At 32.1% G+C, this 67,771-nt stretch overlaps 3 protein-coding genes and 2 long non-coding RNA genes across 5 annotated transcripts in view; 1 reads left to right on the plus strand and 4 right to left on the minus strand.

The window, feature by feature from the left end:
* LOC139501042 (G-protein coupled receptor 157-like) overlaps nucleotides 1–3,823 on the minus strand; it is a 4,598-nt gene extending 775 nt beyond the window's left edge. Inside the window, exons 1-2 of the mRNA XM_071289997.1 lie at nucleotides 3,171–3,823; nucleotides 1,530–1,753 (exon numbers count right to left, since the gene is read on the minus strand). Of these exons, the coding sequence (XP_071146098.1) occupies nucleotides 1,530–1,753; nucleotides 3,171–3,648 (702 nt within the window). The 5' untranslated portion in view covers nucleotides 3,649–3,823. The remainder of the gene's footprint in view (nucleotides 1–1,529; nucleotides 1,754–3,170) is intronic.
* Nucleotides 3,824–24,973: 21,150 nt separating this feature from the next.
* On the minus strand, nucleotides 24,974–30,046 carry LOC139500874 (uncharacterized). The gene is made up of 4 exons (XR_011658386.1): nucleotides 29,832–30,046; nucleotides 28,135–28,246; nucleotides 25,734–25,793; nucleotides 24,974–25,058 (listed from the first exon to the last, which is right to left on the minus strand). It is a non-coding gene; the product is annotated as an uncharacterized lncRNA (long non-coding RNA).
* Nucleotides 30,047–36,209: 6,163 nt separating this feature from the next.
* On the plus strand, nucleotides 36,210–40,832 carry LOC139501437 (uncharacterized). Its single transcript, XR_011658566.1, has 3 exons — nucleotides 36,210–36,745; nucleotides 38,371–38,594; nucleotides 39,175–40,832. It is a non-coding gene; the product is annotated as an uncharacterized lncRNA (long non-coding RNA).
* Nucleotides 40,833–44,570: 3,738 nt separating this feature from the next.
* LOC139501350 (G-protein coupled receptor 157-like) lies at nucleotides 44,571–46,421 on the minus strand. The gene is made up of 3 exons (XM_071290396.1): nucleotides 45,779–46,421; nucleotides 45,251–45,474; nucleotides 44,571–44,842 (listed from the first exon to the last, which is right to left on the minus strand). Exons 1-3 carry the CDS (start codon nucleotides 46,266–46,268, stop codon nucleotides 44,576–44,578), a joined length of 981 nt encoding a protein of 326 aa, XP_071146497.1. The 5' UTR covers nucleotides 46,269–46,421; the 3' UTR covers nucleotides 44,571–44,575.
* Nucleotides 46,422–53,035: 6,614 nt separating this feature from the next.
* Nucleotides 53,036–57,568, minus strand: LOC139500203 (G-protein coupled receptor 157-like). The gene is made up of 4 exons (XM_071288943.1): nucleotides 56,964–57,568; nucleotides 54,207–54,431; nucleotides 54,085–54,089; nucleotides 53,036–53,441 (listed from the first exon to the last, which is right to left on the minus strand). The coding sequence occupies exons 1-4, from the start codon at nucleotides 57,448–57,450 to the stop codon at nucleotides 53,103–53,105; spliced, it is 1,056 nt and encodes a 351-aa protein (XP_071145044.1). The 5' UTR covers nucleotides 57,451–57,568; the 3' UTR covers nucleotides 53,036–53,102.
* Between the last annotated feature and the right edge of the window lie 10,203 nt (nucleotides 57,569–67,771).

A 67,771-nucleotide genomic window follows, 5' to 3' on the forward strand; every position in this document is an offset into this window, starting at 1 on the left:
TCTAACGTAGATGGAATACAATCTACGAAGGAAAAGAACGTCTCTTGAACGTATTTGAGATGCGTCGCGGACGTATCTGGGGCGATAATCCGTGCTTTCAGCGTGTCTGGGACGTTTAATTATGCCCCCGTGGAGGGTGTTTGTTACAAACATACCCGCATACATTTTAGTTATAGTCGAACGATCTTGAAACGTATACAACGTGCCCTAAACGTGTCTAAAACTTATCTGTAGCGATTTAACGAACTTGTAGCGTATGTGTTACGAGCGTGTAGAGTACAGGTATACGCTTGGCACACGCTTGAGCTGGATGAAAATTTTTATGCTGCATAAAAATTTCTTGTAGTTGTACCGTTCATCAAGCGTATATCTTTGCATTTCGACGTACTTCAAACGTATGCAACGCGCGTTTAACGATTGCTTAGCGTTCCTCTAGCGTGTAACTAACGTATGCGGACTTTGTCAATTTTCTCTGTATGTCTGGTGCACGTCGGTCTATACGCCAATGTGTGACGCCGGCATTAGGTCTGAACCTAAATAAAATCAGTAATTATACTCATATTGCATGCACGTGCAAAATTAAGACCTTGTATTTTAAGAACCATCTGTATGTAAATGGTTTCAGTTTATTTCACGTTGCTCTGACCTATCAGTTATTTTACCTGCGATCCCAAAATAATAGTGTAGAAAAATGACATATACGCAGGCCACCGCAACATTTCTTTGATTATTTCAATTTTGATCGTATTTCACTAAAATTTTCAGGGATGGTGCGTGATTTAATAGGATAAAGACATATTCTTTCAATCAGTTTAATTGATGTCTGGAGTTGGCATGGTAGTAACTACCAGTGGTCATTTGTTAATTTATGTATCATCGTCATTTTGCTTAGTTTCTTTTGTGACCTATTCTAACATCTCCCGCGGACTTCCTTTCCACTGAGTTTTACTGTTTTACTAGGTTTAACTGTTTTACTAGGCGGTTGAGATCGCACTACACATGTTTAAACCCGTCGCATTTTTGCGCCTGTCCAAAAAGAGAGGCGACAGATACCAGAAGGACAGTCAAACTCATAGATCAAAAATAAACTGACAACGCCGTAGCTAAAAACTAAAAAGACAAACAGACAAATAATAGTTCACAAGACATAAAATAGAAAACTAAAGACTTAGCAACATGAACAGTCAGGAGCCTCTTGCCTTTTTTAATCTCGTATATTATTTTAATATTAGTTCATTTATATGTTTAGGAGTTTAGTAACACGTCCATATTCACTGAACTAGTACACTTTTTTGTTTAGAGGCCAGCTGAAGTCCGTCTCTGGGTGTGGGATTTTCTCGCCGTGTTGAAGAACCATTGGTGGCCTTCGGCTGGTATTTTTTACTCTTTTCTCGGTTTTTTGTCTCTTTGACACATTACCCATTTCCATTCTATATTTTATTTTAGTAGCATTTAGTTAGCTAGATCGGTGCCAGTGCAAACATTTGTCAGGCTATGGTTTCATAGATTTTTTTTAATATTTTGTGTACCTTTTCTGCTCTGATTTTTTCCTTCCAATGAAACCGTTTAAGTAGAATATAGAATAATGCACATAAAATATACATCAGAATTTCCCATCCTTTCATTGTCAACGTCATCCAGATAGTTCTCTCTGTCTGTGATAGGCACGCTGAGATCCAACACCACGCACCAGAACCAACAGTTAGGTCTGAACCTAACAAATTCTTACTCAGTGCAGTGATTGACAAGGCGCCTATAAATAAGAATTAAAATTTTACATGGTTGTACAGTAACGTATCAGCGCTACACATTGTTATTGAATAATATTGTCCTAAGTTTGCGTTATATTAAAAACTATACAACCAAAATTACTATTATATGAAAGTCTTCAGGGGAAGGAAACAACAAAATATATGCTTTATTAACAAAAACCGTGTTATTTCTGTATGTGTACATGTAGATATACAGTTCCTTTTAATTGTTCATATCAATCATTTGGTTTTCAAATCTCGACATTTTCGTATAAATATTTGATTGGCTTTCCAACCGTTTTAATGCAAATGCCACTGGGGAGAGTTATGTTGAATAAACGCGTTCCAAAAAAGCCTAGTATTTGTAAGAGTTTATTTTACCAAAATGACTCGAAACCCCTGCTGGTGCACGTGTAGTACTAGCTTAGTGTAATCAGCGTCCCTTTTGAATTGTAATTGATGCATTTATTTTCTGTTCACTTTCAATGTTGTTTTTTTTAAATTTTTAAATGTAATAACAAAATTAGTATAAGTCGCAGTGCTATATTTCAAGCTAAAAGTCGTGCAAGTTTGTTTAATTATTCATAGATTATTCATGAAAATACACTTTGTGTGAATAAAAAGAGATCTATGAGACAGTTTTAAAATTAAGTATGAAAAGCAACGGTTTCTCACTACGATAACATAGCTGTGTATGTTTAACTATGATTAGAGTTATTTACCTCCCCTCAAAAGACTAATTTAAGCTGGTACGTCAATTCTCAAAAGACTAATTTAAGCTGGTACGTCAATTCTCAAAAGACTAATTTAAGCTGGTACGTCAATTCCAAAAAGAATCTATGGTATCTGTTCAAACCGTCTTAATAATGTATTAAAACATGTATTTCCTTTATTCAAATAAACATAGTATTACGCAAGTTTTCTCAGATCTGTACTTAAGTGTTGTTTGTTGTTGAGATGTACAAGTACCCGGTCACGTCCACTCTGTGTTTTGTCAAATGTGTTTCTATTTGTATCTGATGAGTAATGCTTTTTCAACTGATTTTTACAGCTCGTTATGCTGTACTGTTACACCACTGTCTAAGGTAACCGGAGGGTTGGGTCCCATTTACATGTTTCATCCCGCTACATTCTGTATGTTTGTGTCTGTCTTAAATCAGGAGCCTGTAATTCAGTAGTAGTCGGTGTTTTTTTGCTGTGATACATATATGTTTTTCTTCGTTCATGTTTTTTTTATATAAACAAGGCCGTTAGTTTTCTCGTTTGAATTGTTTTAAAATTGTCATTTCGGGGACTTTTATAGCTGACTATGCGGTACGGGCATTATTTGTTGTTGATTGAAGACCGTACTACATGTATGACCTATATATATACATGTATATATTGCTATAGTTGTAAATTTTAATTGCTCGTCCTTACCTGGAATGCCCCAGCTAATAAAGTGATAAAAAATAGTCCGTTTGTAAATTATTACTGTAGGACCATTGTGAGACGGTTCCATTGGCGTCAGATACAATAGGTGAAACGCAATAATAGTTGTCCAGAAAAACGAACTCATGCTTGACATTATTGTTACGAAAGCCTGAAAAATACACAAAGGATCACGCCCAGTATGACACGCTACTATCGAATTGACTGATTTATAGTCCATAGATCCAATAAAACGAATTGCGCCAAATATGTTACCAAGGGCAACGAACAAATCTGCAACTGTTAAGCATAAAAGCAATCTCTTGGGTTCATTTATATACTCCCCGCTCCTCCATCTTAGAAATGTGAATATGAATAACAGACACGCACCAATGACGGACAGCGAGGACGTGACGATTGTCAAAGCGATGTCAACGTTAGTAGTTTTATTAATATATTCCTCTGTGCCATTCGTAACATTTTCCATTTTAAAACTTTTTAACCGATTTTACACTTCAACACTTTATTTTAAAAATCGGTCGGATGATTCGAGATTCTCGTTAAATATCTTTGTCCTTTACAATATTTAAATCAATGAAGAATTATCGTGTAACATATTAAATAGTTTTCGATAAGACTACGTGTCCCTTGTTTAAAATTGAGGAGCTTATTATCTGTGTTGCACATATTTCCAAATATCTTATCTTTAGTACATTTAACTTCTTTGCACTAGCTGGATATAGTCCACAAGATATTGAATAAAAGTGAAAAAAGAGAATTCCCGCGTTAAGTTTGTTTGCATAGCCATGACACTCTGATACAGTGCTGGATTTAGCTGATTTATCTAAAAAGGTCATTTGAGATAAACAAATGGAATGTTTTACTATGTACTTTTAAATACCTTCTCCCACCCCCTCCCCTAGAAGAAAGACACACACAAAAATGAAAAAGAAATTAAAGTATAAGAAATGAAATAGCTGTATCAAATTAGACTCATACTGTTTTATAACAACAATATTACTCTGACTAACTGGTAGACATTCGAAAATGTTTTTAAAATCTACGTGACAATAATTTCCATGACAACATATATCGATGGCTATCATATGTTTATCATATACGTTCTAGTATGAAGGCTTAAAAATAATAAATTTTAAATATATCGGTGCTACAAGTCAAGCAAGAACCGTAACGGTTATACAGGACATAAGCTCTATATATAAAGAGAGAGAGCTTTTATATTTCACAGGTTTTCTATGTTAGATGTTCTTGACTGTGGACTGTCTTTTCGACTTTTCTCTTTTATAAATTCTGTATTCTGTTTGTTTCTCACATTCTATTGAACATCCTTTCCTCCCCTGAGTGTCTTCCTTTCTTCGTTTCATGTAACAACTTAAGACTGATGACAGGTTATATCAACTGACGCAGATGTCGTTAGTATTACTTGTACGACTTTGCCCCTCCCCCCCCCCCGCCAAAACAGTACATTAACGGGTGTTACACAGACTCAGGCTTTTTAGATGATATATGGACTCTTTTAAGGTGTTACAAGGACACTATTTATGAATAGAATCACTCGTGCATGATCAATGAGTTCATGGGCACTTTAACTTTCAATTAGATTTTAACCTTTTTGTCAACGACTTATTTCCTGTCTTTTTATTGAACAAAATATTTACGTTAGCATCAATATCTTTTTTCAAACAATTCCAGTAAAATACTATTCATATCAGTACACTAAGGGATTAGACATTTAACTTCAAAAAGGGGGGGGGGGGGGTATGTTTTTTCCTAAAAAAGATATTTTGATCCCAAATTTTATGAGAAAAAAAATATTATGGTCAAGCAGATGACAAATTAATGGTTTGCACGATTCCTGATTTTCCGAATACCTTAAAAAGTGCTAATTTAAAAACATTTGGGTGATGGCGTTGGAAAGTAAATAGTTAATATATTAAAAAGAACATACCCCCCCCCCCCTTTTATGAAGAAACATATTTTGTCAATAAATGTTTTCTTCAATATATGGAAATGAATAGTATTTTGGACAATGTTGAAAGTTAAGAAATGATGATACTGACGTGTATATTTCATAAAAAATATAAAAATAAGACAGGAAATAAGTAAATAAATATCAAATCTTATCAAAAGATAAAATCCGTATTCACTCACCAATGCACGATTGATCCTATAAATTGTATTGAGACAGTTTAATGCGATTAAACGTCTTGAAAGAATGAAACAACAAACATTGATTTGTATAGTACTATACATGACTATCGTATAAAAAAGAAGATGTGGTATGATTGCCAATGAGACAACTATCCACAAAAGACCAAAACGACACAGACATTAACAACTATAGGTCACCGTACGGCCTTCAACAATGAGCAAAGCCCATACCGCATAGTCAGCTATAATAGGCCCCGATAAGACAATGTAAAACAATTCAAACGAGAAAACTAACGGCCTTATTTATGTAAAAAAAAAATAACGAAAAACAAATATGTAACACACAAACAAACGACAACCACTGAATTACAGGCTCCTGACTTGGGACAGGCACATACATAAATGATGTGGCGGGGTTAAACATGTTAGCGGGATCCCAACCCTCCCCCTAACCTGGGACAGTGGTATCGTACTTCGTTTTCATGTGTATATTAATTAATGTAAACAATGCAAGAAGATTTGGTACATGTATGATTACAAATAAGCTAAGATAACTATCCACAATAGACATAAATGACACAGAAATTATCAACTATAGGTCACCGTGCCTATGTCCTTCAACAATGAGAAAAGCCCATGCCGCATAGTCATCTTCAATGTATTAATGGCTAAGAAATGACAAACGTAAAACAATTCAAACGAGAAACCAAACGGCATAATGTACGTAAAAAATAATAAATGAAAAACAAATAAGTAACACAGCAACAAACGACAACCACTGAATTACAGGCTCCTGACTTGGGACAGGCACATACATAAATGATGTGGCGGGGTTAAACATGTTAGCGGGATCCCAACCCTCCCCCTAACCTGGGACAGTGGTATCGTACTTCGTTTTCATGTGTATATTAATTAATGTAAACAATGCAAGAAGATTTGGTACATGTATGATTACAAATAAGATAACTATCCACAATAGACATAAATGACACAGAAATTATCAACTATAGGTCACCGTGCCTATGTCCTTCAACAATGAGAAAAGCCCATGCCGCATAGTCATCTTCAATGTATTAATGGCTAAGAAATGACAAACGTAAAACAATTCAAACGAGAAACCAAACGGCATAATGTACGTAAAAAATAATAAATGAAAAACAAATAAGTAACACAGCAACAAACGACAACCACTGAATTACAGGCTCCTGACTTGGAACAGGCACATACCGAATGTGGCGGGGTTAAACATGATAGCGGACGCCCAACCCTTCCTCAACATGGGACAGTATAGCGTAACATTACAACATGAGAACAAACTATAATAATCAGATAAAAAAGGCTCAACTAATCAGTTGGATACAAATTGAAATACATCTTACAAAAACACAGAGTGGACCTGGACTGATACTTGTACAACAAAAAGACACTACGTACATGCTCTTGGAGTATTACCAGCAGTTACTGAGAGCTAGTTCAATGCTTAAATTAATAACTAATACAAAAGATCATGCATTTAAGACTAAATTATCAATAAGTACACACTCAACATTCAATGGATTGTAAGTTTGTTTTTAAGAACCGAAATCAATAGATTTGACATATCGGATCAGATACGTATTCCGAAAACAGTGAAATTTAAACTAAGTTAATATGTTTTGTATATGTTAAAACTAATAATGAGCTGATTGTTGATTGTTGGTGTTGAGAGTCAAGTGATTAAAGTAGTAGAACTACTTAGAACACCGAGGCCCCTAAAACTAATAACGAACAGCCCTGTAAACAACAACTTTAATATACAAATAAGGAATCAGTCGTGTGCATCCAATCTTAGCTTGATGGTGCTGTCTTTGTGCTGAAAAGAAAATCACGTCTAAATTATATTTATGTCAAACATTCGAACATAAACATCTCAATGTGTGTTGTCATTTATCCATTCGTAACTTCAAATTATTTAGCTCAGTGTTTTTTTTCCATTAATCTAAGATAAAAATAAAACTATACCTTGTAAACATATTGTATGTATTTCCATTTTATGATTGCAGAAGATTTATCATGTTCCAAACTTGTCTTTTAAATATAGCCAATTTGGCATCTACCAAATGATTGGAATAAACAATGACTTGACTTTGATGTTTTTTTCTTTTAATAAGTCAAATTAAATTGAATTATTGTTACTTATTATAACTTCGACGCCGCTGTACTGCTGAAAAAAAAATCGAAGTATTTCCTGAAAAAAATTCCACAGCTGTATGTTGTCAAAGATATTCCCTATCCCCCCCCCCTTTTACCCTCCCCCTATTTTTTATAATACATTGTGCGAACAAGGTAAATGCTCCAATTCAAATCGTAAGAAGCAATCTTGCAGAAATTATCTCTAAATTTTACTAAATCAAGTAACTACATGTTGATGTATCCAGGATATTCAATTCGCCGTTTCAGAATCTAATGCATCCTGGGTAATATTTTCAAAAGCGTACATCAAAGCGTTTTGATTGGTTTAAAACGTTATAAACAATGGAAATTCAACCAATGACGTAACGTTATTTTCACTTTGGGGTACGAACAATGAAATTACCCATGATGCTTTAGATTCTGAAACGGCCAATTCGCTCAGTTTCCTAAAGTGAAAATAAACTTCACGAACTTACCAATTGACCTTGTGTGACCCTACATAGAAATCTGCGTGACATCCACCACAGTAGTTATCTCTGAAAATAATAATATTAGAATGAATGCATAAATAAAATTGGTTAGACATACAACTAAGAGAAGAAAAAACAATATAGACTCTGTCTGATTGTTATGATCATATTATATAAACATGGTATGCCAAGAACAATTGCGAAAGACAATACTCGGTGTAAACTATTTACGTTTGTAATGAAACGGATTGTAATAGATTAACATATTTCAACATACATACATATTCTTAACCTCCCCTCCTCCCTCATCAAATTCTAGATACATATCTATCCTACATAAAAATTCAACCAGAATGTCGCTCATAGTATAAAGATGGAATTAACGTTCAAACAATTATAACATACTGAATTGGCCCTAGACATAACTTTACCAACAATTTACATAATGTAAAATCTGTGTATCAACTAGAGATGTGAATAATTCTTCATCTAAATACTGTAAAAAAAATGTTTGGATCATGTGACAGAAAGATAGGTCTAGTACGTCTTCTGTGCAATGTTTTTCTTTCAAGACTATCAGTAAATAATGAGTAGGCCGAAAATCTACAAAACAAAACCGAAACCTGTATTTTTTTGTCTGTTACAGTAGTTTAACATCATTTTTGGATACAATAATACAAAATAATGAAATATACATTGAATATCGTAGTAAGCTATTTTGTTTGGCTCATTGTTGAAGGCCGTTTGTTGGCCTAAAAGTGCTAACTTTAACGTAATTGGGTCTCAAGAGTTCTCTCATTGAGATGGACTCATCGCATCTTATTATTTTCATAGTAACGTAAATACAGGAATACAGTTATAGACACTTTTGTTAATTTCTCTGCTGGTTGACTGTTAGTCACCGAGGGTATTAGCAGCCCAAAAGTCACTACTTAGGTACTGGTATGAAAATACCAGAGATGAGGTAATTGAAAATGTAATGGTAATTAAGTGTAATGCATTACAATTTTCCATGTAATTGAATGTAATGTGTAATTGAGCATTTTTTTAATTACATGTAATGGTACTTTAATTAATTACATTGAAAAAAGCATGTAATGCTTAATTACTTTTGAATTACATTTCAATTACATGTACTTTATTGGTGTTAAAGATAAGGATTTGTGTTTAATAATATAAATTGTAAAATTATATTTATTTTTCAAATATTGATATCACATACTTTTTTAATATATAAAGTCTGTAATTCATTCTGAAGTTTTTATATTATTTATTTGACCTACATACATGACAAAATTATTTTGAATAGACTAAAATTATAATTTAAAAAAAAGTGAGGATCAAATATTTGTGTTGTTCAGTTTTTAAGAAAGATCTTTTAACTAAATAGATTGATAAGTAATTAATCACCTTCTAAAACAAAAACAAAAAAATGTGTCACTTTGAAAAATCATTCCTAGATACTTCATTTTAGAATTTAAAATCACTGCACACAATCATTTTGTCAAATTAGTATACACAAAGGATTATAGAAATAAAAATTAACAGCAATGAAAACAAACAGCAACTAATCAGATTAAAATGTCCAGGGGCAATGCCACTATTACATGTATTTCATCTAATTAGCAAAATATTGCTAATATTTAGACATTTATATATACATTGTTTGTACTAAAAATTAGGGTTTAGTCACGTTTCTCCAACATTTGATAATTAAATTACAACAACATAAGGGATTAGGGGGTCCTCTTAAGGACTGGCATCGTGATAATTACATGTAATTCACCTATATCAGGTCTTAACTAAAATATTGTAAAATGGGATATTGTTAAAAAAAAATCATATCATAAAAACACTTTTCAATATTTTTAAAGTAAAAATTTTTTTTTTTTTATTTATAATTTCTTTATTGAATTATGTTAATTTAAATGACTTCACTTGAGATGTCAAAATACTCCTTGATGTATTGACAAGTTAATAGGAACAAATTCCCTCTCCTATCAATGTGATGATCTTCTGATCAAGCAATATCTGCCAGATATGTTCCTGTCGAAAGACTATTAAAATTGCTGTCAAAGTGTTCAGACAAGAGTGATTCAGACTAAATGACAAAACATTAAAATAACTAATGATTATCAATTGCAACCCTTAAACTATGATTACATGAATATTTTACACATGTATGTTGGTGACCCTCTGTTGTTGTTTTTTATTTGGTCGGGTTGTTGTCTCTTTGACACATTCCCCATTTTCATTCTCAATTTTATGTATAATATTGTTAAAAAATATGATGAAATGTAATGTGTAATTTAATTAATTACTTTAGTAAAGTAATTGTAATTTAATTAATTACATTTCAAAAACTGTGTAATGTGTAATTAGTGTAATCGATCATTTTTGCAATGTAATGTGTAATTTAATTAATTACATTCCTATGTAATTGACCCCAAGTCTGGAAAATACGGATTTTTTTGTTATCAAATTTTTCTGTTAAAAAATTTAAATAATTATTTTAAACTTAGGAATGTGTCTCCCTCATGCAAAGCTCTAATTACTTCACGGGCTTTGGTTATACTTTTTGTATCTTTTTGGATTTTAGCTCTTCGTCTTTCTAATAAGCTTTTGATTTTCAAATATTTTCGCCTCGAGCATCACTGAAGAGACAATTTTATTGTCGAAATGTGCATCTGGTGCAGAAACATTGGTACCGTTAATGTTATATATAATACATGTACATACGTGCATGTCGCATGTGGATAAGCGTCACATTTTGATACCGCACATGGTTCAACAAAACAGTTAAACACAACCCCGTTGCATGGTTGCTTCAAGGATAAGCCGCTTATTGAAACTGAAAATTAATATCATAATCATACATATACATACATGTTATGAGCCTTAAGAAATGACAAATCAGTTACAACATGGTTCCTTCAAGAATAAGCCACTCACGGAAACTGAAAATCAATATCACAACCATACATCTCTGTATTCATAAACGGAAGATTATATAGACAATAGAAGAAGTATACTAACAACAAAAATATTTTCATTTACCTTACAAGATTTTCCAAAAGAGTGTATTGTTTTCATAGATATTTCGTCGATGAAGGAGGAGCGACTAATGGTCATTTTCGTTTTGGATACGTAAGTGTCTTAAATAAAATGTAAAATCAGAGTTTAAGCCGATAATCAATTACATTATTTGCTACATACTGTACAAAAAATGACACAATACTTAGAAATAATTTAGATAATTTTTTTTATAATTTAAGGATTGGATAAATTGGTATTCCATAATCATCTACATCCGGAATTATGATAATTTCAATTTCAAAAAGAATTCATTTCTAATATGCCAAAGGTACAAACTCTGAAACAGTGACAACGTTCTCTTTGCTACGCAACGTTGACATTAGTGATAATTTAGCGAAGGAACGGAAGCACTATTTCGGACAAAGTCAAAGGAAGTGAATCGACAATTTCCGTCACACATAATTATGATATACTAAGTACAGTATTTTAAAAAGATACATAAACTTTCTTAATTATTGTTTGTTCTTAATTTTTTAATTTTTATAGCTAAATTACTCCTTATAAAACGTTCTTACCAATAGAAGCTAAAAGCAGGCAAAGACAAAGTACCGCCTTCATGTTAAACAATTATTAAGTGTAATACTTAGACAGGAATTTGGTTATCTCGAACGTGACGATTAACCTATGTTGGACTACACAATGAAGATCTGACGACAAGTAGAAATTATTGTCCTAAAACTAATTCAAGTTATCTTAAGCTATAACTTTACCTAGTCATACTACATTGGCTAGAGGTATTTGGGGGGGGGGGGGGGGTTGAAATCTCACAAACATGTTTAACCCCGCCGCATTTTTGCGCCTGTCCCAAGTCAGGAGCCTCTGGCCTTTGTTAGTCTTGTATTCAATCTAATTAAAATATTGATCTCTGATTACGTTATACTACATATGAGATCTAACAACTATCAATATGTAGTTTCACTTCTGACGATTTCACACGTGACTTTTTAAACCAATTAGAATTCATCTTAACAAATCTTTGCAGTCCATTCGGTATATATGGCTTATCACTATCATGACGATATGTCCCGAGAAAACCGAAAGATAAAACCGCGGGCAAATGACGACAGTTTGTTACTCGCTTCAAAAACAATGTCGCTTAATAAAGCATTTTGTAGTCATTGTCATCGAATGAACATTACAAAATAACATTCAATTGAGATGTTGGAATGTTTCTTTAAGTAGGAAGCTGAAACAGACATGAATAATTTTAATTTGTGCCGCTCAGCCGCCCCCCTTTTTTCGATAAAACGAACCGTGGCCAACTTTCAACCGCAGGGTTTTGTTACAATTTACCGGGTTTACTATCCATACGAAACCCGAAAAAAATCAACCAGGTTCCTTTAATACTACAAAGAAAAAACGGGGATTGAGTTGGGAGGAAATTACTCCAAGGGGGGTCGGGTGGCTTTTTGTCTTCAATTTCTTAAAGGGGTTTATATTTATTTTTTTCACAAAAAATTCCAAATATTTCGAAAAGATTTAAAAAGAAATCCTATATGCCCAGTTTTGTACAATAAATTTTTAAGAACTATGACAACATTTATTTGAATCCAAATTCAGACTGTCAACTGTTCAGGGTTTGCTCAGTGAAGAATTTTATTAAAGTATAGAATTAAGATGGGCAAAAAGACATTTCAATTGATGTATATGTTTTGTGTTGGAGATTGGAGTTTCATAAGGGCAAGTTATTGTCGCAGGAAATAGGAAACCAATATCGCCAACTTGGGTGAAGATTAAGTCGCCATAAACCACAAAGACTTTAGGCGTGGTAATAAGTGTGGGCCATTTTCTGCATTAACTGAGTCGTCCAATTTTAAGATACTTTATTATATTAATCTGTAAGTATACAAATTGTAAACTAAGTTTACAATTGTGTTCTAATAAATATGCACAATATATTTGACTGAAATATTTGCAAGCAAAGGAGCTTTATTCTGATATTAACTTGCATTATGCCATACCAAAATGCAGCTTTCAATCCATATTGAATTCTATATATTTGAAATACTAAAGTAACTTTACTTTAATTGAAGTATTTTAAACATGGCTAAAAGAATAAATAAAGTTAAAAGTACCTGCAGTGGTGTCTTTCGTCTTCGCCCTCCTGAGTGTAATGTTGACCAGGGACTAACTCTCAAAGTTATTGTGTTAGTATACATGTATATATATGGTTAATATTGACGCACTGTGAGTTTATGCATAACTCAGGCCATTTGAATATAAATATCTATTGTTTAAATAATAATAAAGAATCGCTTTAACTTTCTATTGTACTAATTTAAAAATTCAGTATGTAAAGCCAAACATAGCGTACTATAAGCTACTTTTTGTTTCAAAATACGCAGCGCAAAACCATTTTTCGTCAATCGTCCAGAAACATGAATATGAAATATGAATATGAATTGAATGTGAAACATATAACACTGAAAACACAAATAAAACAATATGTTTAATAATGAAACAAAATAGATACATATATCCTGTGACACACACCCCCTCCTGCAAAAAGTTTTGTCTCGAAACTATATCCAAACCAATATATCAAAGCTATGACACTTTTGAAGTTTGGACAACCTAGATATGCATGCGGCAAATGCCTCTATACCATATAGCACTGACCCAAATTCAGGACACTTCATTAGGATGCACAAACAAATAACAACAACAAAAAATATCACAATGTCAAATAAAATTAACAAAAAATTCCCTCATTACTATGAATTGTCGTTGACAAACGATCAATCCAAATTCTTGCTAAATCAAACGTAGGATGTACCTTCTCCACTAATCAGTTGTACAAATATCTTAATTTCCCACTTTTACATATAAATATATATCATTTTAATAATCGTAAAGAATTAGGTCTAGTCCATATTGCATACTTTTTAAAAATATGCATATGGTCTGAATGTACACTTACTGTCTGCCAAGTTGGTCAAGTTTATTCGATACATTGACCTGTATATCACAGTTTAACATAACTGAAATCTTGAATTAATATAAAAAGTTCAATTGTAAATGAAATAAGAAATGGACATAAATTATATAAAAATCTGTTCCAAAAACAATGAAAAAAAATATTAAATTAAAAAAGTGTCGAAAATAAGCAAAGAATGAAAAAGTTAGCTTTTTTACTGTGAGAAAAGCAACTCTGGATGTAGGGTTGCTGATATTATTGGTAAGGATGCAAATTTCTTTGGCATATTGTTATGTTATGAGTGCAATAGAACTTTTGACATACAAAATTGAAAATGCACTTTGTAAAACAAAAGGAATTGCATTGCATGCTGCCGCAAAACAAGCATGGGATGCAAATGTATGAACAAACATGTAAATTTAAGAAATCTGATATTCCTTCCGCTAGCAAGTGTCCCCAGGGACGAGAATGCTTAAATAAGATTGAAACAGACAATTAAGGTGGTACCCAACACTTTAACTAGAATTAATTTGGCTCGTTTAATTTTCTTAAAATTTTGACAAAGTATTTACTTTGACCCTTTTACAAAAATATTTGAACCAACCGTTTTATCAGAAAAATTACACTGGTTATATAGCAGTTTGACAAACACTTATTTTGATCATTGAGAAGCTTAATATTCCCTTAACAACACAACGTAATTAAAACGTTTAGCTGATTTTACAGAGTTATCTCCCTGTAGTGTTAGGTACCACCTTAAATACAGAATTATTCAATTTCAAATTGATGTAATGTTTTCCACTTTATTCCTTTAATTGTATAATATAAATTTGTAATTCTCTAACTCAATAAAAGTTTTTTGATAATTTTTTGTCTAAAATTAACCCATATAGTGTTCCAAATACATGTGTAGTCAAACTCGTACTGGACCATATGAGTATACTCATACTTGACCTTACACATACAATCCAAATACTTATATGGTCTGGAATATATAAACATAGGTACTTTCTCCTTGTAATGATATATGAATATATAACAATGATTATTTTTTAGATCATTTCATTGGATGAACCTATTCTTCAGTGTAGTAAGTACTCATGTACGATTGGAAAATTTGTTGTGTATGGCCATGTAACATTGTGTAATTACAATGACTTAAAAAAAATAATAATTACATGTTTTGGAACTTTCTTTAGACAATATTGGAAAGTATTATATATATATATACCATGTATACATGGGCTTTGCTCATTGTTGAAGGCAGTTCTGTGACCTATAGTTGTTAATTTCTGTGTCATTTTGGTCTCTTGTGGAGAGTTGTCTCATTGGCAATGAATCATACCACATCTTCTTTTTTATAAAACATACCTTGATCCTATTGAAGACTAAAACAGACCAGCAGCAATATAACATTTTTATTGCATTCCATAGCTCAGGACTATGACGATCCAGCATCTTTCAGCAGCAGTACAAGATGTAAATTAACTCATTCAAAATAATTAATTACAATTGCAAACTGATTATTTAGAAGCAGTTTGACAACTGAATAACCATCTTGAGAATGATTTATGGTCAAGTTTATTTTCCATGTTTTCAGAACATCAAACTAGTCATACTTTATGACAGAATTCTGTAAAACAAAAAAATAGACAGAAAATTTAATTCATTCAATAAATCATTAATGAAAATGACAGTTCATATTGTGATGTATTATCTTTGGTATACATTGTATCTGAAATGTATAATAATTTGAGAGCAAACTTTAAATATAAATTAAATAAATATAGAAAATAAACTAAGAATCTATCCAGATACTTTTTTGTCTTTATCATTGATTCATGATCATAAATTTAAAGTATTATACAGAAATTATATCATACATTATACATACAATATAATAATTACATGTACCATAGGCTAATATCTGCATGTTGAAACTCTTAGACCTAGTTCACAACCTAGATCTGCAGTGCCATTCTCATCTTTATCTTCAGATGCTTGTAGTGGATTTTTCTGTGTCACTGTTCAGGAGTTTGAAGAGTTCCCTCCGCAGTTTTATTTGTTTGGCCCAGTCAAAAATTGAAAGAAACATTGTCAGAATCTAGAATTTTTCAGACTGGAGTCCAAACTACTGTTTGATCAGACACTATTCTGAAATTAAACAACTTTATGATTTGTCTTCATTAATCCCATATAATTGTGTTACATTTATTTTATATATGTAAATGTCCATAAATAATTTGTTGAAAAGCTGATTATCATCCCAAAATTTGTAATTTATATTGTTGACTTTGTATGACAGACATAAATTTCTGACCACAACATAACAAGTTGTAAGATAAGCTGTTTATGGTATTAGGTTTTTCCGACGTAGTCGGTATAGTTTTGGTTTGTGCACTTTGAACTTAAGGACACTTAACTATGGCTACAGAATACGCATGCTCGAAAATCCTTTCTGTGATTGGACAAAATGCTGTCATGGTGGGTGATTTGGTTGTGTTTGAAAAAACGTCTTGAAAATTATATCGTGATGGAAAGCAAGTGAAAAACTATAAATATTTGAACTAGATCTTACAAAGATTTATATTTTTATTAAAATAATTGTTTCTCCAATAGCTCTTTGCATCCATGACAGCTGTTTATTCGGGACAATTATATAATTTTTAATGTAAACTGTGTTGTACGAACGTACATGAACCCACCTAGGCATGTGAGATTTCCGCCGGGTTTTGGTGAATGTAAACAGAAAGATACTACTTATACTACCAATAGTTTCTAGCTTTGTTAACCATGTCATTGAATTGAGTTTAATGCAAACAGTAGTAAATGTATATTTGTTTCTTGTTATTTGCACTGGTTTTTTTTTGGACAAATAAAGTTTTTAGGTGTCAGCAGTGGCACAATATTCTTATATATTATTGCCTTAATATAACCAGACTTAGTAAAGAATTTCTTGTAGTTACATTCAGATGGAGATTTTATTAAAGAGGTCCTGCATCATTAAGACATTGTGCTTCTGAAGGTTATCGAAATGATAGTTTTAAATATATACTCAAATTTAAATACGTCGGATATCTTTTTTAAAGGTAGTTCTTGTTACCTATGATATTGTTTTCTCAAAAAAATATATAAAGATCTGAAAAGTTCATGAGAAATCATGGCATATATACATGTATCCTCATTATAGATTAAAAAGTGTTTCATAATTTCATTAGGCTTACAAATGATTTTTTTTACCTAAATAAGGCCGTTAGTTTTCTTGTTTGAATTGTTTCACATTGTCTTATCGGGGCCTTTTATAGCTGACTATGCGGTATGGGCTTTGCTCATTGTTGAAGGCCGTATGGTGACCTATAGTTGATAATGTCTGTGTCATTTTGGTCTTTTGTGGATAGTTGTCTCATTGGCAATCATATCACATCTTCTATTTTATATTTGTAACTATAGATTATAACTTCTATGTAATTTTAGCTCTTGTGGAGAGTTGTCTCATTGGCAATCATATTTTTCTAGTAAAGTAAGTGTGACGAATTGCAACTTTAAAGTTATGTTTAAGTTATAACATGTATAAAGGTAAATAGATGCTAGTAATAGTATATACAACAAAATCTTTTAGTATGACTAAAACTACTTTTATTACATATGTACATGGCAGAGGTGGTACATGGTGGAAACGACCAAGGCTCAACTGGCTGCATGGCTGAAACATCTTGTTTCCTTCCTAAAATTATAAAATGTCAACCTTACTCTACATTTAAATTTTAAGAGAATTTACCTTTGAATGGCAACATAATCATTTATGTAGGTACAGACTGGAATTTGGAAACTTGGACTTCAACCAAAGATACTAATGGACAACAAACTACAAATGTAGCATTTGTCCTAGTGTCTGTACCACATAGGCTGCCCCCCCTTTTTAATGAGAAAAATTTGGTTGATTATGTAGGGAATCACTGAAGCCACTTGAGCCCCAACCCCAATAGTTCAGTCAGCAGGCCCCTAATGAATAGTTCTAGATCCCCTATACATGTAGTATAGCTAGTTCGATCAGGGATAAATTCAGTGAATAAATATAAGTCATCAGGGAACGCCCCTTATGAGGAGAGGCTTCAGTACAAAAAAGTTTGTAAGGGTTCTATGGAACCCAGTGTCTCGCCTACTTTTGCTGTAAATCGCAGACTCACCAAGAATGAGGGAAAAAATCAATAAAAATATTCCTCTTGATACAATCTTTTGATTGTAAGAAGCTTCTGTCCAAGTTTGGTAAAAATGAAGGATAGTTAATGAATCTTATAAATGTTTTAAAAAACTTTAACTAAAGACTGTCATGACTGTACATGTATGTAATGTTAACTGGAAGAAATACTTAGTCCATTTAAAAGTAAAATATGGAAAAAATGGACTATATTTTTACCAAATTTACTTCTGGATACTATCTTATGATCAACAAGCTTCTATCCAAGTTTGGTAGAAATCCATTATAGCTTAAGAAAGTTAATAAAATTTCAAAACTTTAACCACAGAGTGAATATTTGTGGACGCCCCCGCCGCCAAAAAACACAGCCACAACTGAATGTAGTCTCGCTTTTTTGACTAAAGTCGAGGGCTCGACAATAATGTAGTCCAGTACATTAGACATTATTAGACATTATTTTATTTTACCAATCATGGGCCCTTGTCAGGCAAGATACAAAAACATCATAATACAATGATTATATAAACATTAGTGAAATACACAATAAGTAATACACAAATAATAAATTGATAATATGAGCAATGTAGGATATAATTATGGTAAGAGACATTGAGTGTAACGAGGCCGATTTAATATTAAAAGGATATGATATTAAGTTTATTTTAAAATATGGAAACTAAAAACTAGTAAAAATAGAACCGGGAATATAGTATCTCAATCTGCAGTAGTTCTCCTCATGACCAGTGCACAGTAGTGAGGGACTTTTACATCACAACAATGCAAAGGTCATCAAGGGGAGATCCTTCAGAACTAGCTACAGATACATGAGATTACTCCAATAGTGATTCTCCTCATGACTAATGCACAGCAGCAAGGGTTGACATTGCTACTGGACAATATTCATCAAGGGACGGTGCTCTAGAACTCACTATGGAGAAAATATAAAGTTCAAATTACAAGTAGTAGAGGGAGATAAATCCCATTAAAACTTTTCATATTTCTTAATGAACATGCATAATTCTGATAATAAATTCTCATCTTCATTATTCATTAACCATATCAGTTTTTGGTTATGGTCAAGATTTTGAAAATTCTTGCAGCAATTATTTATCATCATGATCATTGTTATCATGTCTTTCCTTTGATCTGATAAACTATCACAGTTAAAAAGAAAATGTGTTTCATCTTCGACCTCATTACTACAACATCTCTTACATGTACATATTCTATTGTGTCGGGGAGTATTACTATATCTACCTCTCTCTATAAGTAAATGGTGAGCAGATATGCGAAATCTTGTTAGACTCTGTCTATCTTCAAATTTTTTAACAATATTAAGATATTTTTCACAACCAAAATTTGCTTTAAAGGTAACATATGTGCAAAGTTTTCCTTCTGAGTGAGTTTTGAGATTTTTTTCCCAATCTTTTAACATGGCAATTCTTAGTTTTCTGTTGTCAATTGGTTTAGCCGTGTCTGAGGATATTTGATAATTATTAATCAGTGAAAGAAGTTTTTCAGATGACATATACCACGATGGTTTCTTTGACTCATACAATTTCTTTGATTCTATAAATGCATTATATAACAATGGAAAGTTAGTGTCTGACTTTTCTAGTCTGTAATAGTATTTAGTCATTGCTTTAATCATGTTAAAATATATTGGTAGTCTTCCCAACTCAGTCAATACAGCAAAATTGGTGCTTTTTTTTGGAGCTCTAAGAATAAATTTACAGAATTTAGTATGAAGTTTTTCACCAGGTAATTTAGAATAAATATGGTCAAATGAAAAAATTCCATTTCTATATTTAGACGACATAGGATTGAAGGCACCCCATATCTCACAGCTGTATAGTAAGATTGGTTTGATGGTATGATCAAAAACATTCATGTTTTGACTGAAGGATGCAAGGATAAAAAAATCTTTAGATAACTTAAAATAGGCTTTTAGTGCCTTTTTATACAATTCATCCTGGGCTACTGTAAAGGAGCCAGATGCACAAAAATATATACCCAAATATTTATATGAATTAACACACTATAGTTTTACACCATTTAGCATAAAATCATATTTGTTAATCAATCTACCTTTCTGACTGATATAATTTTATAATAATTATTTTTTGATAAATGGATCAAAACTAGAGTAAAAATAGACAAGATCCTATCATATGTTTTAATTGTTGAAAAATAAAGGGCTACATTTTTTCTTTTATGAATGACATGGGTGTATCCCCCCTGCCCTCCTTTTCATGGGAAAACTGTGGTTGTATATAGGGAATCAGTGAAGCATGACCTGATGACTGGAGCCTTTCAGGTCAGTCAGTGCCCTTACCCTTTTTAAGATTGATTGATTGTTGGTTGCTTTACGCCGCATTAACACAAAAAGGCTATATCGCGGCGATCCCCCTTTTATAAGAAAAAATCTGGATCCGCCACTGAATGATATATGAAAGCTTCTAATTCCCCTAGATACATCAGGCATAAATCTTATTCAAAAGTCAATAGGAGATTTGTTTACTGAATTATCCGCTGAACTTCCTTACAAGTTACAGACTTCTGACCATGTGACCCTGACAACAACAGGTAGCCGGATCTGTAAAGTAACCTCTTTCCATAGCCCGTTGGCAGCATGACCGTGATGACCATTCAATCTTTGTGCCCCAAAATACTTTGCAAACTTTGTGTTTGCTCACAATTTAGCCCTAGAACTGTGTACTGATGCAAATTTTCTGATAATGCGTTTTCGAAATCGCCTTCTATCCTGGGTCGCCATCTTTAACAGATTCTTATGTCGTTTTTATTAGGACGGTTTTGATTGGTCAATATAAATACTTTCTGGGGTCAAATATTACGCAATAAAAGTTCACAAAAGTGAAACCTCATATTGATAGTTGTTAGATCTCATATGTAGTATAACGTAATCAGAGATCAATATTTTAATTAGATTGTCTTGTATTATTTTTAATTTTAGTTTCTTATGTACAATTTAGAAATTAGTATGGCGTTCATTATCACTGAACTAGCATATATTTGTTTAGGGGCCAGCTGAAGGACGCCTCCGGGTGCGGGAATTTCTCGCTACATTGAAGACCTGTTGGTGACCTTCTGCTGTTGTTTTTTTTTCTATGGTCGGGTTGTTGTCTCTTTGGCATATTCCCCATTGCCATGCTCAATTTTATGATTAAATTCCTTTCTTTGAAAATGCCTGTACCAAGTCAGGAATATAATCACGGGTGTCATTCGGTTTAACAAGAGAAATGATCGTGAAAGAATATCTAACGGCGGTCTAGTATTGAGAAACGATCATAAAAGTTCTAGTAACGGATCGTGAAAGACATTTTACGGAGAAGACATATGAAAGGTCAATAAATATTCTAATTTAATTAATTACACAGACAAATTAACGAAAAAGTAAAAACTGTCTGTCAAAATGTTTCAACATTATGATCAGTATGTGAGAATATCCAGTTTTAAAAGTACATAGTTATTACAAAACAACAAAAGGCAGATTGCTTCTCGACATTTCAATGACATTTAAAATGTAAACAAACATGATTTTTTTTTCACAAATTCGACTAGAAAAACTACTTTTATCCGAAGAAGGGCATTCTATTTGAATTAATCATATAGTTCTCATAGTTATTTGTATAAACATAATCTGAAACTTGGTAAGTAAAGAATTATTTACACAAAAATTGATTTTTCGGATCGTGAAAGATCACATACCGCATTTTTGAAGATCGTGAAACGGATCGTGAAAGATCTGATGCTACGAAGATGTTCAAATTATTCTTCAATTATATCATAATTAATATTTGTGATTGGTATTGAGAAAAGCTAGATAGGTCAACATCCTCAATAGGTTTAAGCATTTTGCCTCATTTCATGGATGAAGATTAATTTTGTGCAAGGTTTCAAATAACATCTAGCTCATTATCATGCATCATGTTCGTTTTATGTTGTTTAGCCTTTTGAATATATACCTGTATGCTATAGCGCAAAGGTATTTCGTGTATGGTGTACACGTCTGTCTGCATGTTTCATATATGACCACGATGACTTCAATTGTATTTGATATATTGCATGATAGTAAGATGTCTATGTCTGGCTGTCGGTCAGGGTTCATATACTTTTGACCTTATGTTCCGAATTAATTGGCCAAGCATAACTTTTACATTTGTTAGTTTCAGAGGCACTGTAAGAATCGGAACATATTTATTTGGTGTACAGAATATTTGTAGAGATCTGTATGGCATGGTATTCTGACCTTGAACTCATTTTATGAACCATTGACAATCTTAAGCGCATTTTACACTTCTAGTAAAACCCTTGATGTTATGGACGTTCAACAAATATACTATCATAAGTAAAGCAGACGAGACATTACAGTATTTGCGCTCTGGTAATCTATAGTCTCTAGTATATAGTTAAATCAATCCACATCTGCGTTGTATACAAAGAACTTAAGAAAGTACTGTTGCACAAAATGTTGGTTATCGTTCAATCTCAAATTACTCATGAAAGATGCTGTTTTGCTGTAAATTTTTGTTTGGTGGATATCATTTTGGTTTAAGCGTTGCATATTCATATTATTGGCCAAATAGTGTCGGTCTGCCTGAATTGCACTTGACCGATTCTCAGAGCTGAATCTTTCACACTTATTATTGAGACACGTTTTTAGTTGTTGTTTTTTTTAACTTTCGAGGTAAAGTGTTGAATAGAAAAAAATAATAGTTTTAATGTTCATCCTTATGAAAATAGTTACAGGCTTCAACCAGTTGCAGGTTTATCAAATGGTAAAAAAAAAAGAAATACAGATGTCTGATTACTAGTATTAAGTCTGGTCACGCATTATCTTTCACGATCAAAATAATGCGTTGCCTGATTTTTCACGATCAAGTTTGATGGACATTCAACAAATTCAAAGTTTTCATATACAAATTAATGCTTTTAAGGAAAGAACATACTTTAATATTACTGTACAATCAGATACACCAAAGATTAAATTTCAAATATATCATAATAAACTGAAATATGACCATTATAGGTACATAAAGCGTGTTATTTGTAATTAATTTCATAGACATGCATTGCGCCTTTTGTGTTTTTTTATAAAGTTCTGCATATTTTCTTTATCTTATTTCACAGTTATGATGAGGAAGTTAAACCATTTTGACAGACATAATTTTTTGTTCCGCGTTTTGAAAACTAAGCGATTTTTTCAAAGATTCTGAACTAGAATTTACATGAAATGTCTTTCACGATCCGTTACCAGAGCTTTCACGATCGTCTCTCAATTTTATCTTTAATACTGAGTGATTTGATTGCTTTCTTATTACCAGTTTAACCAACTAAAGGAAGGGAATAAAATATTTAAAATGAAATAATGATGATTTTTTTTCTGCTTTACTTTCATAGATTAGGTAGAAATTGAGTCTGTCTTTAAGATATTTGGTGATACCCATATCTTTATTTGTGTTTAATGTACTCACGAACCCCGGAGCAATGCTGAGCGTGACATGTTCTTTATATTAGGACTTGTCTATAGCTGAAGAGATCTGATTTGTTTTTCGTTTTTTTAGCGTTAGTCTAGCAATGCACAAACGACGCATGGTCAACAAAAAATCATATACCTTAATGTACCATACATACCCGTCGCTACATGCACCATCCAACAAATCTTTTAAATTGTCCATTTATAAATTAAGAACTTATAAAGAAACTAAGGTTTCAACTCTCTCGGACAAACTTAACCTTAGGTTGATATGACTATTGTAAATTGTAGGTCCATTTTGGTCTAATAGCTCTTTATCTGCTTAGGTTCTTGTACATCCATTTTTATTTCTAAAACTTTCTCATTGCCAGTTACTTTGTTGAAATAAATAAGGAAAGCAAAGCAAAATATCTTGATATTTTTATTAGCTACTGCATATCGGATACAAATACTGTATCATGTCATTGTTACTAGACGCTTATTCAATGCATACATGTATGCATCCTCAATGTTCTCCTGGCTATACGATTGGTAGTGTTGCGTGACTGAAATAAAAATATATATAAATAAACATTTTAAACATCTGCTTTTATTTATTTGATCTGTTTTTGTCTACATAATAAACTAACACCGTTAAATTAAAGATGTATTGACCACTCATCGAAGTCCACTTACAAACATCATCTATATATTTCGGACAATGGTAGTACTACGTTAAAACATAAAAATGAAACGACAATTGTATAAAAACAACATACTCAGCCCTAGTGATACACATAAGAACTCTGCATACTAGCGCGAACTCATAACGTTAGTGTTGACAGGCTAGGTATACGGTAGATGCACTTCTTAGACCACTTGGCCACCAATGCCAATATTTAGGTACATAGAAGTTAAACTAAATTTAATCAATTTAGATTACTTTTATTTTAAAATAACAATAGAATAAAATTGCCATATGTATGAAACCCCATTCGCGTCTGTGTTAATTCTTTTGTTGGCTTGTTGTCACTTATACAGATATGTCGTTTGCATTATAATTTTACTATGAGAGTACTTGCAGTTACTGACAGCAGGTTCAGAGCCAATTAAAACTAATAAAAAGCATGCAGTATAAAAGACTTCATTATCAATAAGTAAACAGCAAACATCCAATGGATTTTACGTTTGTTTGCAGGACCGAAATCAATAGATTCGACAAAAAGAATCAGATACGTATTCCAAAACAGTGAACCTTGAACTAAGATACTATGTTTTGGTTTATGTTAATACTAATAATAAACAGACACGTAAACATCAACTTTAATATACAAATATATATATATATATATATATGTTCTGCATCCAATCTTAGTTCGATGGTGCTGCCTTTGTGCTGAAAAAGAAAAAGAAAATCACGTCTAAATTATATTTATTTCAAACATTTGAACATGAAAATCTCAACATTTTTCGGTATCTATCCAGTCATACATGTAGCTTCCACATGTTTAGCTTTGTTTTTTCTTATGAAAAAAAAAAATAAAAAAATAGCTACGGACTTATATAATTTATAAAGTGTCATTTAATATGATTGTTTATGTTTCGTTCTGTATAACCTGTAAACATATTTTATTCATATCCATTTTCTGATCACAGAAAAATAATTAGGTCCCAATTTCGTCTTGTAGATATAGCCGTTTTTGCATAAACATATTAAACATGATATCTACACTTATACATGTAATATATTTTGTACTTGAATGTACACAACACAGCAACCAAGCATTCATATCAAATTGAATCATTTTTACATATTAGAACTTCGACCGGCGCAGTGCTGAAACAATTTCGAGATATTTCCACAGTTATATGTTGTTGAAGCTATGCAATGCATTTCCCTCCAATTTTCTAACACATTATGAGAACAAGGTTAATGCTCCAGTTCAAATCGTAAATGCAATCTTGCAGAAACTAAATCTCTAAATTTGACTAAATCACGCATCGACTGGTATATTAAGGATATTAAAATTCCAGCCGGTTTCCAAAGTGAACATAAACTTCACGAACTTACCAATTGACCCAGTGGTAATGTACATAGAAATCGGCGGTACATCCGCCACAGTAGTTACTTCTGAAAAGCAATATACAAGGAGGCATAAATCAAATTGGTGAGATCTCACAAAATATGTCTAACTCCGTCGCGTTTTTTGCGCCTGAACTGAGTCAGGAACCGCTATCCTTTGTTAGTCGTGTATGATTTTTCAAAATTTTTGTTCATTTTTATGTTTTGAAGTTTAGTCAGTAGAGCCTCCATTAACACTGAACTAGAACACATTTTTGTTTATGGGTCAGCTGAAACACGCCTTCTTGTGCGAGTTTTTTTCGCTCTATTGAAGACCCATTGGTGTTTTTCGGTTAACTTTTTTTCTCTGTTGTCAGATTGTTGTCTCTTTGACACATTCCCCATTTTTCATTCTCATTTTGTTAATCAATTTGTTGAGACATAAACTTTAGAGAAATAAAAACTATAGAGACTATGTCTGATTGTTAAGTTCATATTATATTAAGGTGTGCGAAGAACAATTGCGAAAGGTAATAGTCGGTTTGCACTACCTGGGGTCGTAATTAATTTTAGACTAAAATATTACAATATATGGTACTAACTGTTTAAAATAAGCAACCAGACTCCCCTCCCCTTCATCAAATCATAGATACTGGTATATCCGCTTATCCTAGTTCAAAATTCAACCAAAATGTCGCAAACAGCATAAAGATTGAATTCACGTTGGAAAATTTAAAACATACTAAATCAGCCCAAGAAATATAGATTCTACCACTACATCTATCTAGTGTGAAATGAAATTAATCCAACCGAGACAGTTAAATATTCAAATTTAAAACTGATCGCTGATCGTTTTAGATGTTTAAAAGTTATTTGTAGAGAGTAGAAAAATCGAATTACACGAGATTTAGTGGTAAAACCTGTTTCTCTGATGATTTTTAAACAATATCCGTTCAAACTTATTCCTTCTCTTCTAAATCATCTGAAATGATCTGCAAATTGTTTTTTCTTTCTATGTGACGTCATCAGACATGTCGTCACAATAGGAAATTCAGAAATATAGTAAGCAAATTGCACGTCATAATCGAATTTTGACCAACGAAGAACTGAGATCAAACGAGTCACACGATGATTAAGGTTTATGATATCTTCTGTAGCCATATGAATTATATTATTTTTAACCTGAATAATAGAGTTGTGCCATTTAGAACACATTCAAAGAGGAAACTTTGTGCAAAGCTTTTTTTCTATTGTTGCATGGCATTTATTAGAAACAGGGGATTTTGTGGCAAATAAAACCTATATTTTTGTAGAAAATCGACATCCTTTCTCTCAAACACTCTCATATTTGGCAATTCAGTACTAGTGCTTGGTAAACAATAATTTCCTTAAAACAATAAAATTGAGAATGGAAATGGGGAATGTATCAAAGAGACAACAACCTGACAATAGAAAAAAAACAACAGCAGAAGGTCACCAACAGGTCTTCAGTGTAGCGAGAATTCCCGCACCCGGAGGCGTCCTTCAGCTGGCCATAAATTTGTTAATTTATATATTAGCTGAAACAAATATGAATATGGACCAATGCAAGTACACCTTCTGGAGTGCGCTTGACTTAAGTGACTCAGGACGACATTTTTTTTAATTTAAAGGTTGTTTAGGACTTTTTGGGAACAATAAAAGCTAGCACATAATAAATCTATGTTTAAAATTTTTAACCAAAAAATTCTGTATTAAAGTCTGTGGATTTTCTACGACAATCTTGATTTTATTTGCCTCAAAATCACCTATTTCTATTTAATGCAATGACACTATAAAAAAAAAACTTTGCACGAAATCCCCCCTTGGTATATGTACAAATTGGCCCATATCTATTATTCATTATCTTTGCTGTTACTATTGCAGTTTGAAAAGTTCGTAATACACATGGTTAAAGAAGGGTTCTTAATCCCGAAATCAAAATAATTACCAGGTCAGGAATAGGATAACTCGAGTAGGAATTAGAGAAATAACTTAACAAACAACTTACACTATGTAAAATATGTGTAGCAATAATTGAAGACATGAATAACTTTTCATCTAAATACTATTAAAATATATGTGGATAGTCAGAATGATCGACTCCTTCTTTGCAAAATTAGGTAGAGCTGAAAATCTACCAATCAAAAATGATTCCTATATTTTTTGGTATGTAGTTTAACATCGTTTTTTTTTTGGATTCAAAAACGCAAAATGATGAACTACATATATACATTTGTAGTAATTTATTTTGTTTTGCTTATTGTTGTTATATATGGTCTCTGGTAGAGATTTGTCTCATTGAGATTGAATCATCGAATCTTAAGTTATTATTTTGATAGTATTGTAAACACAAGAATAGACACTTCTGTTAAAATACATGTATACGCACTTGCAAGTCGCATGGGGATAAGCGTCACATTTTATTACCGCACATGGGTCATCAATACAGTCAAATATAACCTCCGAACATGGTTCCGTAATTAGTAAGCCACCTACGGAAACTGAAAATTTATATCAAAACAATACATGTACATATTATTAGTTGCATAGTGTCCTAGTAAACTAATACGGTATATATGGGATCAGTAAATATTACGTCACTAGCACACTATGTAACGAATTTATCTTACCGACTATCTTAACTTGTAAAATTTAGACATGTGATCTATCAAAATGAGCAAGCCAGTCTTCAATACTGTTAGCATTAAGAAACTGATTCCATTAATCCTACAAAAACAATAGCCAACGATAACAAATTGTTAGGTTTAAATGTGTTTAATGAATTTATTTCAATCTTAATAATCAATTGCTTCGTCTGTTGAAACCTTTAAGATTTTTTCTCAATTCCGTTTTGTTTTTATAAAGGGACGTAACACCACTACTAGCCGTGTATGAAATAAGCCCCGACTCTCTACTACATAATATGGAATATAAAGAGACGTAACTACACTACTAACCGAGTATGAAATAAGCCCCGCCTCCCTACTAACCTAATATCAAATATACACGGTCTTCATGCGGACGCTTTTAACCAATCACATTCCGAGAAATATATAGGAGGTAAGATAATATATGTTATGAGCTTTAAGGAATGATAGTTTATACAAAGGAATAGAAGAATTTGCAGCATATTCACATGAATATGTTAGTGGCAATAAGTGAAATTAGGCGCACTAGGTTTAAATCCTATGCAGTAAGCTAACGCCTAGACATTAAGTTATTGCCTGAAATTTCAAGGCATTAGGCTTATTTCCTGAAATCTGATGTAGCATATGATTAAGCATCAATATTTTACGTATGATTTTTTCCCCTGTTATTGACATACAAATTTCGTTTTTTTTATGAAGTACAAAATGTATTTAAACATTGAACAAATATCTTTCTATTTATGATCAATTTAATTTTAGGCAATTACATTAATGCCAGGACATAATTTGCAGGATTTTAAATGTAGTTTAAATCCTAGGATTAAGATTAATGCTTAACACTATTTAGGCAATATACTTACTGCATATGCGTTATCTCATTGCCTATTGCCTAGGATTATTATGAGATTAATTTCAATTTTTTGCTTCTAACACATTTACTGATAAAAATTATATTTACACAAAAACATGTAGCTGTGTTTGCTGAGAATGTTTTTGATTGACCATTTAAAAGCAATGCTCGAGAAATTAGATTTCTCTTTGGCTATGTGGGGTGACGAAATACCTCTCTACGTTATGTCCATATGCATAGTTTTAATCAGCTCCTGTAAAGAGAGTGTCACACAATACCTGCACTTTACAGAACCCTTATTTGAACACTTTGAGGATTCGTTGGTGACCTGATACACGCAAAATTAGCCCACTGAGTTTTTTTTGTCATTAGCATATCATAAATGTCCCAACATCCGAAATTATGATATAATGCGATTTTTAAACGAACACATTTGTAATGTACCAAAGAAAATGGACATAAAATTTCCACATACAAATAATTATGATATATAGTATAAATTTACATAATATTCTGTATTAGTTAATGTTTTTTTATATATTATTTTATTATTATAGCCTAATTTATCATTGAAAATAACGTTCTTACCAATAGATGTCAATAGGAAAAGACAAAATACCGCCTTCATGTCGAACAAAGATTTAATGACTTCGACAGGAATTGGGTTATCTCGAACGTGACGATTACAACTCTGCTGGTCTTCACAATGGAGAACTGACGTAGAAAAAACTCGTCCTACAACTAATTCAAGTTATGTTAAGAAACCTTTTCACCCATTTCAAAATATGATATACTTTGATAAAATTTCTTTCTTTTATCAGTATACTGAGTGTCTTTGATGTCTTTTTTTTCTAATTTAACCGACTATATGAAGGAAATAAAATGTTTCCAAATTAAATTGTGATTTGTTTTATGCTTAAATTTCATTGATTCCGACCGGTACTTGTCTCAGAAAAAAAATTCATACATGATGATGACTGTATACTTTAATTACACATAAAGGTTTACAGGGGAAATTATTCTGAGACAAGTGCTTGTGTTGATTACGGTAGAAATTAGGTCTGTCTTTATGAAATTTGGCGATACCCATATCTTTTGTACACCGTGTTAAAGGTACTCAAAAACCCCGGATTATGTCCAGCGTGACATGTGCTTTATGATAATGACGACTTGCCTATTGCTAAAGAGATTTTGTGTTGGCGTTAGTCTAGTGATGAACCAACGACCTAATTCAACACATCAATATTTCTTATTTATTGAAATGTCGACCTTACGGTGAAGTCAACTCAAGATAAGATTTAAAGTAAGTAAATACAATTATATCGTGACTTATTTGTTCTCCATAATAGATTGAAGCATAACTTAATATAAACCTCTTATTTCCTATGCAATCCATGTTGAGGCAATTTAGACACTTGTATAAGTACTAGACTGTTATTTACCTACTGTTGTCATTTTGTAACGTAAGGAAACTATCATTTTCATATAAGAATGTATATAAGAAACTAAGATTTCAACTCCATTACGCAAACTTTGCCTTAGGTGGATATTACTAAAATAATTTCAGGTCCTTTAATAGTCCCATAGCTCATCACCTGTTTCGGTTCTTGTACATCCATTTATTTCTAAAATGTTCTCATTACCAGTTACTTTGTTGAAATAAATGAGGAAAACAAACAAAATATCTTGATCTTTTAATTAACTATAATATAATTGCATATTGGATATTATATACTAGCTATAAGAAGACTGTATCATGTCACTGTCACTAGAAGCTTATTCAAAGTATATGCATCTCCAATGTTGTCCTTGCTAGACGATTGGTAGTATTGCGTGGCTGAAATTAAATAAATATATATATCAACTTTATAATAAAATTTAAAAATTTATTGACCTCTGTACAAAGGCAAATATCGTATGCATGTTCTAGGACAATGATATGTAAATATGATACGAAAATGAAACGACGTACAAAAATAACAGACTGAGTCGTATTTTCTGCCCTAGAACTATGCATACTAGTGCAAAGGAAGATAGTTGTCTTATCTTTATACACACGACGATGTTCTGCATTGGGACCATAATGATTTTATAATTTTACGAGGAAATTTTCTTTTTATTATTACTTGTTTACATTATTCGCTCTAGATAGTGCAAGTTATTTTCTGGTGGTGTTCATATTTCGTTATTTGGAAATTTCGGTATGTATTTATCATGATTGTATGATTAAAGTAAAAACCTGGTTTTTTTTTAGTTTTTTTATTTGGTGTTTAACACCCCTTTCATCTCTATTGGTTATTTTGTGGTGGCACGTTTATTGGTGAGGAGAGCTGAAATGTTGAAAGAGCACCACAGACCTTCGGCAAAAAAACTATTTGTTTTTCAAAGATTTGCGACGCAATCGCTAAGTGCTGGGTTCGGACTCACAACTTTAGTGTTGACAAGCTAGAGATACGGTATTTGAATACATAGTAGTTTGACTAAATTTAATCAATTTAGATAACTATACTTAAAAAATTACTTATAAAACAGTAGTATTTAAAATTGCCATATGTATGAAGACCAATTTTTGGCATTGTGCTGTTTTCTGCTCTTTATAAATTGGGTTGTGGTCTCTTTGACACATTTTCTGTTTCCCTTCCCAATTTTATTTTTGATAATGATAATTCAAAACTTACCAATCAACTACTTGTCCTGCTTGGAAGAATTCGGAGTTACAGCCTCCACAATAATTAGCCCTGCAAAAGTAACAGTAAAAACCAAATGATATTTCAACTGATCGGGCGGAGCTTATCTTTTAATTTGCATAAAGACGGTCTATTTAAAGATGTGTGATAAAGATGAACGCCGTTATAATTATCATTGAATTCTAATCAAATACCAGTGTCAATAACGCATATACAAAAGAACTGAGTGTATGATATGGGACGAATAACTGGACACTTCATTGATTGGTTTATCCCAAAACTCCTGTATATAAATGGACTGGTCTTTAATACGCGAACTTCTTAAACCCCACCCAGTCAAGTGAACTATATCTAGTAAAAAATGGTGTGCGTACAAAGAATATATAACCTGGGGTAGGAAGTTTTATCATTGGTCAGGTTGATAACATAATGAAAGACATGTATGTGATAAGACTACTATAGTTTTGTTATGCTATGTGTTTATTTGTAAGATAAGAGCAACACGAATAAGATTATTATTAAAAATGTGGGTACATGAATAAAACGACAAGAAGTTGGAGTGCAATGTATGTAGGCAAACTTTCTAAGTACACATTTAACATTAAATCTTGAGGCTCGTGTCGCACACTCTGGTCTATGTGCCTATTCAACAAATGGACAGCAAGTTTTCCTTTCAGTATTATATTGTACATTATACAATATGCTTATACATAAAGATGTTTTCGCTTATATACAACAAATACTATTTATATAAATACAAAAGATGCCCATCGGTTGAAACAAGTTTTGTTTTAAAATAGCATAATATACTATGATTATTCAAAAATAAATGCATTCTCGTAATATAGCTTATTAATTCGTGTTTGATTATGTTAATTCCATATATAAGAAAAGTATATATCTCACCTGCAAACTGCCGTAGGGAAATTTGGACATTCACTTAGAAGGCATGGGTCTATAAAGCACTGTACCGAATTCTCCAAACATGTATCCTTGTTATTATTAGAACAATTCACTGAAACTTAAATTATAATAAGTTTTAAAAGATGTATCAAATACATGTAAGGGTTAAAATGAAATGAAATATAAACAAATTAACGCACCTTTTATAGCTGACAAGACGGTATGAGGTTTTCTCATTGTTTAAGGTGGTACCTAACACTACAGGGAGATAACTCTGTAAAATCAGCTAAACGTTTTAATTACGTTGTGTTGTAAAAGGAATATTAAGCTTTTCAATGATCAAAATTGGTGTTTGTCAAATTGCTATATAACCAGTGTAATTTTTCTGACAAAACGGTTGGTTCAAAATTTTTTATATTTGAATATTTTTGTTAAAGGGTCAAAGTAAATACTTTGACAAAATTTTATGAAAATTAAACGAGCCAAATTAATTTAAGGGAAAGTGTTGGGTACCACCTTAAAGTCGTACGATTGCCTATAAATGCTTACTCCCAATTAGTTTGGGTACTTGTTTATCATTGGCAATTAATCTCCTTTTTCACATCAAGTATACTTTGTCATTTAAGAAATGACTGTAATATTTTTTCTGTCTATGAAGAAATAACATAAAACATTTTTTATGTTATTTCGAATAGACAGAAAAAAATATTACAGTCATTTCTTATAATTTAATTTTAAATTCCATTTTAAACCGTTGAAAACCATGAAAAAACGTTGAAGACGTCACGGTCACATAACTAAATTATGTCTATAGGCTCATAACTAAATAACGTCAGCCAATCATAAGACGCGTTACATCCAAAGTTAAATTATATCAAAATGTTTGTTTTTAATCTGCAAGTCAGTGTAATTTGATTTTAGGAAGTCAGTATAAGAAAAATACCCATCACAGATGCCGAAGTTATACATAAAACATGTAATTTTTTACTTTGAGAATCGTTCTAATAATAATAGTCAAACCCGCCCCCTTCAGATCTCAAAAATTAAATTAAATTAAAGGTTAACTACAATTTAAAGTATTTCAAATTCGTTTCATGTATTCGTACACTAGATGTAACAGGACTGGTTTGCAATTTGTAGCTCGTGTCTTTTTTGCGTCTTAAATTAAGGCATTTACAAGAACAACTTAATCATGTTAAATTGTGCTGTCATTAAAGTGGATGATGAACTTAATGTCTAGTTAAATATCAAAACTAATTAAACAAGATCGTACTACAAAGAATGTGCATCTCGCAAAAATATTGTAATATCATACATGTAACTATACACTTTCATAAATACATCCCATTGCATTTTTTTAAAAACTAATAAACTATATTTCCTATATATTTACCTAAAATTGTAAGAAACAAACAAATTCCAGCCTTCCACATGTTGGATTGACTTAGTTCTGTGACCTATAACTTCAACTGATTCTGTGCTTTATCAAAATTCCAACGGTTACAATTAACAGATAAAGGTACTATTCGTGCGTAAATGTAACTCTGTCGAATTATATCTATATTGATACTTGTTGTAATAGATGTCTTATATACAATGAACTACACTTAGGATTAAAACCTCAAAACAGTGCGCCAGCCCATTAAAAACGGAAAAATAATATACAATTATGGTCCGTTGAAAAGGTGAATATCCAAAATTGTCAACACGAGAAAGTTATTTCATTGAGGGCGCAGCTATAATCCTGGTACTTTTGATAACTATTGGTACAGGCATGTTATAATGTAGAAAATGGTGGATTGGAATCTAGTTTTATAGCTAGCTAAACCTCTTACCTGTATGCTAGTGAAATACTGGCATACAACACATATAAAAGATCAATTAAAGTTGAAATTTGATTTGCAAAGGAGTAGTGATATCAAATTGTTAAACTCTTCTGTTAAGAAATTATTCAAATCTTCTTGGCATATCAAGGTAGAATACAGAAAAAATCATTCATGTATGCCTATTTAATGTAATTATGATAGATTGTTTTGTATGTTCAAATAACGAGCAGTTCTTATTTGGTTTTAAATTTGTCTTGTAAAAGTTTCACAACTGTACATCCTTTATACATCAAGAAATTTTAACGACTTCATACGTGCATTATAATGATGTTCATTTGCAAAGTTGTTATTCGTTCTTAACTGTGCGATCTGGAAGACTAGGTCAAAATTTCCCCCTTTACAGAGTTGACTATCAGGTTAATTTTTCTGGTAAATACTTGTTATATTTGTTTCTATCCTTTTAAAGGATTACTAATGCAAGGCAAAATCGATTTTCGAGGTTTATTTCATAAAATGTACATAAAGGCACACTGTCTAGTCAAAAGTACGGGATTTTACGAAATTGGAATTAATCAATCAAACCATATCTCCATCAATTTTCCGCTGATAAGAACCATTCAGCCTCAATCACACACATGTCTTAATGACATACTAGTAATTTAAAAGAGCCAATACGCATAGCACGAAATGCTCCTTTTAGTATAGAATTACAATTCCAAGCACTTGAATATAAAACATATTGCAGCGAAAGACCGAATACAACACTAATTCACGAAATGTCAGGGTTGAATTCATATCGAAGAACATTTAATTTTTCTCGATTTCACTTAAAACTCTCAATTTATAATATAAACAAAAACAATACAAGTTTACAATTCGTTTACAGGAAATTAAGAATTGATTGGATTTTACTATTAACTTTAAAAAAAGAGCAAAAATATGCATCCCCCATGTCCGCACTAAACTACATGTATATAATATTATTAACAGTTGCGTTGTGTTTAAAAAAAGAAAGAACAAAATATACTAAACAAACTGCCAGAGGGAGATTCCAAGTCAAAAGTCAAAACCTAATTGACAACAAAATGCCTTAAATAAAAAAATGACAGAAGTCCTTAGGTTAATGTGGTGTTTACGTCAATGAAAATGAAACTGGACGAGTACTACTGTGCATGCATATTTCGTCGTTCTATTTCTTACATTTATTCTTTCAGGGCCTTACACATATAGCTGATTATGATATATTGGTTTTACTTACTGTGACAGGCCCAACAATGAACTTTTATTGTTACTTTCGGTGTCATTTTGGTCTTTTTTGTTCACAATTTGTAAAAGTAAACCACTATAGGTCAAAGTATACGGTCTTCCGCGCAGAGCCTTGGCTCATTAGAAACTACAAGCTATAAAGGGCCCCAAAACTAAAACTGGTCAAAAACAATTAAATCAGAATGATTATCATAAACAGAAAAAACCCCAGCTTACTTAGAATTTGAATAGTATAGATAAATTTAACAGATAAAATTAATCAAAAAACAAATATACAAGTATAAACAGTCTGTGTGACATAATCTTTTCAAAAGAAATATGGAGAACTTTACAATAGCTAATAACACTGGAGAGTTTGTAAACCGTATTACAGATGCAGACATTGTGATAACTATAACGACTACGGTTTTGTCGATTATAGGGTCTATTTGGCTCATTTTTGTTAACGGTCGTAAATGGATTAGAAATGGACACTTAAAAGAAACAAGGAAGCTTTTGATATACCTTACTATTTCGGATTTTTTCATTGCGATTGGAAATTTTTCGGGGGCTATAAGATACATCAAATCAGATGACAGCAATAGTTTTAAAGTATTGAAATGTAATTCTGAACGCGACGTAGGATGCATAATTCAAAGTTTTATAACTACGTTGGGATCTTTGTGGTCTTTCTTCTGGACGACAGTAATTGCGTTCCATTTGTTGGTAACTTATGAAGAAGCAATGAAAGTTCCTGAAAAATTGAAAAAGGTCCAGGAAAAAAAGGGTGGATGCATATTCAGAGTACGCTTGCTGTATCATTTTAGCTGGCTTATTCCAGGTAAAGTAGCAAAAACAACAACCACTAGGGGTAGTTAAATTAAATTATCCTATGCAAGTGCTTTACAAAAGACAAAAATATAGACAACATTTAAAGTGTGAAAAATGAATGAACCATTATTATTAAGTTTATTTTCGGTTTCACAATTTTCATGTCACATCAACATCATTTGAACTTTGGTGTATAGTTGTCTGTTGGGCTATTATACATTGTACCACATCTCTTTTTTCAAGCTAATATTACAATGAGATGAATTGCATGCAAGGGGGTGATTGATAATGCATACACAATCTGAACATAAAACTCGAATATGAAACAATATTACAATGATTTCACTTTAAAAGTATATTAAACAAAGATTTACAGGTTATCCGTGGACAAGGAAGTTGTCATACATGTATGTGTCTTATACAATACCCTTTACCCTTGGAGAGGAATCCCAGGTTTCGTTTTACTAATATAATTACTTAGACCTCTGTTCTCTGTTTTAGGGACTGATGATTTTTTTCTTTTTGTCTTACAAGTTCTCTTTTGCTATGGTGTTGTCTTTTGTTTCGTTTGCTTTGGTTGACATTTCTTTTTCAATTACCCCTAGTTATCCTTTTTACATTTTATCCAATGAAACAAATATAAACACAACGATAACCTCTCAAATAGATAAAAAGTTTTAAGATAGATCTTAAGATATCCTTTGTCAATAATTTCATTTGTTACGTATGTAGTATACTTCATTGTTCATTGACAACGCTACGGTCGTATATTAATGGAGAACTGATGAAAATGTATTTTATAATTGTTAGGTTCAATGACTACTTAAAATAAGATCTTGGTTTATATTTATCTGGGTTTTTTTTCTTCTAGAATTTTGTCTAGGTGCTATCTTTTTTATATTTAATTACTAATTGTGGTTGTTTGTACCGACCGATAAGCTCTAGCGCGGTCATTTTTTCTATATCAGTTTTAAGATATCATACAATAGTAATATTGTCTGCTTTTGTTAAGTTTTAATTTAAGAAATGTTATACTATTTTATTACAAACGTTTATTATGGTTTACAACTGACAGATTTAAACTTTAATGTTTACCCTGCTTTCAAATGAGTATGACAAACATGATGATTTCAAATTACCGATAGTCAACTCCCCGTGGCCATTTGTCAGCCTTACCAATTGCATTCTCATTTCTAAAAACAAATTACGCTAGGATGAAAGATCTTGTCCTTAGTTATTTTAAGTTATAATCTTGGTCCTACTTTTTCATTTTACTCATTATTCGATCCTGCCTTTTTAATTAGTTTATCCTGGCTTATTTTTACATAAATTGACATCCTGCCATATTTTTATTTTCCAAGTTGTTTATCCTGCTTTTTAAAGTTTAATCCAAGGCGCCCCGCCCCTGCCCCCATGAAAATCAAATACTAGTTCCTAAAATACTGGAATAAACGTCTGAAATGTAACTTACCCGTTTGTTTTTTTATCCCAGATTGTGAGATTATTAATAAGGGTAGATTCACGGAAAATGCATACATACCAGGATACGTTTACCTTGATTTGTTTTCACAATTGCTAAAACAAGATTTGAATAACGGTAAACTTATTATACTTGAATTTGTCATTTCTTTTCAGTTATCATTATGAGCATCGCTGCTGGAACAAATGTTCTTGGGTCGGATCTATCTGTTGGCTCTGGAGCTTGGTGCTGGATATCTGCCTGTCTGTCGCCAAATCAAAGAACATTTTGGATGACATTTACAGGAAAAGGATGGGAGATATTGATGTATTTGCTTTGTTGTTTATTTTATTCGTGGCTTAAAATTCGTAAGATGGAAATTCAGAAAAGGCACGACAAAGTAAGTTGTTAGTGTCTTTTATAACTTGAATAAAAAGTATTCAATACAATGTATATTTATCTTAAGTAAGTTTAAATTTGAATTGATAAACTAAAAATCTGCTATACATAATATATATTATGTATGCTGAAGTAATGTTTGAAAAATATTGAAAAGATTCGAGTTTTGCTAACATTTGCACACAATTTAGCCTGTAAAGAGTAAAATTAATGCTGTTCTTATTGATTTTCTTTGAAGCAGTGCGCATGTAGGTTGGGGATACTATTAAGCAACTCTATTAATATGACGACTTTTCTGATTCGATTAACAAAAACAAATCCGTGTAACAAACCAAAACTGAAGGAATGACATCAATTATAAGGGGAAAATAAAGGATCAGCAGAAACACTGAATAACAACTGAAGCAAACACCAACATACATAGAAACAGACTGTAAATAACAACTGACGTATATGGCAACTGAACTAGATGTAGGTGTTGACAATTTCACTTCAATTAAACATGAGGTCAACATATTAAAAAAATTCAAAACCTCATGCACATACGTCTACAGCAATTATATTCATAGTTTCTTTTGCAGGCGTTGAAGCTACAAAAACTCACACCATTAACCGACCCACGATATAGAAACAATACAAATGTGGATGGCGAAGAACCACCAGACATCAAACACAACTCAAATGAAAATATGAAATATTTGTATATATGGCTTATTGAAATTTGCCTCCGGATTCCAGGGACAATCCGTTACATCATGGCTGCACACAAAAGACATACTGGATACTCATCTGCTTACGACAGCGTCGATGTTTATTTTCTTCATTTTCAGTCTTTTGGTGACAGCGCCCAGGCTTTTTGTACATGGGTGGTATTTTGTGGCCCAAAATTAAAGAGAATGGTTACGTCACGTGTCTGCAGGCATCATCGGAAAGGTGAAGAGAAAAGAATGCTAATCGTACAAAAATATTAGCATAAGTTCATCTTAAGCAGTTTTCTGTCCAACTAGTAGTTAGTTTGGTGCATTTAGAAAGGAAAGAACGTGAACTTCATATCACATTTTGTTTGCATGTTATATATTTTTTATTTCAACAAGTCGTACATGAAAACATTACTTACACCACTATGACATGTATTACATATATCATGTTAACACATTACGTTCATCATTATATGACTCGTATTTGTTTTGAACACGTTGTCTTATTGTTCATAATGTTATTTAAATTTCATTGTTTTCTTATTATACCGTTATTGTAGTTGAAAATTTCTGAATTAATTATATTATTATATAGCTTCAAATTATTACTGTCAGATCTAATTGAGATACCACTGAAAAAACCATGTAAGGATGATCCCTATTGCAATTACAATTTGTTGTAATATTGGTTTTGAGACATCTACCCAAACGAACTAAGATATAAACAGTGCAATGCATCTGTACGATCTTCAACAATTACAAAAAATCGTATTGATTATTGTATAAAGTACAAAACGCAGTATAAATCAATGCAAAGTTATTGATTGACGATGAAGATGTAATGATTTTGACCAAATGACAAATATCACATATTCATCAGGACTTGGAACATTTTATTGTTCTAGAACTATGAACTTTCTTGTAACATTCATTTATGTTTGGACATGGGATCCGTTCTTTTCGTACAAGACGTCTTCACAAACAACATACCTAATAAATCCATTTTAGGTAAAACAATAATTAACGCTTTGAAAATTAAGTGCATAATCTGTATCAAGTCACTATAATGTCTTGTATTTATTGCATTATATAACTAGGAGCTTTCTAATTTTTTTTTCATCTAATTTTTCATATGTTGTGTTTTACGCGATGCTTTAGATTCAGTTGTCTTTTTTTGTTTTTCCGACTCCACACTACACATTCACATAACATTTTCGAATGTTTTTATTTGAAATACAAGTGTATCTTGATCAACTTGTTTTGTTTTTGTTTTGACAATTACGTTTTCAAGATTTCAATTATTCTGAATTGCACGACATGTGTCATTTTAATAACAAACGTTCACATATGGTAGGTAGTCATTTCGTACATTGACAGTTTTTCCACTACTGCCAATTCGTACCTAAATTTACCATTTCGCACCCAACATTTACTATTTTATACACTTGGTTAACCTTTAACAAATACATGTTTACTTTTTCGTATTATATAATTTGGTAATTTGTTGAAATGTTTTCCTAACATCGGTTTTGAGATAATGTAAATAATATGATTTAAAAATTAGAGAAAGTTTTAAGGGTACGAAATCGTTAGGGTACGACAAGGCTATACTTTGCATATATATAATTCAGTAAAGATTATTTTGATTAAATTTAATTTTAATAAATGTATCGTTACCTTAATACTACAATCATTGTCTTGTTCTTGATTTTGATATTCCTGTTTCATACATGACACTCGTCAGGTCGTCATATCGATGGGCGTTTAGTACAGTGATTTTGTCATAGTTTGGTTAAGTTAGACATGGTTGTGTTAAGAGTTTTTTCTGACAATCAATGACACAATATAAACATTCAGATGTTTCGTTAAATGAACCTCTGAATATAAATTCAAGCTGGTAAGTATATTTTTTATTGCTAATATGTTAGTACATAACCGTTTTTATCATATAATTATAATTTGGCACAGAATAAAGCTTGCGTGTGTCAAGATCGTTAAGTTGTTGTTCGTTGCTAATGCATAACGTACAGTTATTTTGTTACTGTTTGTTAGATCCCATTTTTCGTTAAGGTATAAGTCTGAAAAAAACCTACATTTGCACACATTTTAAGATTACAGAAAATTCGGTGTCATGGTTTGGTTCACTAGTGTAATGGTTAAGTTCATGTTCGACATGGTTCAGTTATGTGATTCCTGTCGTGAATGATGGAAGTGTAACGATTAAAACAAACATATCCTATTTTGAGTCGATTTAGTGTCGCTATTTTCTATGTTATTGTTTTGTACCCAGACGAGTAGATCTGAGTTTTACATATTAAAGATGATCTTTTACTCGCATAAATACACCTATAAGAAAATAAGTCATCTACAGTAAAACTAAGATTTTATCATTATAATTATCATAATTATAGAACAAGCATATATAAAGAGCTCACCAGAGTAATATATAATAAATGAATTTCAATAACAACATTTTTTTGTAAAGTTGGTGTATTCTAAATACATTATGACATAAGAAAGCACATAGTAATATACCATTAGTAAATACAGTATGATTTCCAATTGAGAAACTATCCACCGTAGAACAAATGACGCAAATTTTAGGTCACCGTACGGCCTTCAACAATTAAGAAAACTCATAGTTTTTAGTAAGTAATTAAAGGCTCCGACAAAATTAAAGATGCTGCAATTCAAATAAGAAAACTTACAGCCTGACTTATGTCCACAACAAAACCAAAAAATAAATATAATATACAGTAAAAAACAACAGCCAGTGCAGCACAGACTGTAGACTTTATACAATGTCGTTCAGAATATGACGTGGTTTTATCAGAATGGAATACTGCTATCAATATTCATCCTATTGTCTGTGAATTCTCGCCTTGTCTGGTCAGAAATGAGGCTGTACACAGTTTAAATGTACTTGTACTAAGCACAACAGTACGTGTATCATTGAATTATGTTCTCAACCCAATGTAACAATGTACATTTTGATATACTCAATACTTAACTGACAATGCTTTTTCTGAAATCGGAACTTTATGGCATACAAAAAAAAATAGTTTAACGAGTTAAAAAGACATAATCAATTTTATTCGTTCGTTAAAACAAGACATTATGGACCTTTTTTCGAATTCGAACATGTCATTTTTCACACTTTGATATCAATTTTCATATTAATTTCACTTAGGAGATAACTGTATTGTATTTTAAGCTCCGACGGCATCAATTGGGGATTTGATGGTCGCAAATTAAGTTTACTGGCGACGCGTAAGCGGAGACAGTAAACGGGTATTTGCGACCATCAAATCCCAATTGATGCCGTCGGAGCTTAAAATACAATATTGTTATCTCCATTCTAATGAAACTGACAGAAAACAACGTTAAAACATGTTTTAAAATCTGTCATATGCCGTCTGCGCTTGGGCGTACGTCCCATAGCATCAATTGATGCCATGTAAATAAGTGACGTTATCCAATCAAAATGAACGTTACAAACGTTGTTGCATTAGAATTACAGTTTACTACATGAATAAGTTTAAACTGATATTTTAAGACATTATGGTGTCCTCTCGATATGGTTTGTTTAATTTAATAGATAAAAAAATATATCCGTTTGGCATCTATCCGTTCGAGCTACCCGTTAAGGTGTTACCGAGGCTTAACTGTTACGTTTTGCAACTCGTAAGTACACGTTTTTATCATTTCTCACGATAATTATCCCCAGAAGAGTTTACCTACTTAGAAATGATACCGTCCATGATACACTAACTCAACTATAATATTAAACAAACCAAATCAAGAGGACACCATAATGTCTTTAAATATCAGTTTAAACTTATTCATGTAGTAAACTGTAAGTGGAATTAATATGAAAAATGATTTCAAAGTGTGGACGAATTAAAAACTGGTAATGTCTATTTAATCGAACGAATAAGAGTGATTGTGTTTTTTTAACTCGTTAAACTATTTTTTTCTTGTACATAGGTTGTATACCATAAAGTTCCGATATAAAAAAAACTCTGTCGGTTAGTATTTAGTATGACTAGGATTTTATGTTTAAGGTTATGAACATAAAAGAACGTAAAACTTGCCTTTTGTCAAATCATTTTGTATAATGCTTTCAGTATTATCCTTTGGTCCCTTTTTAAAGGTTTATATTTCCTAACTGGTTCGCTTTGTAAACGACTGTAATGATTCTTAACATTTTGATATACGTAATCGGTGTATAACTATAAACACCTATTAAGTGATTTTTAGTTAGGGTCCATTAACAATTGCAATTATTCATTTGCTGCCATGGCGTTGTAGTTTATTTTCGATCTATGAGTTTGAATGCACCTCTTTAATGCAGAATTGTCACACAAAGTTGATCCTTTTATTTTATTTGAACTCATTTCTTATGTAGACGAAACGCGCGTCTGGCGTGCTAAATTATAATCCTGGTACCTTTGATAACTATTTACACCACTGGGTCGATGCCACTGCTGGTGGACGTTTCGTTCCTGAGGGTATCACCAGCCCAGTAGTCAGCATTTCGGTGTTGACATGAATATCAATTATGTGGTCATTTTTATAAATTTCCTGTTTACAAAACTTTGAATTTTTCGAAAAACTAAGGAGTTTCTTATCCCAGGAATGGATTACCTTAGCCGTATTTGGCACAATTATTTTTAGAATTTTGGCCTTAATGCTCTTCAACTTCGTACTTGTTTGGCTTTATAAATATTTTGATATGAGAGTCACTGATGAGTCTTATGTAGACGAAACGCGCGTCTGGCGTGCAGAATTATAATCCTGGTACCTTTGATAACTATTTACACCACTGGGTCGATGCTACTGCTGGTTGACGTTTCGTCCCCGAGGATATCACCAGCACAGTAGTCAGCATTTCGGTGTTGACAAGAATATCAATTATGTGGTCATTTTTATAAATTTCCTATTTACAAAACTTTGAATTTTTCGAAAAATTAAGGAGTTTCTTATCCCAGGAATGAATTACCTTAGCCGTATTTGGCACAATTTTTTTTTAGAATTTTGGCCTTAATGCTCTTTAACTTCGTACTTGTTTGGCTTTATAAATATTTTGATATGAGCGTCACTGATGAGTCTTATGTAGACGAAACGCGCGTCTGGCGTGCTAAATTATAATCCTGGTACCTTTGATAACTTTTCTCATATCTTTTTATTTGCATGCATCTGTGAAATTTATAAGAATCTAACGTAAATAATATAGAATTGTAAAACATATGTTTTATACATTTTTATAATCGTGTAGAATTATTCATCGAAAGCCAAAAAATATTAAACACGAACAAAAAGCTTGAGCACTGTCACCGAAACATTGGAAATGCATTAAATAGATGTCTACTTCTTCATAGTGAACCGATCTGTATCCAGTATGCCTTTTTATAGCTGCCATTATAAATCGAACTGTTCCAAAACATCTCAAACACAGTTCAATCAACCATAAATACATAAATCTAATGTCTTCATTTGGTCGATTTGAAGTTGGAATTAACGGTGTCGAACTATCTACTTGTGCATGTTTCTGCAATAGAATAAAAGATGTTTTAATAGGAACTCGTACGAAAAATTATTTGACTAAGTGGTGATATATTTCATTTACTTATGTCAATGAATGAAAAATCCGGAATTATTTTGTCTAATAACTTATAGGTTTTTTTTTCATGGCATAATAAAAAGATAATTATCAATGTTTGATGTATCTAGTCGTATGCATATAACATAACGGGCGGTAAAAAGCATTGTCTGCTTATAAGTCTCGGACTCTTGTATACACGTACATTTGAAAAATTTTGTTTTCCTTTGATCAATGCATTTTTGTATCGCAGGGTTGACTTCTCTTTTAGCCATTGTCTCTTTTTGTACATACAGAATACGTTTTTGTGATTGCTTGTAAATACATTCTTTTTTATTTTTAATACTTGTTTATTACCCTTCTGGATCTGATCATGGCACATTTTTGTCGAAATTTCAGAAGCATGTAAAATCCAAGGCAGGAAAAATACATCAGTATTTCCCATCCTTTTCCTGAAACAGCCATCCATATGGTTCTTTCATTATCAGACAGGCAAGCAGAAATCCAGCACCATGCACCTGATCCTACAGATAAATCTGATCCAAGAATTCCCTTTGCCATTGCCGTTATAGTGATGGCACCTAGAAAATTTAGAGAAACGTTGAAATTATTTTCGTGTATTTTATATTTAGATTTGATTTGTTTTTTTATATTAAAATTATAGCATGCAGATGATGTAATTTCGGATTGTAATACGTTATCAAGTATTTCGACTTTAGTCATTTATGGGTTTACCTAATTAGGAAACAGAATTTTCATTTGCTAAAATGTATTACAGATTAGATCTATGCATGCAATAGTGACTAATATTTACAGTCTGGCTAGGAAAAAGTTCAAGACTTCTAATGTCATTTTGTCATTTTGTAAAATAATATCAATGCTTACCCGGTACGGCCCAGCTTAGTAAATGATACACGAACATTTGAATATCCTTTCTGGCATGTTCCGATTGATTAAAGCTTCCAGATTGATTTTGGTCTGTAGAATTCCACAAAAGATGGAATGCAATAATTGAGGTCCACCAAAAAGAAGACATACTAGACATCGTCGTTAGAAAACTTTGCGCAATACAACCGGAATCATTTTCTTTATGGCATGCTAAAACTTTCTCAGGACTGATGTCGTCACCATAAAGAAAACGAATGGCTCCAAATAAGAACCCAATTGCACTAAATATATCCGCTATAGTTAAATATAACAGAAGTTTCATTGGTGTAGATATATGGTCTCCCCGTTTATATGTCCGTCCAAGGTTTATAAAAATTATAACAGCACCAATAATAGACAGACAGCATGTTGTTATGGTTACTGCAATATCGATATCCGTTACTTTCTTAATATATTCTCCAGTGAAATTGGTATAATTATGAACCATTGTTCTCGTCGGTATATATATCCGTAACAAGTACAGAATTACATTGTACCGGTCATTTGATTTTTAAAAGTGTAAACTGCATTTTTACATCTTACGGAAAAACACAATAATGCAATTCATCATATGCAGACCTTGCAAGTTCATTCAAATAAAGACAAAGTATATCAATTTGTAAATATTGATAACATATGAATGTATTTGATTAATATCTAACACTAGTTTATAATTGCTCACCTAACCCAATCATATCATTTGTAAATATGAGATCATTAGACCTACTGTGTATATCCTCATAGTTGGTTTATCTATATCATTCAGTGTATATCTGTATTGCGATGATTACACACATAAACAAGGTTGTGATAACTGTAATGCAGTGCATCATGTATATGCATGCTCCATTATAAACATAATCATAATATACACGTGAAAGAAAACAAATCCAGGGTACGATCTAAAACCGAGCAAAACATATCAACTTGTGAGGTAAACATCGGAAGAACAGAAATACTAAAATACAATGACAACAAACGCCAATGCAACATATATGGAAACGAACCATTTGATAACAACTACCACATTCCTAACTTTAAAAAAAAGGTTGGTTGAACCTAGTTCCACGGCTAGCTAATAAAATTAACTGTACCAATTTTCTTGCACCAGATGCGCATTTCGACAATACATGTCTCTTCAGTGATGCTCGTGGCCAAAATAATTGAAATCCAAAGCTTATATAAAAGATGAAGAGCTATAATCCAAAAGGTCCAAAAAGTATAGCCAAATCCGTGAAAGGAATCAGAGCTTTGCATGAGGGAGATACATTCCTTAATTTATAATAATTTCTATCATTTTGTAACAGTAAATTTTAATAACACAAAAAATCCGTATTTTCATGCCAGTACCGAAGTACTGGCTACTGGGGTGGTGATACCCTCGGGGACTAATAGTCCACCAGCAGAGGCATCGACCCAGTGGTAGTAATAAAATAAACGGTACCAATTTTCTTGCACCAGATAAACCTCTCGCTCATATATACGACAATGTTAAACATATCGTTCAAATGCCAATGTTACTTGACAAGAACAGTACAAATAAATGCAAGAAAAGAGAAATAAATAAATAAATAATATAATAATAATACATTTCCACATGCACTATCCTATTGATTGTTCATCGTCATTATATCAAACCAAACATATTGACGAAAGTTTCCCGCAGTCCATCATTGGTTAAGATTGTATGTCTATATCATATCTACATACATATATTGATATAACCGTCTAGTTTTTGTAAGATCCATTTTGAATTAGAGCACTTTATGTAAAAAGCTCCATTCAACGAATTATTAAGTTGATTCCGACGTACCACCAATTGCTTACACTTTTTGTTTCATACATTGACTTCCAACAGGTACACATTCGATAATATTGAGACATAGAGATTGTTCCTGTAGATATATAAAAACAAAATCCGTGTAATTGTAATTTTGAAGCCGCTAGAGTAAAACGAATACCCAAATATCAGGAAAAAATGACGAATCTTACAGTTAACAATGGGAGTAAAACATGTCCGTCGTTTCCTTTTTTTTCTATTTTTGTTGGGTTTTTTTTCATTTTTGTAATGGTGTGTCTTATTTTGATATTTTTTACAATGAGAATTGTTTCTTTCTCAAAATCAAGACACTGATTTATTAAAATACTTACAAATACCATTCAATTATGAAAATACCACATATATTGAACTCTATTTGGGCCCTAGTCGTATGTTTCCTTTCATTTAAAAGTTTAATGAATAGTTGTAGTATTTTTTATCAGATTCAAAAATTGTTTACACATTATTTCGAAAATGTGGAAATGCCGTTTATTTTGAACAAATATGTGTATTTCTTTTAATGCTTTTATGTTTTGACTGTGCATTGGTATTTTCTGCTTCTCTATCGTGTATTTGGTCAAAATCTTATAATAAATGTGGTTAAAATTAATCAACGTTTGTCGACAAGAAACCATTCCCCATCGTTCTTGTTGTTCACATGAGCATACTCAGTTGTACAAGCGAAAAAATGTTTATATATCGTGAAATTAATTTTTTTTTGTAACCACCAGTTTCATCAGAAATGGACATAATAGAAACTGATATCATAAAGCGTCAACATAGATTACAGTCTACTCAGACTAACCGTTTATAATTGCACAAGGTCATGTTTTTCTCTTGACTGTTTATGACGTCTTTACACTTAATCCATTGGATGTTGGATGATTACTGATTGATAATTTAGTCTTAGATGCATTATTTTTTTATTAGTTGTTAGTGGTTATGAACTAGCTGTCAGTTAACTGCGAGTATTCTCAGGTCTGTTCCTAGTGTCTTTTTGTTGTTAAACAAAAGTTCACCTCCAAAAATGCAGCTTCGAGTAAGAGAACTTCTAAAACGGTATCTGTTTTCTGAAAAGGGCACATACGTCCATTGAGTATTTCATTATTTTTCACAATGCAGTCAGTTAAAACACATGTGCAAGAAATCCCGCACAAACTTACTTAAATAAACAAACGTTAACCTCCAAAAAAGCAGCTTCGAGTTAAAGAATTTCTAAAACAGTATCTGTTTTCTGAAAAGGGCGCATACGTCCATTGAGTATTTAATTATTTTTTCACAAAGCAGTCAGTTGAAACACACGTGCAAGATCCATTATTGCAATATTATGAAATGATTTTTTCAAATAAATCAAATAAAATTTGAAATGATAATTTTTATTTTTTGCGTGACCAATCCTGTCGCATATGTTAAAATAAAAAAAATGAGAATATAAAAAGTTCACGAATCTATAATATAAAACTAGGGGGTGGGTTCTTTGGAAAAAGCTGAATTCAGTTATAATGTTTCTTTCTTAAACACTACTAGGCCACATACTTTAAATGTCTTGTAAACTAATATGCGTGTTTGATAACTCAAGTCTTACATTCGTAAATTCATCTTGTGCAATATCAATTTCTTTATTTAGTCATTCTAACAAGTTCCAGACACAAAATAAGAATGCAGATATACGAAGGGGGCATTGATAAAAATCAAATCAGTAAAAACAAACAATACGAAAAAAAACCGGCAGAAGGAACAAAAATCGACACATTGCGAAACAGGACCATCCCAAAACTTGGGCAGAACTCTAGTGCTTCAGAAAGGAGAACCTTTCTGTTTAAGTAGGAGCACTCGTCGAGTTACTCATTGTTAAAGATTAAGAAAATTTGTTCATAATGCATTGTTCTCTTTCGGTACATGAAAATCGCGCACACATTTCAGAAAAGGAAAATAGTGGCAAAAGATACAAATGGGACGTTCAAACTCAAAAGTCGAAAACAAACTGAAACGTTATGGCCAAAACAGAAAAATAATAAAAAGACAACCAACAGCATACTAAACGCAACATTTAGAACTAACGAATAATAGCTCGACTTCGTCTGTTCGCCCGTCCTGCCGAAAGAAATCTTTCGACAATCATTTTTTGCTTCTAAGAAAGGAACACAGTCTCCACCAAAAAGAGGGGGTTATCTTAGGTGCTCTGGAAGTATACATGTACGCAAACCTTGCTCAACATGTGTCACCCGTCGTGTTCCTCGTATAAGCACTAAACCGATTATAATTCTCATTCGGTAGGTCACATTCGGAGAAAAGGAAGACGGGTTAGGGGTTACGGCGATTTGAACAGTTTTTCAATAACGGCCAACAAGCTCTTGATGGGGTCCGTAAATTTTTTAAGTACATTTGAATCTTTGGTTAATAGTTTCGTAGAGAAACAACCACCTATCAAGGAAATCATGAAAGGAAAAACAATCCCTGGAATACCAACTGGGAGATGAATACCCAATATTCATCAACTATAACTTGAATGTTGCTACACAGAAATGGAAAAAAAATTCAATTAGGAATGTAGGACAAATATTTTTGAAAAGTTTGTTCTCAACTGACCCTCATTGTCAATTTATAGACGTAACTGTGTTCTATTGTACATTTTAAGTTCGTTGTGATAGATGCGTTCAATGTTGTCACCAAACTTTGAATTACTTATCAAAAGGATATCATATATGTAACGGTAAATGAAGTAGGATGCTAGCTTCTTTTCATTCTTCGTAAAAAGCTTCTGTATGAAGTCATGAAACTTATAAATTCTGATGAAGAATCAATTGTTATTTCATTGTTATCAGATACATAGATGATGACTTATTGCTATGTTTAAGAATAAAATGATCTATAGGAGTGTTGTATCCACAAAATTACTTCAGTTAATTAAAACTAATAACAATTGTCATTGTTTCCCTGTTTTATAAGATATATCTGTACTGGTAACAATTCATGCCACAACAAGAATATGTCCACAATACACGGATGTCCTACTTGCACTACCATTTATTATGTTCAGTGGTCCGTTAAATAGGGTTTAAAAATATAATGCATTGAAAAAAGAAAGATCATATAATAAGGAACATGCGTAGTAAGTTTTAATAGTTATCAAAGGTACCAAGATTATAATTTAGTACATGTACACCAGACGCGTGTTTCGAGTTGATTGGACTTAAACTCCATTCGTCAAAAACACCTTAAAAACTTTAACTTGAAGCGAGACAGACGGACGTATAAACGGTACGCCATAAAAATGAAACTTAATACCGCAGTCCCACTAGGCCACGATCGCACTACGAGCTGTGAAAAAAATGAAAGCTTTGACGATCGTAGTGTGATCGTGCAGATCGCAGTAAGGTCGTAGTACGGTCGTGGTAAGATAGCAAAGATCGATGTTCTACCGTAGCGAAACGGGATTCATGTCGGGAAGACTGCATTACGATCTCACAGCGACTTTACTACGAAATCACTATGACCATCACTTTTTAATCGCGACCCGAACATGCTGTTTTTACGACCCGACTTCGTTCATACTACGATCAGCATACTCATTGTAATTGTCATTTAAAATTTATAAAAAGCTCTCCAGCTTTCGTTGTTCTGTATGTAAGTATCTCCGATTGATCGACCATGCTTGACACATCTGTGTCATCCCTACTATTGTTCACTAAAACATATTGATGGACTAGCAATACGTTGTGATTCAGGTTGGATCGGTCGGTCCGACATATATATTCTCGATCATGATTTGTTACAATCAGAACTCCCTCTGCCTTAACTTTTACCCTTACCCTTACCTAGATTTTGGTTGCATGACTGCGTTGTTACCGAGAAACTCTACGTATCAATGAGAAATAGAAGGAATGATACATTATTTATATGGAACACGATGCTGACGTTATTGCTGGGAGAAAAATGTTTTTCTCCCACGTTTCAAACACTTTATTCAAAGACAATATAGAGTATTTATAATTCAAGTAGTATTTCCGTAACGTATCCTAATGTATATCAAAATAGATTGATGAATTAAAATAGCGTAAGAGAGAAACAAATGTTTTAAACATGTTTAATTAATATTTGTTTCCATGTATCAAACACTTTAAAATTCGTGCCCAATTATCATATATGGGCCATAGAATGAAACTTAAATAAACTACACATAAATGTCTCAACTTAAACTGGTTGCTAGTTCATGATATACAATGTAATACAACCGACCAAAACGAATTTAATCTAAAAAAAAACATAACATTTATTTACTTAAGCTTGGATTGGATTAATCATACCGCAAACTTTTGAATACTATAGCCGTTTTCTGTATTGTTTTGGAAATATAATGCCTCCCGTAAAAGATGTTTGTACAATACTTCTTTTCGTTCCAGTCGTTGGTAATCTTTAAACTTAACAATACTAATAGAGCTACGTGATTGATATTATAACATACGCATTTACCATGGTTTTTACATGTGTTGATTTGAGTTTTTTTTTAATACAGACTGGCCATTCATCACTACTAAAACAATTCCAATTGTTTTTGTGATGAGTTTTCCACCAAAAACATTAAATAAGGGGCTTTGTGATTTTTTTTACTGAACAATAAACATTAAACTAACAAATGACCCTACTTCCAAATGATAAGCTGTATTTTATTTCCTTGTTTGTTTGCAATTGTTCCTTTTTGTAAATTTACCATGAGCGTGTATAAATTATCGAAATACGACGATTTCTATCCAAGAATTAAATGCTATCAAAGGTAAATCATAAGCTTTTCATTAGGAACCACCAATGAGTCTTATGGATTTGACGCGCTTGTCTCGTATACCTAATTCTAAACCTTGTATTTTTTAAATTAGGTTCATGGCAATTTTGTTGGTAGGAGTGATGTTCAGGATTCGCAATTATATGTTATATTAAATATCAAGTGGTCCAAAACTGAAACGAGGGAAGTTTACTTGTGGTATTGGGCTTCTATTTCTTTTTACTGCTTTTTGTTCAAAGAAATATGATGTTATTGATAGTGCTGGTCTATTGTAATATCCAATTTGTGTATTACTGTTATGCTTTTTGTATTTTTTCAAACAACAGTTATATTTGTAGGTGTTCCGGACTATATGAGTATTTGGACCATACACGTATGGTCATGACCATATTGGTATATACTCATATGGTCCGACCGTACGCGTCTGGTCGGGGTAATTAACACTGTGTTACAGTTTACTTTTAATACTTCTAAACTCTTCACATGGTAAAACCGCACTATTCTCATAAACATTGGAAAATGAATCTTTTCCATTTTTTACTTTTGTTGATTCAACATGTCCGAGTGTTCATTGAAGATAAATGTGTTAATTTATAATTAAAACTAGATAGCACAGAATTTTATTTTGATTATTTCTGTTCTTTACAGTGTTACAATATCTTTTTGTTTATAATTTGGAAAACTTAACTAGCTTCATGTGAAAGGTTGGTGTTACCATTTCTGTTATTTATATATCGAAACAATCTCCTGAAGACACAAAATATTAAGAAAGAACAAAACGCTTGGGCACAATCGCCGAAACTTTGAAAGTGCATCAAAATGACATCGACATGTTCATAAAATGGTGGACTTATACATGCATGTCTTCTGAGAGCGGTCATTATAAACCGAACTGTGCCGGAAATCCTTAGCACTATTTCCACTATCCTCAAGAAAATGAAACTCAGCTTATGTTCGGGCGGTTGTTGATTGCATCTGGTCCTGGGTATCAAAGGTGATGTACTCCCGAATTGTTCCTGCATCTGCAACAGATAGATTCAATTATAAATCGAGTGCACATTTTATCAGAGATAAGCATTTTAATAGCCATACAGACTAAAATTGTCATACATTAAAAAACATTACTTTAAGATTGTAAAAATGTTGTAGTGTTTAGATATTGTCCAATATTCGACGACTGTGTGTCAAAACGAGTTTATGTTGTTATTTTGGATACTGTCATACCGTCATGTTCTTAACAGATGCTTTTAAAACTGTATTCTAATTTGAATTCTCTACCTTTTTACATATTTGTCCATATATTTGTTGTTGTCTCGCAACAATAAAATTGAATATTAGTACACATTTAAAAGGTTTAAAAATTAATTGACAATCAAGATCTCGAAGGTGTATGCCCCTAAACACGCCAGCACTAGGTAATGTTTATTATTGACTGACGAAAGATGAATCTGAATATTAAGGCTATACCAAACACTGTAAATATTTGATAGTTTTTTACATTATTAAATATATAGTTACCAAGGAGTAAACTTTTTTCTCAAATAGTTGTATGCGACCTTGTAAAAAAAACACGATTTTCAACAGAAAGATAATGAACTTAATACTTTGGTGTACTGTTAAAATATAACTGCGCTTTCACCTAAAAAAATACTAAATTCCTCTTACCTTTCCTGATGTTTAAGATTTAAGATTTTTTTCAGTATTTATAAAATAATTTAACTTACATTTCTTCATAAATTAGAATACACGACCAGCATTACAATCGATTTTTGAAAAGTGAATTTTACCTTTTTTTTGTCTACTTCTTTCCCACATTTGACGAAATTTCAAAAGCATGTAAAATCCGAAGCAAGAAAAATACATCAATATTTCCCATCCTTTTCCAGACACAGCCATCCATATAATTTGTTCTCTGACTGACAAGTTAGCAGAAATCCAACACCACGGCCCTGTCCTATCCGAATTATCCGCTCCGAGTACACCCTTCGATAGTGCGGTGAAAATAATAATAGCTAAAAATAATAATATATTGTTAGGACTAGATCAGTTTTTAGAACTCTTCAGAACCGTCAAAGTAATCTGTCTTAAGTCCTTCAAAATATGAATTAGGTTATACATGTTATAAGCATGGTAAGTATCAGAAACTCTTCTCTTAGAGAATTAAAGGCTCTGTTCTTAGGAAGAATACTAGTAATCAAAGTTGAGCGACAGTACCATGTATGTGACCGTTATTGAAATCAGGTAAATTGTTTTAGGAGACAAATCAAGGTAAAAACCTGAAACGAAATGGCAAAAACTCCTAAACAAGCATGATGTTGACAACAGGGTAAGTAAATTTTTGAAAAAAGTAAAAGATAATTCAAAGGAAGTCATTGCTTCCTAGACTTAATTTTTTAAATTTAAAATATTTTTTCTTTATTAAGAGTATTAAACGAGGTGCGAAAGATACCAGAGGGACATTCAATTTCTTAATCGAAAAAAGACATAAAATGCAAGGGAAAAAATGTTAAAAAAACCCCCAAAAAAACCAGACAACAGACAAACAATTAAACACAAAACACAACATAAAAAAGACTTAACAACACTAACACAGGGGTAATTTAATTTTATACTATTGGTCAAGCAGGATAGAAAAGCTAGATTATCTTAAATTAGAGATAAAAGTATCGGGAATGCCATACATTCTTTTTCGAAGACAATCAAACAATTCAGGTTTTTTTATTGTATTTTATAAGGTGAACTAATTGGATTTCACAATGCAAATATAACTTTCTTGAGAGACCTGAGGTTATGTGATTTGTAAATTTTAAAATTATACAATTATAGGCAAGGCTCCGTGTTGAAGACCGTACTTTGACCTATTATGGTATTTCTTTTACAAATTGTGACTTGGATGAAGAGTTTTGTCATTGGCACTCATACCACATCTCCGTATATCTATTTAATGATGCATACGTGGCATGATATTTTACGCAAAGCACAGAACATGCTAATAATGATATATATTTAGTTTTTTGCACAAAATTAATACCAAAAAAAGTAAAAATTTGTTCTAAATAATAAAATGAACTGAACAGATGCAAGTTACACATGATATATATAACTGGAAAAATGAGTTCTATATTGAAACTGTGAGAATAAATCGTAAATTTTAACTGTCAATACTGCCCTGAACTTGGTTTAAAGAAGTCAGACGAACTGTTCAATTGATAGTTTCTTTCAAGATTTAATATAATTTAGAACTAATCCAAACTGCAGCAATGTTGTGTCAAGATAACATTATAACACACAATTACCCAACATAAATGTTTAAGGGTTAATTTTATGTATTAAAAAGTTGCCTGATAAATAAATTACATGTGTTTTTAGAGATAATGATAGTACCTTGCTCAATATTTTTTTATACAGTGTATAGTGCCTTATGAACATATTTTGAACGATAGTATAGTGTATTCATAATTTAAAGTAGAATTTCCGTTACGTAACCCAATATATACTTAAATAGATTGATGAATAAACAGTGCGAGAGAAAATCACTTGTTTAATGAAATAAGTATTTTCCCGTGTTTCAATCTCTTAATTAAACAATTGTCTGACAAAATTATCTGATTTAAATAATTTATATATATCCGTGAGAATGTGACCATATTTTTGAATAACTCACATGTTACAAAAATTAGAAAACGACTTGCATTTTTATGTTGTCGTAGTCTATCGGGGTCTTTAAAGCTTTGTATGGTTTTTGCTCATTGTTGAAGACCTACAGTCACCTTTAATGACTAACCATCAAAGTCATTTTGTCTCTGATCACGAATGATCTCATTGGCAATCATATCATTTCTTCTTGAATTTACATCGAATAATAGATCGTTACGGATAAGAGTGGTTAATTAAACTTGGAGTTTACATTTTTGAATAATTACATTAGATGTATGTTTCATTATAATACGTTATTCTGATTGGCTAACTAGCAATCTCGTGATATTCTTTAATCAATTGCATTACACAATGCAACTTTTCATTCATGATGACACGAGGTTCCACGATAAAGTGCACCTGTCAGGTAAATGAAATAAAAAATTGATAAAAGGCGTGTTTTCATGATCCTATAGGTAAAAATGTAATTATAAGTATTGAATGCTTTTTTTTGTCACTTTATAGGGTTGTAAAAGCGTTGACCGTGCGCACATTTTTAGTATGAAGCAGTTCCGGGCTTCATACAAAATGTACTTCGGACAACGCTTTTACATAGAGAAACTTGGAATTCATCGAATTAACATATAAATGTGTATATTACCGTTTTGACAGTCGCGTTTTAAATGAATGATTTGTAAAATAGTGAAATTAATGTTTATCAAAAACTTAGTACTATATAAAATCACGTTAAAATTCCAAAAAGTGTTCGAGTAATGAAAAAAAAAAGATATGTAAAAGAGGGACGAAAGATACCAAAGGGACAGTCAAACTCAATGTGTGAATAGACAAATAAATAATGCATGTATGTGCACCAATGAATTAAATACATTTTTTATAATGCGTCTTACCCGGAACTATCCAACTTAATATGTGATAGACATATATTTTTACATTCCATGTGCTTTTTCGTGTTGAGTTGTTGATTGAACCGAAAATACTGTTGTCGTTCGCATAACACGTATAGGTCCACCAGAAATTGAATGATATAATTGAGGTCCACCAAAATGAACATAGACTAGCCATTGTTGTGACAAAACTTTGTGCAATGCAACCCGTGTCCTTTACCTCATAGTTCGCAGAATTATCACGTAAAAATCGCACAGCTCCATATAAGTAACCAAAAGCTATGAAGAAGTCTGTTATGGTCAAATACACGAGAAATTTTCGAGGCTCACTGAGGGATCGCCCTCGGTAACATTTACGTCCACTTGTATAAAATATTGCAATAGCACCACTTAAAGACAAACAGGAGGTAACCATTGTGACGATTATATCTACTTTTGTAATCTTTGCTGCTAAATTGATAGAACTATTACTACAATTGAGGGAATCCATAATCAAACAAAACAAGCAAATAGTAAATTTAGAAATATTAGGAAAATAATATTTTCACAACTTTCGTTTTCATCCAGAGTTTCCTAAATACGATCAACAAGTACATACATGTACTATATATATACCAGTGAACTTACGACACACGAATATATCACATGACTTTTTTTGTGTATATAACACAGTGTTACATTACTATTTTACTATTTAATAGATGTCTTGTTATGAATATGTCCAAGTTATATTTAAATTGTCACGGATGCCTGAAAAGGACATTAGTGCCTCTGAGGTGATTATTATTGAGTGATGACAAATAACAGAGTCAATTTTGAAAACACCAAATCCTTAACGTTTTTATTAAAACAACCGTCAATGTGTTATATTGCTAACCATTTAAATTCACTTTCTTTTTTGTATTTAAAATTGTACACATATAATTATATCAAATGCAAAATTAAAAAGGAAAGTTTGAGATGTTTCGATGGAATACCATGTTACATGTAATGTATATATAGTTTTATCGTAGTGCTATTGTATCATTGACCGTTGTTTATTGCGTACAAAATAAAAACTTTCATTCTGAATTTTCAAACTCAATTTAATAATTTAAAAGTGATAAACATCATTAAATATATAATGTTATTATCAACTTGACAACTAGCCCCAAATTTCAGGTTCATCTGATGAAAGTTTGTGTACACTTTATAAACATTTAAGTGGCCACTTCAGTCGATCAATTAGTTTGTGTGAAAGATTTAAACTGATTTAGTCATTTCAGACGCTCATATTCAAGGATAAATATGAAAAATCTATCAAATATGTCATAATATGTCACCTTTTAGATAGTTTTTGTCAAAAATGAAAAAGCCGCATTCGTGTTCACCCTCAACCTCTTTATATGTTATGTGTTATCATCAAATACAACTTACATTGTAATATTTAGAATGAACACGAATGCAGCCTTTTCCATTTATTCGAAAACCGTCTAAATTTAACTCAAATGCTAAAACTGTGGAGATGTCAGTTTATTTTCGATTTATGAGTTTGACAGTCCCTCTGGTATCTTTTTTCCCTCTGTCAGTTATCAAGAATGACTTAATGATGCTAGTACCCGATATATGTGCATTTTATTGTCAAAAACAGACCATATTTATGTAGCAGAAGTATTATACTTTGCAATAAATAGCTTAAAGTTTACATTATAACAATTTTGAAAAACTGATTATGGAGCCAAAAAGGGGTCTTACTGAACCTACCCCTTTTAAAATCCATTTAATCCTGTTTATTCATAATGGCCTGGTTTTTGTTATAATGGTCAAGTCTATTTATAAAAGCCAAGTTTATTCATAAAATACGGGATATCATTACATCCTAAAGTTTACGGTTATGTTGGTAATATAGCATTTATATTTAAATATTTTAATAAAACTCATTGATGCGTTGATCACACTTGTTTCTACCGCCAAAAAAATCAATTTTGATTTTCATACTGATGAAACATATAATTCAAGTCTGTCCGGATCTTCGGAGGTCTCTGTAAAAAGTAAAAATAATTATTCAGTGTAACGTATTTATTTATTTATTTAAAATTTGATTTTTTTCAAGATCTGAATGTTTATTTGTCTGTCCTTTTTCCGTTCTTTTTGCGACATGTTTTAGTCTACAATGCTGCCACAAGGACGTAATATCCAGGGCGAAAAAAAATCACCAAAAGACCTACTAATATGCATAGCGCAAAAATCCCAAATGCTTTTGACGACGGTCTACTATCATTTACACATTCAAGACTACGTCGGTATGATGACAATGATGTCTTGTCGACTGTCAAGTTCTTCCTAAGCTCTTTTGAAAGGTACGGAGCATCTTTTATAGTCATATTTGATATCACTCTTGTGGCATTGCATTCCTCATCAGGACAGGACTCGCATTCCATAAGGTCTGAAATTATAAAAACGTTTCTTTTGAATTTATTATCCAAGAAACTTTGAAAGAAAATTGTAGACTAAATTTACATTTATATCTACGTACTTTTTTTGTAGATCGGATGTCATCAAAACGGTTACTTCACTTTGTTGTATAGAACCATTTAAAATGTATTATTTTAATGTATAGCACTAGCTCTCGTATGTTCTATAGTTAAATAAAAGCATTGCAAAAATGAGAGCTGAAAGAAACCTAAGTGAAGAAACAAAAACTTAAATTATTTCGAGACTCTGGCAACACCATTATATTGCTTAAACGAAAAAAGAATTAAAAGACAAACAAATTGTCCGATGCTCTAGAAAGGCAATGGAATTTTGCTTCCTTGCTTTGTCATAACGATTGAAGATGATATCATCTAATCATAGTGGAAAGTAATAAGGTTTTTCATTCATATTTTGCTTAATTTGAACATCTATTTGGCTTTTGTGTAAGGTATTGATACTTACTTGTTGATTTGTCGGTAGTGAACGTATGGTGCGTAGATTCAAATCCACCTTAATCAAACAAAACAAATATGAAACTCGACGACTCTTTGTATTTGGACTTAATATGAATTCGTAGTGCTGCTGAAAAAAAGAAAATGTTACACACCAATTGAATTAAGTTCTCTCAGGTGATAAATGTAACAATGAGAAGAACAATATACGTATATTTATTCAAGGTATCATGTTATGTTGCAAACGAAGAGTTATTCAAACACCGTATAAATTATAGTTATAGTTAAATTTATTTTCATTTCATTGAAAAGCCAACAGCTTGAACGTACTAAAATTATATATAATAAAACAATAACTTATATATAACTGTCTTCAATGGACCGTGAAAATGGGGGCATTAAAATTAGAAAGATCATATATGAGGAACAAGTGTACTAAGTTTGAAGGTTATTGGACTTCAACTTCATCAAAAACTACCTTGACCAAAAACTTTAACCTGAAGCAGGACGAACGGACGGACGGACGGAAGAACAAACAAACGGACGGACGGACGGACGAACGATGACAAGAAGCAGAAAACATAATGCCAATAAATGGGGCATACAAATATATGTTCATTCAGTTACTAAGTGTGGTCTGAAACCGTCAATAGGATCTCAACAGCTCTTATAAGACTTAACTGTCATTTTTTAAGTTATTTTCAGTCTTTTAAACAATTTATTCACTGCGTCATATTCAGTACTGTTAAGACGCTTCGCTTACATCAATCAACGTTTGTTCTTTTTATATTCAAACATGTAATTCTTAATTGTTTTAATCACAAACAAAGACACTTCATGTTCGATATTACATTTTTAACTCAAAACATATTCGTATTATATCGGGCAACGTGGCCTACTGATCTGTTCATCAAACAAGCATAAAAATGATATACGTATACCAACATATAAACAAATGATATAGCACACGCCCAGTACTTGCATGGAAAATATAATAATGTATTATTGGCTACATTAGGAAATGCCTATACCAGGTCGAAGAATATGTCAGTTGTTTTCATTTTTTTTATGTTTGTTTTTTTAAATATTGGCCATTTTTTAGGCATTTCCGATTTGTATTATTCTTAGAATTCTGTATTTCTGTTATTTTTCTTTTTATATAAAAAATAATCTATTAACTAAGTGATGAATCTCCTTAATTATTGCATTGGCTCCTCTTCAATCTAACCCGTCTCGTGCACATGTATCGTGTCATATCCATCGAACATCATAAATTCTATAGTGTTCTCCAATATCAAGTGTTATGTCAAATACGTGTCTTACTATAATTGTCTTATCGTCGTTTTGCAATAGTTTCAGTTTGTTTTTTTTATTTATGATTTGTTTTTATTTTAAACATATTTTATTTATAATCACCTGTTACATCAACCCTAGCCTAAGTTGACAAGGGAAGCAACTTAGGGGCCCCGAGAAATGAGGATTTTTTTTATCATCTGTTCTTGTACAGTTGTTCATGTACATGTATTTATTATCTATCTATATATTTATACACCACACCTTATATAATCCTTTGAATACAGTATTAATGGTTTTTAATTATCTCCCCTTTTTTTATCTACCTTCTCATTTTCTATACAGAAATAACTTACAATCGAACGTGTTGTGATATGCTGTGTCTTCATCAATAATGTTGACATGTACTAAAAGAATTTAACCACATCAAGAAATGACATGCAACATGTACAACTTTATCAAATAATTCGAAAAACAATTAAAACCTCATACTAGCTCGTTCAAAGTTTACAAATATTTACTTGCACAGTTTAGCCTCGTCATTCACAATGAATTTATTAAATTGCATACCGGCATGATTTAATTTTGAAAAACACGTTTGAACAGTTGTGCAACGATGCAGAATTAATATATTAAAAGGTTCTTCTTATATTAGTTTAATACTGTAATTGAGAAACGCTTTTAAATAATCATTAAAAAAATCATATTTTTATTTCTTCCCGTGTTAATGCCAAATTTTGCAGGGACGTGATATAAATGTAAGGCATTAACTATTTCTCCTTGTTTTGATATTAAATATATTTATCTTTAATCATTGGCTCCCATAGCGTCTTAAAATCATCGTTTCATATTTTGCGTCCAAAGTATCAGGCTAATCATTGTGTACCAAAGATGCATTTTCAGTTCCTTCAAAAACATCAGTTTCGATTGATTAATAAAAATTATAAGTCCAAATCAATTCTAAAACTTAAAAGGAGTGGGGATCCTTAATTCCGGATATGTTTTTCGTACTTAAATAACCGACAGTAAATTAAAACTAAATGTCGTTTATCATTTACAGCGGATTCCATTGAGTGTGTAGCCAAAGGTAATATCTTTGGTTAGCTTGCTTGTTAGCTGAACCGTGAAGTCATTGTTAGGTTAGGTAAACAACCCTACTTTAAAAATAGACTAGTCCTACAGAAAACAAATCAATCTGTCTGTTGGACTATGCTACTTCGAAAGGAGGGTATTTCACCTAACCTTACAATGACTTCACGGTTCAGCTAACAAGCAAGCTAACCAAAGATATTACCTTTCGTTACACACTCAATGGAATCTGCTGTAACAAATTACCTCTGTTAGGAGACTTGATATAGGTTGCAATATCTGTCCTGAATGTTGAACTTATGTTAAAACTATATTTAACATCAAAATCGTAGGTCGCATCTGTCCCGAAAGTGCAGTTATTCTCCTCAAAGAAACTGTACACACAATTTAATGTCTTCGAATACATCAAACCACATTCTTCTTTTGTTAAATTACGTACATTCATTACAAGACTAGAAGTTCCGTCAATTTCTTGTATATAAATGGTTTCATTACTTGTCTCAATAATTGCTGTACGATAAAAAACTTTTTTTTTTTTATCTATATAAAATATATTGTTAAATAGGGCACATTCCAGAGTCGATAAAATCACCCACGGTTTTGGTAGGGTTCAAGTTGCTCAAACGTTTTAGTTCTGTGCTTTGTTTTGCATACTGTTATGTTTTAGTGCCGTTTTGTATTGTTTGCCATGGTGACTAACGGGTTTGAATTATCATAGTTCATTGATAATGGACGTTATACTATATACATGTAACTAATTAACTCCGAAATATATATTGAACTAAAACTTAAAAATCATACAAGACTAACAACGACTAGAGGACTTTGACAGGCGCAAAAAAATCGGCGGATTAAACATGTTCTATTTAGATCTCACCCCTCTCCTATACCTCTAGCCAAAGTAAAAAAAACAAACACAAAGCAATACGCACAGTAACACTCAGTATAGAAGAAGTCCGAGTTCGATGTTAAAAAAGGTAACAAATATATATATCTTACGCAGAATCTGTTTGCCCTTTCATGTCATTTTGGTTTTTGTTAGGGTTTTTATTAACAGTCCTTAGTTGTATATGCTATGTTGTGTTGCGTTTGTGTTTTCCCCCACAAAGGTGGTTTCTGTTTGACTCATTAGTTTGACTCATTAGTTTGACTCATTAGTTCGACTCATTAGTTTGACTATCCCTTTGGTATATTTCTCCTCTTTTTTTAAAACATGATGAATTGTTGTGATGTAGTTTTCAAGTTAATATAATATTTTAATGTGAAATTCCATTACAAATAACTTCATACATTTTTATTGTAAAAGAAATCATAACATCGATACAAATATGGAAAATTATATTGTCGTGCAAAGAAATTTATCAGACAGTTATATTCCCCACAAATTGTCCATTATGTTAACTTGTTTTTACGTCTCACACATTTGATTGTTGATCTCACTAGACTGAGTGACAGAATGTTTCACTACATAGACGTTAGCTGTCGAAAGAGTATACCCAGGAGTCAAAACTAAATAAATAACATTAAATCGAACATTTAACAGAAGAGATTTTTCGCCCGATTTACATAAGAAAATGCCTTTGAGGTGTTGGAGCTTTTGATTTAGCTATTTGATTAGGGACTTTCCGTTTTTAATTTTCCTCTGAGTATTTTTGGGATTTTACTTTATCTTCAACGTTTAACCCACTTCTTGTTTTGGCAGAATTATAAGACTTAACTGTCATTTTTTAAGTTATTTTCAGTCTTTTAAACAATTTATTCACTGCGGCATATTCAGTACTGTTAAGACGCTTCGCTTACATCAATCAACGTTTGTTCTTTTTATATTCAAACATGTAATTCTTAATTGTTTTAATCACAAACAAAGACACTTCATGTTCGATATTACATTTTTAACTCAAAACATATTCGTATTATATCGGGCAACGTGGCCTACTGATCTGTTCATCAAACAAGCATAAAAATGATATACGTATACCAACATATAAACAAATGATATAGCACACGCCCAGTACTTGCATGGAAAATATAATAATGTATTATTGGCTACATTAGGAAATGCCTATACCAGGTCGAAGAATATGTCAGTTGTTTTCATTTTTTTTATGTTTGTTTTTTTAAATATTGGCCATTTTTTAGGCATTTCCGATTTGTATTATTCTTAGAATTCTGTATTTCTGTTATTTTTCTTTTTATATAAAAAATAATCTATTAACTAAGTGATGAATCTCCTTAATTATTGCATTGGCTCCTCTTCAATCTAACCCGTCTCGTGCACATGTATCGTGTCATATCCATCGAACATCATAAATTCTATAGTGTTCTCCAATATCAAGTGTTATGTCAAATACGTGTCTTACTATAATTGTCTTATCGTCGTTTTGCAATAGTTTCAGTTTGTTTTTTTTATTTATGATTTGTTTTTATTTTAAACATATTTTATTTATAATCACCTGTTACATCAACCCTAGCCTAAGTTGACAAGGGAAGCAACTTAGGGGCCCCGAGAAATGAGGATTTTTTTTATCATCTGTTCTTGTACAGTTGTTCATGTACATGTATTTATTATCTATCTATATATTTATACACCACACCTTATATAATCCTTTGAATACAGTATTAATGGTTTTTAATTATCTCCCCTTTTTTTATCTACCTTCTCATTTTCTATACAGAAATAACTTACAATCGAACGTGTTGTTATATGCTGTGTCTTCATCAATAATGTTGACATGTACTAAAAGAATTTAACCACATCAAGAAATGACATGCACCATGTACAACTTTATCAAATAATTCTAATAACAATTAAAACCTCATACTAGCTCGTTCAAAGTTTACAAATATTTACTTGCACAGTTTAGCCTCGTCATTCACAATGAATTTATTAAATTGCATACCGGCATGATTTAATTTTGAAAAACACGTTTGAACAGATGTGCAACGATGCAGAATTAATATATTAAAAGGTTCTTCTTATATTAGTTTAATACTGTAATTGAGAAACGCTTTTAAATAATCATTAAAAAAATCATATTTTTATTTCTTCCCGTGTTAATGCCAAATTTTGCAGGGACGTGATATAAATGTAAGGCATTAACTATTTCTCCTTGTTTTGATATTAAATATATTTATCTTTAATCATTGGCTCCCATAGCGTCTTAAAATCATCGTTTCATATTTTGCGTCCAAAGTATCAGGCTAATCATTGTGTACCAAAGATGCATTTTCAGTTCCTTCAAAAACATCAGTTTCGATTGATTAATAAAAATTATAAGTCCAAATCAATTCTAAAACTTAAAAGGAGTGGGGATCCTTAATTCCGGATATGTTTTTCGTACTTAAATAACCGACAGTAAATTAAAACTAAATGTCGTTTATAATTTACAGCGGATTCAATTGAGTGTGTAGCCAAAGGTAATATCTTTGGTTAGCTTGCTTGTTAGCTGAACCGTGAAGTCATTGTTAGGTTAGGTAAACAACCCTACTTTAAGAATAGACTAGTCCTACAGAAAACAAATCAATCTCTCTGTTGGACTATGCTACTTCGAAAGGAGGGTATTTCACCTAACCTTACAATGACTTCACGGTTCAGCTAACAAGCAAAAATACTTTTTGGACCTTTTGGATTATAGCTCTTCATCTTTTATATAACCTTTGGATTTCAAATATTTTGGCCACGAGCATCACTGAAGAGACATGTATTGTCGAAATGCGCATCTGGTGCAAGAAAATTGATACCGTTAATTTTATTACTATCACTGGGTCGATGCCTCTGCTGGTGGACTATTAGTCCCCGAGGGTATCACCAGCCCAGTAGCCAGTACTTCGGTACTGGCATGAAAATACGGATTTTTTTTGTGTTATTAAAATTTGCTGTTACAAAATGATAGAAATTATTATAAATTAAGGAATGTATCTCCCTCATGCAAAGCTCTGATTCCTTTCACGGATTTGGCTATACTTTTTGGACCTTTTGGATTATAGCTCTTCATCTTTTATATAAGCTTTGGATTTCAAATATTTTGGCCACGAGCATCACTGAAGAGACATGTAGTGTCGAAATGCGCATCTGGTGCAAGAAAATTGATACCGTTAATTTTATTACTATCACTGGGTCGATGCCTCTGCTGGTGGACTATTAGTCCCCGAGGGTATCACCAGCCCAGTAGCCAGTACTTCGGTACTGGCATGAAAATACGGATTTTTTTTGTGTTATTAAAATTTGCTGTTACAAAATGATAGAAATTATTATAAATTAAGGAATGTATCTCCCTCATGCAAAGCTCTGATTCCTTTCACGGATTTGGCTATACTTTTTGGACCTTTTGGATTATAGCTCTTCATCTTTTATATAAGCTTTGGATTTCAAATATTTTGGCCACGAGCATCACTGAAGAGACATGTATTGTCGAAATGCGCATCTGGTGCAAGAAAATTGATACCGTTAATTTTATTACTATCACTGGGTCGATGCCTCTGCTGGTGGACTATTAGTCCCCGAGGGTATCACCAGCCCAGTAGCCAGTACTTCGGTACTGGCATGAAAATACGGATTTTTTTTGTGTTATTAAAATTTGCTGTTACAAAATGATAGAAATTATTATAAATTAAGGAATGTATCTCCCTCATGCAAAGCTCTGATTCCTTTCACGGATTTGGCTATACTTTTTGGACCTTTTGGATTATAGCTCTTCATCTTTTATATAAGCTTTGGATTTCAAATATTTTGGCCACGAGCATCACTGAAGAGACATGTATTGTCGAAATGCGCATCTGGTGCAAGAAAATTGATACCGTTAATTTTATTACTATCACTGGGTCGATGCCTCTGCTGGTGGACTATTAGTCCCCGAGGGTATCACCAGCCCAGTAGCCAGTACTTCGGTACTGGCATGAAAATACGGATTTTTTTTGTGTTATTAAAATTTGCTGTTACAAAATGATAGAAATTATTATAAATTAAGGAATGTATCTCCCTCATGCAAAGCTCTGATTCCTTTCACGGATTTGGCTATACTTGTTGGACCTTTTGGATTATAGCTCTTCATCTTTTATATAAGCTTTGGATTTCAAATATTTTGGCCACGAGCATCACTGAAGAGACATGTATTGTCGAAATGCGCATCTGGTGCAAGAAAATTGATACCGTTAATTTTATTACTATCACTGGGTCGATGCCTCTGCTGGTGGACTATTAGTCCCCGAGGGTATCACCAGCCCAGTAGCCAGTACTTCGGTACTGGCATGAAAATACGGATTTTTTTTGTGTTATTAAAATTTGCTGTTACAAAATGATAGAAATTATTATAAATTAAGGAATGTATCTCCCTCATGCAAAGCTCTGATTCCTTTCACGGATTTGGCTATACTTTTTGGACCTTTTGGATTATAGCTCTTCATCTTTTATATAAGCTTTGGATTTCAAATATTTTGGCCACGAGCATCACTGAAGAGACATGTATTGTCGAAATGCGCATCTGGTGCAAGAAAATTGATACCGTTAATTTTATTCCAGAGTCG

The sequence above is a fragment of the Mytilus edulis genome, chromosome 13, assembly GCF_963676685.1.
Source record: "Mytilus edulis chromosome 13, xbMytEdul2.2, whole genome shotgun sequence".
Classification (NCBI taxonomy): domain Eukaryota; kingdom Metazoa; phylum Mollusca; class Bivalvia; order Mytilida; family Mytilidae; genus Mytilus; species Mytilus edulis.

Excerpts from the sequence above, each read along its gene's own strand:
- LOC139501350 (XM_071290396.1), bottom strand. The coding sequence starts at position 46,268 with ATGGTTCATAATTATACCAATTTCACTGGAGAATATATTAAGAAAGTA. Across the intron at positions 45,475-45,778 it reads ACTAAGCTGGGCCGTACCGG|GTGCCATCACTATAACGGCA; the intron begins GTAAGCATTGAT and ends TAAATTTTCTAG. Across the intron at positions 44,843-45,250 it reads CCATGATCAGATCCAGAAGG|AAACATGCACAAGTAGATAG; the intron begins GTAATAAACAAG and ends ATTCTATTGCAG.
- LOC139500203 (XM_071288943.1), bottom strand. The coding sequence starts at position 57,450 with ATGGATTCCCTCAATTGTAGTAATAGTTCTATCAATTTAGCAGCAAAG. Across the intron at positions 54,432-56,963 it reads ATTAAGTTGGATAGTTCCGG|CTATTATTATTTTCACCGCA; the intron begins GTAAGACGCATT and ends TATTATTTTTAG.